The 72,089-nt window shown below is 44.0% G+C and overlaps 1 long non-coding RNA gene across 1 annotated transcript; it reads right to left on the bottom strand.

Moving 5' to 3' along the window:
- Positions 1-13,915: 13,915 nt before the first annotated feature.
- LOC310678965 lies at positions 13,916-53,556 on the bottom strand. Its single transcript, XR_014512067.1, has 3 exons — positions 53,332-53,556; positions 52,909-53,025; positions 13,916-14,316 (listed from the first exon to the last, which is right to left on the bottom strand). It is a non-coding gene; the product is annotated as an uncharacterized lncRNA (long non-coding RNA).
- Between the last annotated feature and the right edge of the window lie 18,533 nt (positions 53,557-72,089).

The raw sequence follows: 72,089 nt of genomic DNA, 5'->3' as shown, positions 1-72,089 counted from the left end.
AAAATCACATTTGTTGTTCTGTCCACCTTTGCCTCTGACAATGCACTGTTTCTCTCTGGCCCATTCACCACTAGCATGTAGCCCTTGGAAGGCCACCCAGAAAGGAATTTGCCCCCCCCCCCGGATAAAAGAGCTTCCTCACCCCTGCAGTACTCCATGCCCACTCCATCCTTTTCCTTCCCCAACTTAGCACTCCATGACTGCTTAGCCCGTTCACCCAAGCACAAGGCCACAGAGGAGGGACTCCTATTGTGGTTCCCCTCCTTGGTCTTGGTTGACCTAGTATCTGTTAGAAGAGGAGCATTGCTGGCATAGGGAGGAGCCACCATGTGGGTTCCTGACATTATCTTCACAGCATGGGGGGAAAGTCACACAAAAGACATTTGAGAAGGGGACTGCAGTCAGCCTACTTAGGAAACAATGATATGCATAGCAGACCCTCCAAGTGTCCCCACTTTCCAGGATTTACAGAAGCCATCCTGGTTTCTGATTTGATCCCAGAAGGACCCACTTTTCCTTAGGACGTCCCTATTTTCATCAGAGCAATATTGGCGGGTATGGAGTTATCCGACCCCCAAGCCAAGGAGATAAGTAACTCTACAACCTTTAGAAGACCTATGAAGGCAGCCCTGTATAGGGACTTTTTATATAACGTTTTATTTTGTTTTTCTATATGTTATATATAGAAATTATTATTATTATTAAATAGTACGTCCCTATTTTCATTGGAGAATGGCATAGCATGGTGGTAGAGGATCCAATTTGCCTTCAGAAGATCCTAGGTTCAGGCACCTCCACACATGGTAGAGACACTTTTCTGAAACGCTAGAAAGCTGTTGCTGGTCAGCATAGTTGGTTCTGAGCTAGATGCACCAGTAGTCTTGACTTTGCATAAGGCAATGTCTGAAGTTACCCTCCAGCCCAAGTAGCCCCCACTCTGAAAGCTACTTTTCTTTCTTTCACCGAAGAGAGAGAATTGCACTTTGCAATCCATGATTATTCACAATCAGTCGCCAGCAAGAACGTCTCGGCTTTCCATAACAAGCATGGTTTTTAGCATTCGCGTATGAATTAAACATCTGATAGTAATGTTCCTAATAATGGGTAATCCGTTTTTCTCTCAATTAGGTCTTCAGCAGAAATCAGAGTTCAGTGAGTTAGCAAATGACAAGCGAGGAAGTTGCGGTTGTTGTTGTTTTTTAAACTTGGAATATAAATGACAACATTTACTGCGAGGAGGAAAGAGTTGCTGTTATTTGCTTCTCTGTCCTTGTTCTGTCAACATCTCACACAGATTTCTGGATACACACAGTGATGCATTCTGGCAGGGTAAGGAAGGGCCTTCCATTTCCTGCTGTCTGTTTTAACTTAATAATCATAGGCTGATGCTTCTGGCATATCTAAAATAAATTAATATTGAATTAATTTGAGTCAATTTTTTTTAACACACACACACACACACACACACTGAAGGAACCATTAATGCTATCTTGAAAATTTACTTTTAAAAAAGCCATTATGCTTAAATATAATTGCCTAAAGCCGAACTAAATATTACAAATGATTCTTGTGCTCTGTCCTCCCCACCACTGGTAAAATGCTGCTTCACCCATTTTGACAATACTGCAAGATTCACAGCTGTCAAGCTAATTTGTTTTATTGATACATATAAAATGGTCTTTTTTTATTTAAAAAAGATCCATTTTTACTGACAGTTTTCAACATAAAATGCAATAAAAACCAACTGATCTAAAGAAATTAATAGAAGAGAAGCAAGAGATGAGAATAAAGAAATAGAAAAGGAAGCAAAGAAGAAAAAATATCTTGATCCGTTTGACAAAATAATTTATTGCACCTTTGTGTTTAAAATCTTGCTACTAGGAATTCATTTTGGGCTGTTTAATGTAGATCATGTTTAAACAGTTGTTGTTGTTTTTTAAAAGGGAATGTCAATTTCAAAGTTGTCATATCTGCAAAAGTGACAGCAGTTGGTCTTATGATAAAGACGGTTTGCTAAACAACATTATTCCCAGAACATGAGCTCTTTGCTTTTCTTCTTTTCTCCTCAATTTATAGTCCACTTCCGAACATGACAAATGAAAATGTACTTCTTAACACAATGTGTAATTAACTTGCAGAAAACACAAAAACGTCATGTGGTGAGGGCCGCTATTTTATATGGCTTTCCAAAAGATTTGACAAAGTCATGCAGGATGATTTGGGAAGCAGTCTTAAACATGACAGTTAAATTGAACAGAGACAGTTTAGCTCTCATTAGCAGAGAGTTACCCTGGCAAGGGTAGGGGGGTGGCATGTGAAATAAGGGGTGGCTATCACCACTGCAATATGCTTGTGAGCTCTGAAAGGAATCTGGCTAGTCACTTTTGGAGACTGAATGCTAGACTACTTCCAGCCAGCTGAAACCTTTAGACTAGCCTGTCTCAACCTTGGATCCCCAGATGTTGTTGGACTACAACTCCCATCATCCCTGACCTGCTGGCTAGGGATAATGGGAGTTGTAGTCGAACAACGTCTGTTGACCCAAGGTTGAAAAAGGCTGTCAGTGAGGGGCTCAATAAACTTTCTTGTTTTCACTCACTGTCTGGAACTATAAACACATGTGTCTGTCAAGCATCTAAGGTAAAGAGACCCCTGACCATTAGGTTCAGTCACAGACGACTCTGGGGTTGTGGTGCTCATCTCGCTTTACTGGCCAAGGGAGCCGGCGTACAGCTTCCGGGTCATGTGGCCAGCATGACTCAGCCGCTTCTGGCGAACCATAGCAGCGCACGGAAACACCGTTTATCTTCCTGCTGAAGATAATACCACCTATTTATCTACAGTGGTACCTCGGGTTAAGAACTTAATTCATGCTGGAGGTCTGTTCTTGTGAAAGTGTTCTTAACCTGAGGTACGAGGTACAACTTTAGCTAATGGGTCCTCCCACTGTCGCCGCGCCGCTGCTGCACGATTTCTGTTCTCATCCTGAAGCAAAGTTCTTAGCCCAAGGTATTATTTCTGGGTTAGCAGAGTCTGTATCCTGAAGCATCTGTAACCTGAAGCATCTGTAACCTGAGGTACCACTGTACTTGCACTTTGACGTGCTTTCGAACTGCTAGGTTGGCAGGAGCAGGGACTGAGCAACGGGAGCTCACCCCCTCACGGGGATTCAAACTGCTGACCTTCAGATCGGCAAGCCCTAGGCTCTGTGGTTTAACCCACAGCACCACCCGTGTTGAGCATCTAGCAGGGCACAATAAGGACTGCTTTATCCCCTATGTCCCAGGGTGATCGCTAAGATCATCTGTGGAAGTACTATTAGTTGTTCCCAATGGACCAGAAGCACAACTCGGGTCAGCAAGGAGCCATGCTTTCGGTGTAGTGGACCCCAAACTAGAAATCAGGTACACACACAACTAAGTTCCGGGTGCCAGGGAGGGGCAGATGGCATACAGCTGGTTTCCACATCTCACCTCCAAAGGAAGCTGACAGCAACAAAAGACAAATGTCAGGGAAGGCAATGATGGTCAGTCTCTTCCCCCATCTTCCTGGAAGTATCGTCTGCTGGTATAGGTCTTCTTGCATTTCAAAAACACCTCAGCAACCTGGTTTAAATGCAGTTCAAAGGGGAGGGGTCCTCTCACCAGGCTAGATGTCATACAGTGTGGGATGGCTGCCTGCAACAGGATGAGAAGAAAGGTCTTGGGCTCTCTGCCTGTAGTAGCTGTCTCACTTCCAGCCCCAGCACAGAGGTTAGCTATGGGTTGAGGAGGGCTTGGCAGCCCCCCCCCCACCTTCCTGCTTTTTGATCTTTTAGATTAGCCCCCCTCACCCCTTTTTTATATCTGATTGAGGCAGTCCCACCTATCACAGGGTTTCCTGCCCTCACTTCTTAGTTTGAACCTTGATCTCAGGTGTTCAGTCGAGAGGCCTTTGAACACAGTGATTAAGTGCCAAAAGTAATGTGCACCTGTATGTAAATCTTATGTCAGAGCTGCTCCATTTCTCAGTTAAGAGGGAAGCAGGTGCCAGGTACAACTGCTATTTATAGAGCACTCTGGAGACAACTGTGCAAGATAAATGGAACATTTTCCACCAGCAATTTCTGCTGGAATAACTGAGAAAATGGTAGGATCTCTTCGGTTTATCCCTTAGATGCAACACAATCCTGAACTTTATCTTGATATTTCAGATTTTCTTTATTTAGATATCATGTCACACAGACTCTCTCCAAAGCATAAAGACTTTTGTTGTTAACTTTGAAAGTCTGCTGCTGTAATTGATCCTGTATGTTTGGCATTTATAGATGTATTCTTTCCAAAAGTAATGAGGACTCACACTTATCTATTCTTTACCCCCTCAATGTGATCTTTGGAATGTTTTGATTGCTTTACAGTGTTACTTCAGGTTAAGTACTTAATTCGTTCCAGAGGGCCGTTCTTAACCTGAAACTGTTCTTAACCTGAAGCACCACTTTAGGTAATGGGGACTCCCGCTGCCGCCGCGCCGCCGGAGCACGATTTCTGTTCTCATCCTGAAGCAAAGTTCTTAACCTAAAGCATTATTTCTGGGTTAGCAGAGTATGTAACCTGAAGCGTATGTAACCTGAAGCGTATGTAACCTGAAGCGTATGTAACCCGAGGTACCACTGTATATCGGTTTGCTTGTTTCAATCATTTGTCTGTAATAAAAATGGTGTGGTTGGGGGTTTTTTTATATAAAAAACAACCCTGTTAACTTTAACTAACTTAATAAGCAGAAGGTCCTTCCTTAGACTAGGAGATTGGGCCTAGTGATGCCTTCTGATTTTAAGGGTATTTCAGACATGATGAGAACAGTGAAAGAGAGGAAGCACAGAGGACTTGCACTTCCTCTCCCATCAGAAATTGATCCTACATGTTTTTCTCAACATGGCCTCTACATTCTTCCAAAGGGAGAAGTTTGCATATGTCAGGAGTGAGGATTCTTATCTGTCTTCAGGAGTTGCTGGACTACAACTCCCTAAGCTTTGGAGATGCCATCTAAGACTGATGGAACTTGGAGTACAACAGCCACAACTGCTACCAGCAGGGCAGAGGTTTGCCATCACGGAGGTACACAATTCTCCTTTCATTTTCCCACGTCTGAGATGTTTCCTAGTCCAAATTCACTCTTCACATTAATGCTTCGGTCCCCCTCCTAAGCAAAGCGGCTTAAACCTTGTCTTGCCCCGGCATCCACAAAAATCTATTTGCAAGGGCGAAGTGCCTCAGACCAAAAGGTGAGAAGGCTGGCCAGTGGTGGCCATTCCTTCTCCCAAGCTCTCCCTTCCACACACTTTGCAGAAGATAAGAGGCAGCTTGAGCATAGGCGAGAGACTCATGCTGTTCCCTACCTTGTACAAATCTCAATGGAAATGAGAGAAATCTTTGGCTTTCTCTCAATCCTCCTATCCCTGCTAGAGGGCTTGAAACAGAAGCCAGATCTCATCTCACTTTCACAAAGGTCTGGATAAAATAAAATAACAGCAGGGATCTCTCCAGAAATCCCTGCATTTTCCCCTGAGCCCTCTGCACATGCCCAGAAAAGTTAGGAAGAGAGCCAGTGATGAGCACAGAGGCTAACTATATAAATTTGATTTGATTCACACTTAAAGGCAAATTTGCACTTTCAGGAACAACAGGCAAACTGAAACCCAGCTATCCTTTGAAATGCACACTTCTTAAAAATCTGCAGTGCAGTTATGCAGCCAAATAATGTGTACAGAAATGCATACACCAGGGTAAAGTGTGCTTATAAATGTATGTATGAGTGAAAATAACAGACAGTAATGCATTATATTAGGGAACATTCCTTTGCATGTGTTGTATATTCACAAATTGCATACCAAAAAATATTGTACATCAGGATAAATTCATACTAAAATGCTTATGGATATTCAGGTGGACTTTAAAAATCCCAAATTGATGTCGAGAACAGAACATCACCCATATCTACTAGCATCTAAACAAATATTTATCAACCCTCAAAACCACCAGAAACTGGGATCCAAAAAACTGCCCTCCAGCTCTGAGTGGACCTAAACTGATTCAGAAATGTGACTAAGGGACCTTAAACCCAGAAAAATGAGACACTGAAATTGATAGATTTGTCCATCACTATTTTGGACTGGGCTACAAAAAAACAATCAAACAATAACCGAGCCACATTCTTTCCAAATAGGCTGCAGATATCTCTAGCTGAAAGTGTCACAAGTCCGTCTTCTCAAATATATGACACTTCTCATTTTGGAAGAGGACAGAGAGTTCTTGAAGCCGGTGTTTGTCCTCAGAAAGCCTTCAGGGCCTGCTCTCCGTGTCGGACACAATGTCTCAAATGCAGATGATGCAACACTCGGGCACCCAAAATAGGAACGAGTCCCCGCGACCAGATGCTATTCTTCGGGAAGCTGAAAGGATTTCCAAAACAGAGCGCTTGTGGCAAATTTGCACTCCAGAGCATCCTTTGACCTCTGCTGAATTGGGATGAAGGCAGCCATGTATAACAATTAAACCTAATTAGGCCGGAGCACATTAGCTGTGTGAAATGTAAAATGCTTTATGTTGCTGAGTGCGGGCATCATCCGCCGGTCACTGCTGGTATCAAAGACCCGTGGAAACAAACGGGGAAATTGCACAAAAGGCATCATTTGGAGGGTAGGCAGTGAAAGCTTCCATTGAAGTTATTCCAATCTGTCCCAGCTAGCGACTGCCAGTGAAGGCTTGTATAATTAATAAAAGGATTAAAATTAGCATAAGTTCAGGAAAGGATGTCACACGAAAGCTGATTTTCAGCATGCCACCCAACCTCACTAACTGTCTGTTCCATTCTAGGTTGCGAAGGAATACAGGGTGCCCCCTTTTATTTCCCTCCATATGAATGAATGGCTATTGGGGCACCTGTAGCTGGGGAACAATATGGCACTGGGAACAAAATATGTCTACCACTCCAATGCCAAAAGGGACCACATGGACTACCATGCCTCTCTCTCTCTCTCTCTCTCTCTCTCTCTCTCTCTCTCTCTCACACACACACACACACACACACACACACATTTTGTGACAGCTCCAGGAATCTCCACTGTCACTCAGTGCTTGGCTTTGATTTGTCTCCCTTTACAGGGCCTTTTTGAAATTTTGAATTAATTCTGACTTTACTAATTCATGAAATGGAGAGAAATGACCTTAAAATGTTTATCCCAAAGCTGAGAGGATGAAAACAAAAACAAGCCCCCAGCTATCTTTTCTACGTCCCTTGTCAGACCACCTCAAAGGTCCAGTGAGGCCCAGTCCACTTCCAGCTAAGACCAAGTAAAAGTTAAAATGACCACACCTCTGAAACAAATGAAAGCACCAAAAATAGAGTGAGGCATAATTTGAATTTTGTGTTTCTTTAACAAATGCTTTTCTGGACTTTTCTAACTGAGAGCCTGTGACACATTTTGGTGCGGTGCCTAAAGCTGCAAGACTTTATCAATTGCGGATTTCTTGCACACCCACCCACCCAGGATGTAGCGCAGGACAAGAGGGAGTCCTCCTTTATTGAGAGGACTTGCAGCCCCTTCTGCCTCTCAGCTGCGAGTCCGGGTGTAGCTGGACCGCTGTGGCCACAGGTACGTGTTCTGAGTTGGATGGTGCTGAGCGTTTCTGAAGTATGAGAAATAAAAGCGGGTTTTGTGCGTTTTTAGCACACTCATAAGTTTTATACATTGTCTGTACTGGCTTCTTGAGTTTTGTATGTGTGTGAGAGTGAGTGTTCAGGGTGCTGAGTATACCTGCATGTACTGCAGCTTGCGATCTTAAGCAAAGCAGAGCAGCATGTGATAGGAACCGGTTCTCTTCCTCCTCAGGCTGCAGAGCTGGCCCTTGGATTCATTCTGCAGCAGGTGGGTCTGGGCCTAAGAGCGAAGTAAGATGCCCAGTCCCTGTTGTCCTTCAATAGCCGAGCTCAGCTGGGTTAACCCAAGCGTTTGAACTGATAGTCACATGCATCCGAACCTCTTTTTGAGCTTGAGGCCCTTCTGAGCCCTCTCCAACAGGCCCTGCTCCTTACTCCCTGGATTCAAGAGGAAAGAGACGATATACAGGCTTGCAGCTTTACTTACTGCTATCCTGAACAGGCAGCTGAAAACCGCAAGTGGGATCCGCAACAAAATGTTGCAGTACAGAGAGTTTCTGTTCAGTGCCATCCTCCAAACTATTCCATTCCCCCATTCACCTGCTTTCGTATCTATCGCTCTCAAACAACAGTCAGTGTCCACCTATTCATTTTTCAGATTCCCCTACGGCAAGCCTGCTGATATCCAATTTTGTGTAATAATAATAATTAATTATAATTGTCTTATTATTTCGCCCTGACCATCTGGATGGCTGCAGCTGCTTTAGAGGAAATGATCCCTTGCCCTGTCAAACCTTCTCTCAGGGAACTGAAGCAAAACCAAATGTGGAAAAAACAGGCATAGCTGAATTTCTTCCTCTGCCTTTGGCAATACACTTAATGATGAATGAGAGGAATGAGAGAAGACAGGACTGAATTTCTGACTAGTTGGGACTCTCATATTTGCAGGCGGGGCTCCAAAGAAATGAATGGGAAAATCAGTGTACAGCCTTTCCACTGTACTTGATTGTCTTTACAGCAATAGATTTTTTAAAGCAGTTTTGATTCTTTTACTACTTTTTCATCTGATTACTGCAAGCTTGTTTGAAAAGAATAACAAATTTATATATAAAATAAATATATGCATTCTAAAATATAAAATAACCTGAAATACTCTCTTGAAAAAATCAAGTTTCCATTCTTTAACAGGAAACTGTTGTGCCGCAAGATTTAAAATAGTTAGATGTGGCACTGTACTCATTCAGAAAGCCTCCTATGACAACTAAACTGGCTGCAATCCTATGTACACTCATTTGTGTTCCTTTTTCTTTAAAGCAATGTTAAAAACCCTATTACAGTGGTACCTCGGGTTAAGTACTTAATTCGTTCCGGAGGTCCGTTGCGTCGCTGGAGCCCAATTTCTGTTCTTATCCTGAAGCAAAGTTCTTAACCTGAAGCACTATTTCTGGGTTAGCGGAGTCTGTAACCTGAAGCATATGTAACCTGAAGCATATGTAACCCAAGGTACCACTGTATATTGCTCATTAGTCTCCCATATGTTGCTGAACTGCAACTCCCATCAGCCCTAACAAGCATGGCCAATGACCAGGAATGATGGGAATTGTAGTTCAGCAGTATCTGGAGAGACAAACGTTTCCCATGCCTGATATAGCATGTAGTTTGGTCAGAGATTTTTTCAAACAGAGAAATAGAAGAAATGAGATTGCAATGTGTCAATCTATTAGCCAATATATTCAATTTGCCAATTAGTGTAATTTTAGATTATTAAATTATTATCTGGCAACAGTTTATATGGCAGTATAATGTTATATTAGGACTCAATCGTCCACCTCTTTTCTTTTTATCACTGAGTACCAACATTTTCATTCTAGTTCTGTCTCCCACCCCCAATTCCTGATCAATTTCAGAAAGAGTTGCTGCCATCTGTTAAGCTACGGGACCAAAAATTTAATAGTGAGAAACTGAAATGAAAAGTTTGTCTTAGGCACCAGTGTCATTTAAACTAGAGTAATTCTCTGTCAAAGGGACGCAGGTGGCGCTGTGGGTAAAACCTCAGCGCCTAGGACTTGCCGATCGCATGGTCGGCGGTTCGAATCCCCATGGCAGGGTATGCTCCCGTTGCTCGGTCCCAGCGCCTGCCAACCTAGCAGTTCGAAAGCACCCCCGGGTGCAAGTAGATAAATAGGGACCGCTTACCAGCGGGAAGGTAAACGGCATTCCGTGTGCTGCACTGGCTCGCCAGAGCAGCGATGTCATGCTGGCCACGTGACCCGGAAGTGTCTGCGGACACCGCTGGCCCCCGGCCTCTTAAGCGAGATGGGCACGCAACCCTAGAGTCTGGCAAGACTGGCCCATACAGGCAGGGGTATCTTTACCTTTACCTTTAATTCTCTGGCAAAGAGTGATGGATATACCGGTAATTTTCCTACTAATTAATTAATAACACACATTATTTAACTAATGAATCATAATTATTCCTATATATTTCTGTATAGATCATTCAGCTTCCTTGTTGGATTTATCCCTAAATGTCTTGTTGGTTTGTCTTCTCAAGTATATTTAGGTTTTTCATTATTAAAAACAGATTCTTTGTTGTATTGATTCCTATAGTAATTTCTGGGGGGTTTTTCTTTAATTCATTTGAATCATAAAATTCACAGAATTGTAGAATTGTAGAGTTGGAAGGGATCCTGGGAAGAGGTTCCCAAACCTGTTTGGCCTGCTCTCCCCTTTTCAGAAAAAAGAAAACTGAGTGCTCCCCTGGAAATCTACCTTCTTTAAGAGAACAAGTGAAGTCTGCTGGCTCAGTCAGATGTTCCCCAGGGGCGGGCCCAGCGCTGCAGCTGGCCTGCCATTGGTCATATAGGCAGGCAAGTCGCTATCCACTTCCCAGGCCCAGGTGAAGCCATAAAGGGTCGACCCAAGCTTGGGGAAAACCCCTCACCTTCAGCACAACTGCCAGATCCAGGGAAGGCATTGTCACCATCTCGCCATGGTGCCTTACCTGGCGGTAAGCGTCATTACACAACAGATGAAACATGTACAAATGTGCCCCCCCCAATTCTCTTCTTTCTTAATGCTTCCACCACCCTCTTATTTTTTATTCAACGCCCACCAATTGCACTCAAGGCTACTACCTCCCCCCCCCCCCCCAGATCATTCCAGCACCGTCCAGAGGGCATTATCACCCACTTTGGGAAACACTGATCTAGTGCAACCCCCTGCAGTGCAGAAAGCTCCACTAGATCACACATGACAGATGGCCCTTCAGCTTCTGCTTTGTTAAAACCATGAATAGGGAGGCACTTAAGCGACTTCCAAAATCCCAAGTCCCCACCACAGCCTCTAACTAAAGCCAGGATAATGACCATTGACACAGGCACCATGCATACACAACAGCAAAGAGGCTCAGAAAGACAGTCTATAAAATTGTAGCAATAAGCGGATACCATCTATCTGTTAGAATTCCATGATTACAGTCATGGGATTTCTGTCTATCACATGATGGTGTATGTTTTGACTCCACAGAGTGGGATGTGATGGAGACAGGATGTTTCTGTTACTGTGTTCTGTGAAGTGGGACTATTGTCCTTTGTTCTTTTTCTCTTTGCTGTCTTGATACTAGAGAGAGAGGGAGCCATGTTGCAGTGCTCCATGTGTGTTTATATGTAAATAAAGTAGATTAGCCAAAATGCTGAGTTGCTGAGTTCTGCCACGCGCATGATGCGCAAACTCTGCGGATCCCTAAGTGTGCCGCTGTCGGTTGGCATCGGTCACTGTGATGTTCAGGCAGAAGAAAGCTTATGAAGCCCCTGAACGATCGACCAGGAGGGAGGGAACATGCCTGTCGGGGATATGTCTCTACCAGGGTCCTACTCAAGTGTAGGCTGAACTTCTGACAGTATTGTCCTGTTTCCTCTAACTATCCAATACAGAATCAAACAACTGCCAAAATTCAACAGTTTGACAGATTTCCTTGGTTCCAATGGCTAATGACTCCTCTGGAAGAGGGGAATCCAGGTCTCCCCCTGTCTGTATAATCCCTTAAGCATAGGGTCACATACCCCTTCCCCCTCCACAAGGTGTGAACTTAGCCACACAATCAGAGGCGGGGCTAGCTGCTCCGGCACCTGAAGCAGCGCACATGCTGTGCACCCGGGGCAAGCGTCAAGCATCCCAGGGGGGCACCGCTTACGGCGATGTCACCCCCCTCAGGGATGACACCCAGGGCGAACCTCATCCCCCGCAATGCACACAATAGGAGGCAATCAAAGGCAGCACATATCCCAGACAGAAACCCATCAGGATGGTGGATTGAATCCTGCTATTTTCAAAGGAGAAGCACAGGAGAACCTTGCAGCTAGAGGGATGTGTAAATACTCTTACTGTTTTGGAAGGAAGTGGGTAGTTAAAAAGTATCGGGAACTGGGGTTATTGACAGGGGTGAGTGAAGGGCTCATGCTTCTACATGCCAAACACTCCTACTTTGTGACATATCTGTGATGTGTCGATGATGCTGTTGAAAAATGTATTATGGGAAATGGGGAGAGGTCTTAAAAGTTCACGCAACCCCATGCTCAGGGTTCCTACTCTTTGTGTGTTTGAACCTTCTTGCAACAAATAAAGATCAGGTCTAATGACCGCTGTTTGCTTCTTTAACTTGGCTGGAGACTCCTTCTTTTGCTGACTGGAGAGAACCACAGGGAGTGGCACCCCGACGAGCTGGGCAGTGAAGTAAATCCACACCCCAGGATTTTTCCTTATCAGCTTAAAAACCAGATTATTGTTGACTTGCAAGGGACTTTGTAACTGTTAAAGTTAAACCTCCTTCCCGCCATTATATTGTCATTTTCCCATTAATCCAAACATGCAGTATTGTTTTTCATGTTAGCATGTAACACTCAGTATTCAACATAAATCCTCACTTGACTGCACTGGCTACCACTTAGTTTCCAGCTTCAATTAAAATCGATGGTTTTGTACCTCAAGGACCACCTCTCCCCATGGATACTGTGTGCTCTAACCACTACATTATTGTACACTGGCTTGTGTTTCATCTGCTGCTGTTTCAGAAGCAATTAAGATTCTTGCCTATCCCGTCGCCACATCCCATTTTAGACTTAGGAGTGAATTTTAAATGGATGCAATAGAATGCTGTCCCAATAATAGAGAAGAAATGTTTGCATATCTGTGTTGCCTTAGGAATCATGGTGTATCTCCACAATGTGTGGACATTATCCAGCCAAAAGTCGCATTGATGGGAGAGTTGATGACACGCTTTAGGAAACCATCCTAAAACTGGCTTAAACTGGCATAACTGCTGCTCTGCCAATGAAGAGGAAGGTCAACCTGATGGATGCCACTTATGGCACCAGAGGACACACGACACCAGTATGCCCAGAGAGCTTTGCAGCCATAGAAGTCCCACCAGCAGTGTGGGCCAGAATTGGGCAAGGAGGGCCTTCTGTGTCCCCTGCCATCTCTCAAAAAGGGATTCCCTTCTGTCTACAGTAAGCCAGAAGGGCTTTGGATATGGCAATTGCTCCGTTATGGACTCTCACCAACAATATGGATTCATCTCATAGTCTTTCACAATTACATCAATGGGACTTCCAAGTACTTTACTTTTCCTGGATGCTGCAATATGATAATGTACTAGTTAGCTGATAGGTATCTACTTCAAATGGTGAGTCAGTCTCATAAGCTAGTTCCTGGTGGAATTCATCCTACTGCCATAATTATTCAAATTTCTTATAAAGATTCACAATTAATAAATAAAAAGGAAGAACAGGGGCAAACAGAATGCTTGCTGGTTTCCTCAAACCATTTTGCATGAATTAACATGTTCTCTTGGCAAAATGTAAGAGCAAATGGTGTGGCCAGCCTGCCATGGAATGTGCTGCCATTGGTTAATTTGCTGTGATGTCACAAAGACCACAATAAGTGCTAAGGCGGCAGAGAGATAAGCAAAGTTGGGAATTCAAGAGAGGGAGTGAGAACTGAAAGCTGTTCCAGATTCACTGGAAGGCATTTTTGAATTCATGCATTGTGTATTTTATTTTGAAAAACTCATTTGTGAATTGCATTTTAGATGCCTTGCAGTATTTTTATTCCATACTTGATATACTTTAATGTAGCTTTTCTGCATGTTTATGAGAGTGACTCAAACATATGCATTAAATATAAAAAAACAGCTAGAAAATTAAGGGAAGTTCTTGGACTTAGCATCTGAGAGCTCTTTCTCACATGTAATATTTGAGATCATTGGGAATCTGTTTTCATGCGACCAAGAACAAATATTAGCAGCCTTTTTTCTGATAAACGTTCCTGTTTCCTTTCATTCTGAATACTTCTCATATTTGCTCAGTTGCAGAGTAACAGTAACAGTAGTCAGAAGACTACTACTCCATACACACTCAGGAGACATATTTTCTCCTTGAACTTTATTGTTGCCTGGCCTTCAGGACTGGGTCCCATAACAACAATCCCCTTTTGCCAAAATGGATTTGCATGTGTGAATTGTATTTAATTTCTCCAGCACAGGCACCCTTGACCTAAAGGAAATAGATGCTATCAAATCCAATGGAATCAGTATCATCTTATACAACAGAAAGTCCTGTTGTACTTTCATTTCTTTGGACTAGTCCATTACCTCTTCAAAATGTCTGATGGAGCTGGAATCTAGAAATGAGAGTGGGAAACATAAAGTTAGGAAATGCTGGCCAAGCATTTGAATATCAGTTGCTGGGGGACTACAGTGGAACCCATGGGCATCTGTAGAGGCACTGTAAGAAACAGAAAGCTAGAATAGGTGGGCCTTTGATCTGATCCAGTAGGGCTCTTCTTGTGATTTCCATAAATGCATTGACCATTAATTAATCTGCTTGGCTTTGGTTTGGTTATAAAAGCTCAAAAAACTTCATAGAGGATTTTTTTTTTTTTTGCGATTTAATACAGAATATTTTAATCAGTTAAAATATTCAGATAAGAACTTTTATCTAATATTCAGTTTAGCTCTAAACTGTGTGTGTGTGTGTGTGTGTGTGTGTATATATTTATAAAAATCCCTTTTAATAAAGAATTAATCAAATATGTAGATTTCAACTCATACAGACTTTGTTTTTCATTCTGTTTGTTAGAAATTTATGTTAATAAAACCTTTTTAAAACTTTTAATTAGTCAAATGAAGTAAGCGTGTATGCATATTTGAAAGGCTTGGAAAATTAGCGTAGCAATTCTTTTTCCTGGATATAGAAAATTAAAGGATATAAACTTTCTTTCAAATGTTATCCATCTGCCTCTCCCAGTACAGAGGGATTCGTTCATTCATACCATTTCATTTCATTTTTTAATTATTTTTTTAAATCTTAATAAATCTTCTCTTGCCAACTTCTTTAACTGAAACTCATTAACATATTAGAAGATAATTTATCAGCCGTGTCACATATATTGTTCCTCATATATCAATTTGTCATTCTTCTGCTCCCGTTCCCTTTTTAGAATATTAGGAATTATTTCAAATATGTATTAATGAGTATCTCCATGTGAATGTTAACTGTTGAGATTCATTCAAGTCCTCAAGATTAACTAAGGGGCAATTCTGCTTCTTTATCCTTTGGGGGGATAAGGCAATCAATGGCAAATACTGTGTTGATGACTATGCTCTACTCTATCTCAATGGTCAGAAGCAGAAATGCTTCTGAATACCAGTTGCCAGAAACTGCAGGAGGGAAGATTGATCTTGTGCTCAGGTCCTAAAGGTAAAGAACCCCTGGATGGTTAAGTTCAGTCAAAGGCGACTATGGGGTTGTGGCGCTCATCTTGCTCTCAGGCCGAGGGAACTGGCATTTGTCCACAGACAGCTTTTCGGGTCACGCAGCCAGCATGACAAAACCACTTCTGATGCAACAGGACACCGTGACGGAAGCCAGAGCACACAGAAACGCCGTTTACCTTCCCACCGCAGCAGTACCTATTTATCTACTTGCACTGGTATGCTTTCAAACTGCTAGGTTGGCAGGAGCTGGGATAGAGCTCACCCCATTGCATGGATTCAAACCGCCGACCTTCTGATCAGCAAGCCCAAGAGGTTCAGTGGTTTAGACCATAGCGCCACCCGCTCTCATGCTCAGGTCCTGCTTGTGAGTTTCCCACTAGTATCTGGCTGGCCACTGTGAGACAGGGTGCTGGACTAGATGGGCCATTGGTCTGCTCCAGCAGGCTCTTCTTATGTTCTTACCATCTGGTGCTCAGCAGATGCCATTGTGCTGGTACCAGAAATGGACCCCAGACTCAACACACTAGCAAAGTAGTCTCTCGAAGCTGAACTACTGTAGTGCAGTGGAAGGGAAAGGCAGGGGAGCACAGCTCTGGGACTTCTTTTTTCAGAGCAGCAGCGATGATAGCTGCTGGAACACCAAGGTAATTGATGGATCTTCCTTACTCTGGCAAGGGAATGATGAGATAAAGAGTTATTCAGGGTCTGCTAAATTTTTGGGGGGTAAGAGATTAGCATAGAAGAAGCCAGACAATGCGGGAATCAACTAAGCAGAGACTGGATATTTCTTTTCTTTGATAGGGTTCTTCATACTAGCAGTTTAAATGGCAACATTTCTTTGCAATATTGTTTGTATTTTTAGCATAGGACTGCATCCACTCTGATTCAGTGGTACCTTGGTTCTCAAACTTAATCTGTTCCGGAAGTCCATTCCAAAACCAAAGCGTTCCAAAACCAAGGTGCGCTTTCCCATAGAAAGTAATGCAGAATGGATTAATCCGTTCCAGACTTTTAAAAACAACCCCTAAAACAGCAATTTAACATGAATCTTACTATCTAACGAAACCACTGATCCATAAAATGAAAGCAATAAACAATGTACTGCAGTCACACAATCAATCGGTAGCTGAACTGGGTTCCACACAGTTACAAAAACAAAACAAAAAAGAGCCACAAAAACACATAAATAGCAAAAACAGACAGACTTCAGCGTAAAACTCAAAATGGAAGTGTGGCACTCAAATCAGAAGTGTAACACTCAAAACGGAGCATGTTCAGCTTCCGAAAAAAGTTTACAAACCGGAGGACTTACTTCCCGTTTTGCAGTGTTTGGGTTTTAAGTTGTTTGAGTACCAAGGCGTTTGAGAACCAAGGTACCACTGTACTAATAAAGTGGAAATTATGTTATATAATGCTGTTATTGGGGAGGCCAAACAGACTCGCCCTGAGGGTGCTGCTACTGGAGATGGCATAGGTATCCTCTCACTAATAGCAGTCTAAGGCGCAGAGGTGGGAAGAGAACATCATCCCCTTTCATGTGTTCATCATGTGAAGGAGGAAGGTGCTCAGATGCCAGCACTTTTAACAGAATATAGTTCCCAAGATGCTTTGGGGGAAATCATGGCTCTTTAAAGTGGTATGTTTAAAGTGGGACATGGGTGGCGCTGTGCTCTAAACCACTGAGCCTCTTGGGCTTGCCGATCGGAAGGTCGGCGGTTTGAATCCCCGCGATGGAGTGAGCTCCCGTTGCTCTGTCCCGGCTCCTGCCAACATAGCAGTTTGAAAGCACGCCAGTGCAAGTAGATAAATAGGTACCACTGCAGTGGGAAGGTAAACAGTGTTTCTGTGCACTCTGGCACTTGTTACAGCCCTCCGTGCTCCAGTAAATGGTTTAGTCATGAAGGCCACATGACCCAGAAAGCTGTCTGTGGACAAACGCCGGCTCCCTCGGCCTGAAAGCGAGATGAGCGCCGCACCCCAAAGTCACCTTTGACTGGACTTAACCGTCCAGGGGTCCTTTTACCGTTTTACCTAAAGCCGTATGATACTGCTTTATTAAATGAATAGTGCAGATGAGGCCCAATGTCTTGGTTCACAGCTCTGTGCTTCAGCTCAATCCTATGCATGCTTCCTCAGAAGTAAGGCTCATAGGCCCAGGAATGCATGCACAGGAAAACTACAGCAGCCATCACAAAGCTCTTCTCCCTTCCTCCCTTCACTTCCTCATGCACTGAGGCATAATGTGAAAAGGTAAATCAGCTCTTCCTAAGCGCTTCACAACCTTCTTCACCTCAATCAATCCCTACTTTCCCCCCCTTTACACTCAATTATCCTGGGCTTGTGTCTCTTAGTTTTTCTTATGGTAATACAGTCACATTTCTCCTTTCCGTTCTCCCCCCACCCCCACCCCCATTCCTGGAGGCTTTCACTGTTTTCTCTATCTGTCTTCCGCAGCTGTTAAAAACTCATTGGAATCATATATGCTTGACAAAATTGCTCATAAAGACAGCAATGTGAGTGACAGCCGCTCGCTGTGGGCTCCCAGCCACACATGTGAGATGGCGCACTCAGTCATGCCATAAACCATTTCAACAAAAGCCAGTATGTTCTTGTATTAACTTAGATGCTCGCGGAGTGCTCAGCCCATCACAGATTTTCATGCAAGCCTGAGTCTGTGAAAGTTTCAAATGACAAAGCAACTGGGCTTTGCCATCTTTTTAGAAACGCAGCACATTCGAGGATAAAGGTCTGCAAGCACAGGAGGGATAATATTATCCATAGAAAATGCTTTCCCTCTTCATAGAGGTGCTGTGCATGTAGCAAGACAGAGCCTAGCAGGAGCAGGTGTAATAGGTCAGACAGAGCTGTGGGTTGAATCCAGAAAGTCATTGCATAAGTGGAATAACAGCTGCTCGCTCCCATTCCTTATTCTCCCAGCATTGCACTTCTTGCCCCCAAATCTGCTCTTGGGGGACAGGTTGGGAAAACCTTCAGAGAATATTGCGGGGGGCTAGGGGCATGCAGGGAGAGGGGATGAATTTGACTGTGCAAGCTGAAATCAAACCTGTTAGAGGCAACTTTCTGTTTTGGGACAGCCAGCCGAAAGTCTGAAACCAATATAGACTGGATGCGCTCCAAAGGCCAAATTTAAAAGAACATGAGACTGTGGAAATTAAAAATATATATATAGTTGAAACTTTTTTATTCCACATTTCAAAATAAGGAAGATTTGGTTCAGCACATGACTAGATGCTAGTCTGCCATCTTCTTGTGGGGTTACATAAACCCTGCAATGAGTGTACAGCAGTCATCATATAGCAGATTGGCCTCTAGAGCTCTGGTACAAGATAAGAGAGGTTTGCACATGTGTGTCTCCACATAATGGCTTATACGTGAGATAAAACCTTGATAGCGTTACATGACATTTATCAGGTTTTTTCTTGAGCTGCTAGTCAACAATAACTTGAGGAAAATCAAGTTATACATTTGTGGAATCAGTCCATGAGCTGCCACCATATCTAATTTCAGATACCATAAGGAGTGTCCACCTTGTTTGGTCCAGCCCAGCCCAGCCCCTGTGGTCAGCTGGAGAGTCTTACTACGGTCTGAGGGAGGGGAATCTCTTTGGCAGCACCCAGATTAAGGAAACCCAAGAGTGTTGGCTAGGATAGCCATGCGTTCTGTTTTTCCTCTGTTTAACGGGCTGTTTAAGGTGCTGTCCACTCCAAAACCATTTAAAAATAAAGTAAGAAGGGAGAGCAGGAGCACCTCACTCGCTAGCACCTGGAAAGCTGATTGAGCAGGGATACCAGGTTACCTGATCAGTATTCTCCACTATGGTGAGATGCACTGTATTGCTACTGATAGAGAGCCAGTGTGGTGTAGTGGTTAAGAGCGGTAGACTCATAATCTTGGGAACCGGGTTCGCATCTCTGCTCCTCCACATGCAGCTGCTGGGTGACCTTGGGCCAGTCACACTTCTTGAAGTCTCTCAGCCCCACTCACCTCACAGAGTGTTTGTTGTGGGGGAGGAAGGGAAAGGAGAATGTTAGCCACTTTGAGACTCCTTTGTGTAGTGATAAAGCGGGATATCAAATCCAAATTCTTCTTCTTCTTCTGATATTTTTAAAATAATTATTTCTAAATTTGCATATTTTAATTTGCAAATTTTATGCAAATCTGAATCCTCTTGACCTTTTGGGGTGTGTGAGGCATCTGAAACATGATCCGTTACTTTTATTATTATTAGTAGTAGTAGTAGTATTTAGTCACTTTGCCCATAATTTTTTCCCCAATTATTGCAATTTTCAGCATCAGATGAATACGTTTCTTGTTGCTGTTTCTTAGGTAACTATTTGGGCTTTATCCCCCCCCCCTTCTCCCTTTTCAGACAGTTTGTCATGCTTTTGGCTGAATTTGGTCTGTTCTGTCCTAATTTATTTCATTGATTGGTACAGTCTGAGTGTGTTGCTTTGGAATATTGCAAGTCATCACAATCATACCTCTGGGAGAAGAAAAGCAGGGTTAAAACCCCATAAATAAAAATAAAGATAGTTTGGCCCTTAAATGTGAGGTTCATTACACAGGTTTTATTAGAATTCACTCAAACAACCATTAAAAATAGTCTTTCCTCCCTCTGAAGGAAATTGTAAGATTTAGGACACAGCGAACAGATAATGCACTCAGAAGTATTTCCCCCTTTACTGTGGCTTTATAAAGTCAGTTTCTGGATTGAAAGGTCAGAATGTTGGTGACTCTGTCTCTCACACCTTGGAGAGAGTTTAAGGAACCTCAATCTGAGTCGCTTGAGGTCTGATTCAAATACAGATTGCACCCTGTTAGGCATTTGACCATTCCAGGGATTGAAGTTAAAAAAAGCTCTTTTCCTTTAACATGGTGTTAGCCCAGATTTAACCTGAACCAGTGCTTCAATTCTAAATATAGTTAGAAGTTAATTGGTGCCAGGGTTCAGGCCAGATTGCATGCTGAACTGTCTCTCGACAAGGTGCTTACCTCTCCAGTCACAAATGTGGATTGAATAGGCAAGGGCTATTCAACTGTAAAGTGAAAACATTCTGCACATGGTCAAGGGCCACCTATTCACTGTGATTCCTTCATGGGGCCCAGGGTTCGATTCTGAAACTGAAACAGATTTTTAGACTAAAAACTGGCAAAGATTTAGAGCTGTGTCACAGAAGAGTTTCTACACAGAAATCAAAAACCGTTAACTTTGACTCTATTTGCTTAGTGCAAATGAATGAGCTACTGGAGAGCAGCTGGCTCTTTCCCCAATCCTGCTGCTGCTGTAAACTAAGCTATGGTTTGTCCTAGCATGCCATTCAAACCTGGGCTTGTGTATTATCCCACTTTGCTCTGTCTTCACAGCTCATGGCGCACCATGAGACCAGGTTGGGATGACACACAGAGCCAAACTATGGGTTTAAATCTCAGCAGCAAAACCACCAGATGACCAGAGGAGCAAAGTGACCACAATCTCCTATCTGGAGCTAACACACCTACACATTTGTGCTATGCCAGATTTCATTTTAGCATTACAGATGGACTGTGCCAGTGTGTGTGTAGATAGATAGATCACAATAGGATTAGAATTTGGAGAGGGCAAAAAGCAAAAAATGTCAGCCCATGTTGTATAAATGGGTGCAGGATGTATGGTCATTCCCCATGGAGAAATACACTTATGTGCACACAAGATATAGAGAACAGCTTATTAGTTTATTATTGTGCTCTTGATATATTGATGCCGATACTGTTTCTTGACTTATATTGATTGAAATAGTTACAGGTAGGTAGTCGTGTTGGTCTGCCGTAGTCGAAACAAAATTAAAAAATTCCTTCCAGTAGCATCTTAGAGACCAGCTAAGTTTGTTATTGGTATGAGCTTTCATGTGCATGCAGAAGAAGTGTGCATGCACATGAAAGCTCATACCAATAACAAACTTAGTTGGTCTCTAAGGTGCTACTGGAAGGAAATTTTTAATTTTGTATTGAATGAAATGTTATTTAAGGTAAAGGTAAAGGTACCCCTGCCCATATGGGCCAGTCTTGACAGACTCTAGGGTTGTGCGGCCATCTCACTCAAAGAGGCCGGGGGCCAGCGCTGTCCGAAGACACTTCCGGGTCACGTGGCCAGCGTGACATCGCTGCTCTGGCGAGCCAGAGCCGCACACGGAAACGCCGTTTACCTTCCCGCTAGTAAGCGGTCCCTATTTATCTACTTGCACCCTGGCGTGCTTTCGAACTGCTAGGTTGGCAGGCGCTGGGACCGAACAACGGGAACGCACCCCGCCACGGGGATTCAAACCGCTGACCTTTCGATCGGCAAGCCCTAGGCACTGAGGCTTTAATCCACAGCGCCACCTGCGTCCCTATGAAATGTTATTTATATGCTGTTAAAACTACAGACCCTCCAAATGCCCCTATTTTCCAGGGACGTCACTGATTTAGATAAACTGTCCTGGTTTCTGATTTGATCCTGGAATGTCCCTCTTTTCTTCTTTCTAATGTCCCTATTTTCATTGGAGAAATGTTGGAGGGTATGGAGTTATCTGACCCTCGAGCCATCTGAAGGCAATACTGTATAGGGAAGGGTTTTTTTTAATATTTAATGTTTTATTATGTTTTTATGTATGTTGAAAGCTGCCCAGAGTGGCTGGGGCAAGATGGGCAGAGTATAAATAGTAAATAGTAAATTTATCATTATGGAATGTGACGTCCCTATTTTCATCAGAAAAATGTTGGAGGTTATACAACTACAGCTTTGAAGCACAACCTGACTGTGGAAAAATGGAATGCAAATATGAAATGAAATCTAAGGATACAGGCACTCAATTTAAAATAATTCAGATTGGCTTGTTCTTGTTACGGCATGAATGCTTTGTACATTTGGCATCTTGTGACTATGGGGATTGTATAGATAGTTTGACTTAAAGTAATCCTGGCTCCTTCAGCGAAGAGTGATTAAAGCCCATCTTTTGCCTTTATCACTGTGGTAGCTGAAAATAACAAAGTGTCATTTGATGAAGTGTGATGAAAACCGTTACTAAAAGATATCAACAGGAGAAAGCGAAATCTCTTCAGTTTTCAGTAACCACGGTAATGATGATGCATGGATTGTAGCAGCTGGAAAGAATGGTGAGCTTTTGAGATGCAAAAAGTTATAGCCCTGGACACATTATTTCCTGTTCCTCTTATTCTCTGGACAGAATGTGAAGTACAGCTGATTCCATCCCCCATCACAACTTTCATCTGGCTTCCCAACTGAATTCCCAACCCCCTGTTCCTTCCCCCCCACTACAAGGTTACTTTTACTCCTTCCAATGCAATCCCTTTGCATCCATACCCAACCCGGAGCCCTCCCAATGTTTTGAATCATTATGTATTCTCAATATTTATTAAATTTGTATATCGCCCTTCATCCGAAGATCAGAGGGCAGTTCACAACATAAAAATACAAAATGAGAAAACAACATGCATAATAAAAAGAAGAAAAAGAACAAAAACAAATGAATAACTCCCTTCCCACAAAGGATAGAATGTTAACCAGCCAAAGGCCTAGTTAAAGAGAAGCATTTACACCCATCATTCTCTTCTGACAGTGGCCAACTAGATTCATATGAGAGTACTAGTCACGCCCTCTGAGGTAACAGGGAAGGAATCTGTTCCGTCTTCAACAATGTGAAATCTACATGACAGCCTTCAGAGGTTTGAAGCCAGCTATTATGTCTCCCTGCTCGTCTCTTCTCCAGGCTAAACATGCCCAGCTCTTTCATCAGCTCTGCATTCCAGACCCCTCACCATCTTGGAAGTCCTCCTATGGATGCATTCTGGTTTGCTAATGTCCATAAAATGTGGTGCCTGTGACTAGGTACAGTACTTCAGATGCCATCTGATCAGGACAAAATAGAGTGGAACTTTTTTCCTGATCTAGACACTGTGCTTCTGTTCATGCATATTCCATTAGCTTTCTCAGCAGGTTCAACATGCTCTTACTAGCTCACGTTCAGCTTGTGATAAATTAAGACACTAAGATTCTTTTCACATATATTTCTGCCAAGCCAGGCCTCCCCCACCATATTTTTGTGCCTTTGGGGGGGGGGTTAATGCAGGATTTTGTATGTAATTTTTGTTGAATTTCATCTTGCAGCTTTTGTCATCGTGTTCAAGCATGCCAAGACTATTTGAATCTTGACCATGAATCTTACCATGAAGTGAGGCCATTCCCCTGATTTGTTTATGTCTACTTCTTTTTTAAAAAATAAACTCTTGTGGGTTAAAATAGATGCTGCTAGGAAAATGGGCATAAGATATAGGAAAGTTAGCACCAGCATGGCCAGCATTACTTTGCATTGGGTTACTACATCAACAACTGGGTGTCCCTTGAACCAGTTGTGCATCATTGCAAAATTGGTAAATAGATCTAATATGCAAAAGTATGTACTAAAGTGTCCCTTATTTTGATCATCTAGTACTTTCCCAGGTCACTGAGTGCAGGCATGGATGGACTGCAATATGATGAAAATGCTTCCCAAATTTAAAGGGTTGCATCTAATATTAATCATGCTCTGAGCAGATTCAATGAAAATCATTTCAGTGGGTCTGTTCTGAGTGAAATTGGGTTGGATGCAACAAAATAGACAATACTTGGGAATTCCAAAGGTTTGGAATTTGGAATTGAAGCTTTGGATTTCATGTTTAGCATTGAATATATATTTTTATTAAAAGAAAACCTGAACACTCATAACACTCAATAGTTTCAAAAGCAATACCTACCCACCCAGTCTTTAAATTTAACAACATTCACAACTGGGAAGGTGGAAATGAAAACCTATTTGATTTTTTGCAAATATATTTGAACTAGAACTAGCCAGAGAATTGCCCTCTATCACCACCCAGATTTCTTTTAGTTCTTTTAGTAACTGCCCAAAGAAAGAGACTTATAATCAAATCGATAACAATGCCTGACCAAAAGGGGGGGGGGACGACATTAAAACTTGCTTGGGTATCGATGCTTTGATTATGAAGTTGAGGTTGCCAGTATGGCTGAGGCAGTTTCCAGTTACAAATGGATTGTTAGTGCCATGGAATTCAGAAGCACCTTAACCTTTTGCTACCATATTTTCTGAAGTATCTCACACTTCCTACCTTTCTCTGCAGACTAAAACCAAAGTTCTGCAAATACTCAGAGCTGACTTTAAGCCAAAGGAACAATCTCTCAGCAGAATGCTATCTTCACCCACATTATACTCTTTCAGACGAGGGAAAGCCTTGGGTATTCCCCCCCGAATCTGTGCCGGAAAAGTAGACTTGCCTTCCCATTAAGCTGTCTTCAGTAAAGTTTTGAGACTGACAGCAAAGTTCCACTGATTGCTAAAGAAAAAACCCTTAAGACAAGAAATATGTCAAGCTGCCTGCAACAGCCATGCCCAACATGCTTTCTGCACAAGTCAGGGTTTGGCAAATGCCTTTCAGCTGCTTTCTGTAGCGCCAGGATGACATCAAGTGGTAACTCGAGCCAATTACTCTACTTCACAATAACATCCTTCATTGTTTTCAGTCATGTTCCCCCCCCCCCGAAAGGAAAAATCAATAATGCACATGGTACCCTTTAGTTTGAAATGTAGCTTTTCATCTTTCTTTCCCGGTTTTGAATGCCAGCCTTAGATATATAGGAAGCTGGTTTACACAGAGTCGGACCAGTAGTCCAACCAGCTCAGTATTGCCAACAATGATTGGCAGAAGCTCTTTCAGAGCTCAGACTGGAAACCTTCCCAGCCCAACCTGGGGATGCTGGGAATTGAACAACCTGAGACCTTCTACATGCAAACCATGTGACCTAGCCGTGTTCTACAGCCCTTGCCCTGTTGTCCTCTGGTTCCCCTTGTTGCAGAGATCTGCTACAGACACATTAGCTTCTTATGTGTCTGTAGCTCCTTAGCTTCTTCTCTATTCCACTTCCCAAAAATGCTGAGAACTATATTTTTGCTTATAGAGCAGGGATCTCTAACAGGGAATCTCCCAGAAACATTTAACTAACACCTGCATAATCTCTTTGAGGACAAGGTAGTGCCGGTTAAAAAGCAAATTGAAACTGCTATAGTTTAGTATATTTTTATCTTATCCTTTCCTTCCTCCAAGATGCTCACATGCCCTGTTCTTCCAAGGAAAGGCCACAAGGCAAGACAGCAGGGCAACAAGGTAGCAAAGTCTGGGGCTACATCCACACAATACTTTAAGCACATGTGAGGGTGATCTGGCTGTGACATCTGTTACCCCATTGATTGCCAGGGTTGATTCGGCTGATCTGGCTGGCTAGGCGGGTGTCCCCTCCCTCCTTCACCGCTCCATGTGCGTCCCTCCCGAAGCTGCGCACTTGGTGGAAGAGGATGACCATCCCAGATAGAAGGAGTGTACCGTTCTTTGGTCAAGGGTAAACAATAGCTGCACTCCCCTGCTAGAACCTCCAAAGAAGCTCAAGGGAACTGTCGTTTTCTAAGGGTATCCTAACCATTCTTAGTTCTCTTAAGAAACTACAGTTCCCAGCATTCTTTGGAAGGAGCTGAGTGGTATAAGAGTGCCATAAACATATGCTGTGACATGGCAGCTCCCTAGGAGCTCTCCATGGTGCTTCCTTCCTGCATATCCAGGTGTATAAGCACAAGTGTCTGGTAGGGAGGAGGCATTTTGTTGTCCACTGGTATTCCACTTTCCATTCTTCAGTTTGGAAATGAGTACTGGTAGTTGCTTTGGAAAACAATAATCAGATGTCCAAACAACATGGCCAGTCCAACGAAGTTGATGTTGAAGAATCATTGCTGTGACACTGGTGATCTTTGCTTCTTCCAGTACACTGACATTAGTTTGCCTGCCTTCCCAAGTGATATGTACAATTTTTCAGAGACACCGTTGGCTGAACCTTTCGAGGAGTTGGAGATGGCGTTTATAAGTGGTCCATGTTTCACAAGCGTACAGTAAAGTTGGTAGTACAATAGCTTTGTAAACAAGCATTTTGGTCTTCCTGTGAATGTCCCGGTCCTCAAACACTCTGCACTTCAATTAGGAGAAAGCCACACTTGCAGAGCTCAGACAATGCTGGATTTCGGCATCGATGTGGAAAGATAACTGCCCAGGTAGGAAAAGTGATTGACATTTTCCAACGTTACACCATTAAGTTGGATTTGTGGCACAGCAGAAGGGTTGATTTGTGCTTGTTGGTGCAGCACTTTGGTTTACAAAAGCCTACATGTGCAAACATTGGGTATAAGGTGGGGTTGATGGAAGTTGTAGTCCAAGAACACCTGGAGGGCCACACGTTTTCTATTTCTGCCCTGCTCATTTGTAATCACATTGACCTTGCAAATGATTTTGCTTCCCCTCATTTTGCAGACTCACATGTTGCATCTCTGTCTTGGTGACACAGAGGCTCCAGTCCTGAACGCAGCTGCTTGTTGAGACAAATATGACCTACTTGCATGTGATTCTGGCAGTATGAGAGGAGTTGAAAGTTTAAATTAACCTAGTGAAGGTTAACCAGCCCAGAGGTGCTTCATAAAATCTACTTGCACGCTCTTCCCTGGTAGCAGATTCTATCCTGTGTAATTGTCAGATAACATCTTCTGTAGATACACGCTTGACACAAAGCTGTCTATGTCTGACAGGAATTCCACCAAGATAGCCTGTCATGTTTTTATTTAAAGCTCAGATCAACTTTGGGAAGCATGTTTACATCTGCTGCAATCCTCGCAACAACACATCAACATTAATTCCGAGAGATACTTGGAAAAGCCTACTGCCCCTGAGCTTGACACTCCCTCAAAATTTTGAAATAACTAGCTTACCCTTCAAAGGCTGATAATCATCGCAGCTCCTTCAGGGATCTTTCTAACAAGGCAGTCACCTTGGTTCATTTGAGCTCTGGGGTTTTACCAATGACTTTGATTAGAAATGACAAGTCCTAGTCAAGCAATGGATCTAGAATAAATCAAATTCTTCTGTGCAATAAGCATGAAACTACACTTCATTTTAAGGCTTTCTAGGGTGCAAACACCAGAGGAATGATCCAGCCATAGTGAAGCATTCCCCCACCCCCAAGTCCTGTTAATTTCAATTAGGGGTGGCAACAAATTTCAGAATTGGGAAGTGGAGCTGGAAACCTCAGTTCTGAAAACAATAGACAAACTCTCCTATATTAGCTCATCTCAGCACCAGCCTTCCCTAACATTCCTTCCTCTCAGTTTCTCTCTAAACCATCCTTTCCCAAATGTATTTGTGGAGAGGAGAAGGCAAATATGGGGCAGGAAAGGCTGAGGCCCTGTCTTTAAGTGACACAATGGAGGCTTCCAATCATGCTCTGAGATCTCGATTGTGTCACCCTGGAATGCTGAAGTGCTTCACCCCTCTTGGGTGAATGGGTTGAGCCAAGAAAAAAATCCACACTACAAACCAGGAACAATCTATCCTGCCCACAAGTTTCAGTATTGATATCAGACTTGTGCTGATATAAATCCTTTCATAGTGGCCAAAATGTCTTCAAAGGCCATAAATTCCCCCTGGTCACGCACTTCCTCTGACACATGATATGTATTGTTTCAAGCACATGTATGCTAGTTTTTTTTTTTTACAAAAGCATTGCAACTGTTAGCGATAGTTGCTGTCTCTGGTATAATAAAGCCAACAAGACTTGTTGTACCAGCATACCATCCCTGGTTAGTTCACACAATCACCAGGACATTGAAGTGATTTTGTCATCCAATCCTAGCTGCTGCTTTCTGGTGCAAAGCTTCAGTGACTGACAGAACAACTTTATACGTGTGCACTCAGAAGTAAGTCTCGTGGCGTTCAATGGAACTTATGGCTAGGTAAGTGGGAATAGGCATGCAAGCTCATTTACTCTCTCCTAGACCCAGTGCTCTCTCACACAGGGGTGGGTCTCCTGCCGTTGACGTAATTTTGAAAGCCCCCTGCAAGCAAGCAATTCAGACCTCTGGCAAGAGCGACATGTCACTCCCCTGGCAGCTGGACCTCCGGATTGGGTAGTGAGGAGTGGTGTCCCACCCACACTTGGCTCTGGCCCCACCCACTGCTGGATTCAGCCCCACCCACTGCCGGCATGAGGTTCTTGAAAGATTACCCCTGAGGAACCATGGCCCTCAACAGAAAATAAATCCTCCCAAATTCCTCTTGTCTGTAAATTTTAAAACCTAACAGACCTCTTTGTCAACTGGAACAAGGCCCAAGCCTGGCTTGAAAGTTGATGTTCACCGCCTTTCACTCTTGTTTCTCCCTTTCTCAGATTGTGAGCTCTGTGGGGCACATAGGAGCTTTTGCTCCTATGTGAAGTATGCACATTAGTGTTCATAAAGTGGTTTAGAACACTGTAAGATCAGGCTTTCTGTGGAATCCTCGTTCATAAAAATCCAATAATTTTGTCTGCTCTGAGCTGCCATGAATGGTGTCCCACCTCCCAATGTGACTGACTATAACACTTCAGGAAGAGGAGGGGATTTCTTAAGGAAATAGAATTCCTACTGGCTGGTTTAATGTATGGATACCGGACGTCCCCATTTCCTGGGGACAGTTCCTGGATTTACAAATCTGTCCCCGGGCGAAATCCATCCCCGGAATGTCCCCGGATTTCATTTAATGTCCCCGGATTTATGTTTTAAGTGTTGTAGATTTATTAGTAGGGAATGAATGTTGTGTGATTGGTTCAACAGCACAAGAGACATCATATGGGGACTTCCGGTGAGGCAAAATGGCAAGTACCACGGCAGCGAGCAGCTCCTGAAGCCAGCCAGAGCCAACTGCTCTACCAGTCTGGCTCTGGGCTGCTGAGACTGCTTGCTGCCGCCGCCACTGCCAAGGGAGAACCGGAGATTCCCGGCGCATCAACAGGGGGAACCACTGACACACCCACCCCCGTGACCCAAATTGAGCTGGGAGCGAGAGCACCCAGGTGACTGCCCAGCAGCGCTCTGGGGCCAGTAAAAACCCTGGAACTGATGCAGGGAGAAGGAAGAGAGAGAAAGAGGAAGGAGGAAAAAGAGGGGAGCCCTGACCTTGCTGAGGAGTAAAGGTAGGAGAGCACCAGGAAGGCAAGGACACGTGGCCGAGTCCAGGCCCAACCCAAGCCTACTCCACAGTGGCTAACGCTCCAAGAGAGCAGGCCTGGGCCACGCAACAGAGGAGACCACAGAAGAGAAGATATTACTTCTTTTTTAAAAAAATAAGTAACTCTTTTAAATAACTTTTTCTCTCAAAAAGGTGTCCCCAGATTCTTTGAAAAAAAGTCTGGTAACCTTAGTTTAATGAAAGGGGAATTCTTCCGCTAGGCATTGAAACCTTGTCCAATGTTAAACTTCTTCCCAGTAACCATCTCTTTGTCAGCATCATTTTAGGAATGGTGGTGGCAACTCCATGCCAAGTCATAAGTGGGTGGGATCATGTTCATTTTAATAAGATGTCTTAGGGTGCCGAAGGAAGTGTGATGTTAAATGTGTCTTTGCATTTAATGTGCATATTAAATTAACTGCTGGCAAGTAGGAAGCCTAATAATGATCAGAATTGCAACAGGTGGCAAAGGCCAGTTTAACCCTTTCCTCTCCTGCTGTACTCACTTGAATAGGCTATTTGCATTGGCAAAAATGGGGGATTTCCTCTAAATGCAAGTAGCAGCTTCAGAAAGGGGATTTTCCTCAGGAGTGCATCAGGGAGGAAAGGGTTAAACTTATCATTCCCCACTATGTTCCTGGCAATTATCAGCTTCCACCCTACCCTACTCCTGTCCCCAGCTGATGCTCTATGCACTTTTTTAAAACAACAACAACAACAAAGACCCTGCACATTAAATGCAAAGACAGTAAATGTGATTGGTTTGGTCCTACGTTAATGGGATATTGCAGTCTAAAAAAGTGTATCAGAAAATTTGAAGAATTTTTTTGTTAAGCGTAAGGAGAAGTTCCACAGTTCTTTTCACAAAAAGAAAAATGTAGGGATAAAATGAATCTCTTTATTTTAATCAAGGAGAATTTGGTGCAAGGAGAATTCAAATATAATGTGATAATGGAAACCAATAAGCAATTTTACATCACACCGTTTCCATTACTGATGAATTTAGCTTTGAACAGTTTCCTGGTTTTTACAAATGGCTGTTGGAATTACGAGCCAAAAGGGAGGGTGGAATCATATTTCAGACATTGACATGTGCGTCAGACTAAGTTCACATATATTCCAGAATTAAAGCTAATTGGTTGAAAGCGGGGTGGAATTTTGTTTTCGTTTTTTGAATTTTGTCAGTCTGGCTCCAATATCCTGTCTCTTTGCTAGGGAATAAGATGCAATCTGTGAAAGAGACCACGTTGCTCTTCACCCTCCATCGGCCTTGTAGTTGCAATGCCCAAAGCGATTTTGCATATTGTCTACTTTTAATGGACTTTCCTAAGATCAGGGTGATTTATTCGTTCTTTCCTTCTTTCCATCCCTCTCTCTCTTTCTTAAGCAAACAAAAATGAGGGTTCGCTGAGTAGGCAGTTTATCTAGAGCTCTCACAGTTTTAATTTTAGCACTGAAAAGCTAATCAAGGTGCAGTTGGAAAAGCTGTGAGATGTTAACTTCCCTGCTGCTGGGTTCAACGGTGTAATTACTACCTCTGCTTTTCTTTAGGATGGGAGAACTGGAGGGAACAGTTTGGGGGAGGAGAGTATTTTGACAGCTTATAGCTGCCTTATCTAAACTTGGCAGAATGCTTTAAAGAAAAAACCCAATAGAACTGCCCTCTCAAAGGTTTGCTTTGCTGCACTTTCATTTTTCTTTAGGTCATTTGACTAGGGTCATACCACATTCCTTGTCAGCTCCCAGCCCATTCTTGCTCTCTCTCTCTCTTTTAAAATTAGGTTGAGTTCAAGAGACATCCATAGGAGATGTTCACATGAAACTCTTTTAAATAAAACAAACAGATTGAATTCATTTCCTGGTGGCTTGTAGTTAAGAGCAGAACCTGGGTGAGTGTGGCATGAGCCTGAGGTGTAATAATTGTATGCAACAATGGGAGAGGGAGAGAGAGAGAGAGAGAGAGAGAGAGAGAGACAGAGAAGAGAGCTCCATTTGCTGGAAGCTTCACTTCAGAGCCAAATTAAATGCAGGGCTATGGTGATGAGATATTTATACAGACAATTCCAATAAACGGATCCCTTGGCTAGCATAATGTGAATGACTCCAGCAAGAGAGGGATTTGCTCTTCTCCTGCTTTAATTTCTCAAACGCTTTGCAGGGTAGCTCAAATGCAAGCAAGCACAAGCCTTGCTGTGCTCCTCTGGAAATCCTCTCAAAAGAGGGGCTTTTGATGGTATTAGAAATCCACATTCCCTTCTGGGGGCCACATGCCAATGCTGAGCAGGGCCAGAGGCAAAAGTGGAGGCAGGAATGAAAGTGCATTTTACCTGTACAGGGTAGGCAGTTTTGACACACACACCTCTCTGTCATCCATCGATCCAGGCAGTAATAATAAAAGTAATATTTTTTATTTATACCCCGCCCTCCCCAGCCAAAACCGGGCTCAGAGCGGCTAATATCAAATGTATAACACATTAATATAAAAGCAGGCAATCAATTAAATTACCGGTACATCCTAAAATCAGATCAGAGTCAGAATAAAATCCAATCAGATGGCAATCCGCAGATTAGGGTTGGAGACCTTAAATGCTCACCAGGCCCAAGTGTTTGTCCTGAACTTATATGGGCCAGTGGTACCTCGGGTTAAGAACTTAATTCGTTCTGGAGGTCCGTTCTTAACCTGAAACTGTTCTTAACCTGAGGTACCACTTTAGCCAATGGGGCCTCCCACTGCCGCTGTGCCACCGCCACACGATTTCTGTTCTCATCCTGAAGCAAAGTTCTTAACCCGAGGTACTATTTCTGGGTTAGTGGGGTCAGTAATCTGAACCATCTGTAACCTGAAGCGTCTGTAACCTGATGTACCACTGTACCACTGCTGCTCCGTTAGTTGCAGCTTCCAAACCATTCAGTCCCTGGCCATTCCAAGTTGGAGGTTAACATTCTGCTGGCTGGAGGGAAGACCAGAAGGAGTGATACTTTCACTGTATCTAACACTCCTTCTCTGCCCTCCATTGTCCTGCCTCCCCCTACCTATCACAGCTGAGGTCGCAGCTCCCATGACTTTGCTCCCCCCTCCTCCAGGGACGGGGCACCCCCCCCCCTCTTGCCAAATCCACCAGCATAACAGCAATTAACAGGCTGCATCCCTAACGGATATTTTATAGCAGCCAATTGCCGTTAAGCATTGAGTGCCTGGTTTCCAATACACTCGAGTATAGAGTGCCAGCTTTTCAGCACGGAACAATTAATAAAGATTAAGGGGCCATAGTGCGAGCAGCATTAATTCTATTCCAGACTGACTAAAATCCAATAATTAGGGCCACTGGTAGTAAATAAGAGCCAATGGTCAAATGGATCCCACCCACTGCTCAGTCAGAAGATATTAGCTAATTAGTCTCATGCGTCTCCTTATCTCTAATTTCAGGGGATGCCACACATACCCAACTTCTCACAGAGAGTCACTCTCCTAGGTCAGGGTCTCAGGCCTGTCCCTCTCTCAGAAGCTGGCCAATATTCCAGTTCCCAATGGGTGGCATCGGGGGGGAGTGTGACTCCCTGTTAGTCTCCGAAGTGATATCCCAGAGGGGCAAATCTCTTCTGAGTTAGCTAAAGGTAAAAGGTAAAGGACTCATGGGCGGTTAAGCCCAGTCAAAGGCAACCCTCACTTTCAGGCTGAGGGAGCCGGCGTTTGTCCACAGACAGCTTTCCAGGTCATGTGGCCAGCATGACAAAACCATTTCTGGCGCAAATGGACACCATGATGGAAACCAGAGCGCACAGAAACACAGTTTACCTTCCCACCGCAGTGGTACCTATTTATCTACTTGCACTGGTGTGCTTTCGAACTGCTATATTGGCAGGAACTGGGAACTGCCGACCTTCTGATTGGCAAGCCCAAGAGGCTCAGTGGTTTAGACCACAGTGCCACCCACATCCCCACAACCCCACATGACTCACAGAAGGGAGAGCTGTTATAAACTTTTACCAGAAGCTGTTCCACTCTCAAGATAAGGCTCAGTGTAGTCCATGGGTAGGCAAACTAAGGCCCGGGGGCTGGATCCAGCCCAATCACCTTCTAAATATGGCCCGTGGATGGTCTGGGAATCAGTGTGTTTTTACATGAGTAGAATGTGTGCTTTTATTTAAAATGCATCTCTGGGTTATTTGTGGGGCATAGGACTTCATTCATTCCCCCCCCCTTCAAAATATAGTCTGGCCCCACACAAGGTCTGAGGGACAGTGGACCGGCCACCTGCTGAAAAAGTTTGCTGACCCCTGGTGTAGTCCATCTCCAGCCACTCCTCTCTCCCCAGCTGCAAATAGTCAACCAGCACACCTGATGGTATACAGCAAAAACATTGTGCCAACTGCTTTATAAGAAAAGTGGGAAGAGAGGAAACGGTTAAAAGAAAACCATCAAAGTCCCAGAATATGTCAGAAGGCACATGGGTCCATCACCTTGATGAAACTAAGGAGGTCTATAGTAAATGCCTGGATTAGTAACCACCAGGGTACATTTTTTATTATTATTATTATTATTATTATTATTATTATTATTATTATTATAAATTTGGATACTGTCCTATACCCACAGGTCTCAGGGCAGTTCACAACATACCACATACATGTTGCCTTTTTTCCATGAGAGGAGAAAGGTGGGGGTTGGCATGTAAGAATAAGGAAAATAAATAAGGTGGTCTGCCCTTGTTGCAATGAGGAGGCATAGATCTGAAAACATGTAGCCAGCGCTGAATCTTGGGCGCTGAGGTGAAACTGAGAATGATTTCCCATTGTCAGGGCCAATGTTCATGCTCCCAGATAAGTCCAGAAAGGTTCTATGATCAATGGCATCAAAAGCCACCAAGAGGTCTAATAGAATCAACTCTCTCTCCTTCAGGATGATCAAGACTATTTCTGTGCCAAAACCAAGCCTGAAACTGGATTGGAATGGGTCCAAACAAATCATGTCATCCAAAATCATCTAGAGTTGTACCATGGCTAGTGCTACCTCAAATACCAAGGAGGACAGATTTGTGACTGGCCAATAATTATGATCCAAAAAAATCTTTCTGAACAACTGCCTCTTTCATAGTGGCTGGAACTCTTCCCTCTCTCATAAGAAGGCATTAATTATGTCCTGGACTTCTCCTGAGCTATAATTTATACTCTTGACAGGCGGGTCTTTTACTCATAGGGAGAATAACTGATTAAAAATGTAGCATCCACGGTAGTCTCCAATGCAACTGAAGTTAAGACAGAGGGTTTTTTATGTATATATATATATAAAACATTAAAGATTTAAGTTGAAGAGGAGAGATCATTAGTGGTAGCAAGACATAATGCAACCCTGAGTAGTTAATAGCCAGAGGTATTTGCTTGGCCATTTTTCACTGATAAGGAGCATTTTATATTGCAGCTGAGGGCAGGAGCTGACCTTCCTTTTTGCCTTTCCAAATGTTATTAGTTCAGTCAGACAAGAAAAAGAAAAAGAAAGGAAGAAAATTCTCCGAGATGCCCCTAAGGGTTTGAGACAGTAACTAATGGTCTCCTGTCTTCTTCTGGTATTATACTATGAGTTTGCTGAGCAAAATTGCTTCAAATTGCCTTTCTGCTCCCCAATGAATAAGTATAGAAGCCCATGATCGCAGCACACCCATAGCCCTGCAGTTCTTTGGGTGTCCAACATAATCTGTGATAGTGCAGAAACAGCTGCCGTGTCCAGGAAAAAGGTGGAGTATAAAAAATGTACTATTAATAATAATTCGGTGTGAGGGGGAGAAGCCATCCTTAGGAACAAAATGTGCCCTACCTCCCTTGGTCACAGCTACATAAACACTCTACAGATCAGCATGGATTACTGCCCGAAGATCCCAGCAGAGTCTATACCTTTATTTATTTGTTTAAAAGATGTGCAACTTGCTTTTCAGGGTGCAATGTCCTAATACAGTGGTACCTCGGTTTACGAACTTAATCCGTTCCTGAAGTCCATTCTTAAACCAAATCAGTTCTTAAACTGAGGTGCGCTTTCCCTAATGAGGCCTCCCGCCGCCAGTGCCCTTCCACCGTTCGGCTTCTGTTCGTAGACGGAGGTAAAGTTCTCAAACCAAGACACTATTTCCGGTTTTGCAGAGCTTGTAAACCAAATCGCTCTTAAACCGAGGTGACACTGTACTTACAAGTCTCTAAAGCACATCATATTAAAAATGCAGTCATTCATGTCAGCATGACAGCTAATTTACTTATTCTTTAAGTACAGCCCAATTTAGCAAAACACAGGAATAAAAAAGTATATATATATATATATATATATATATATATATATATATACAGTGCTTTTTTTCTGGGGGAGCACAGAGGTGTGCATACCCTGAAACATTTTGTGAATCTTTGTACTTTTGTCTACTGTATTTATTTTTCCTGATTAGAACTATAAAATTGTGATTTTCTTGAGTCAAAATGAGAGTACTTTTTTTTAAAAGAAAAAAGCACTGTACACACACACACAGAGAGAGAGAGAGAGAGAGAGAGAGAGAGAGAGAGAGATCAGCACTGATCAGACCATACTGTACATATTTCTCTACAGAGGGAGTTCAAATGTGTGGGGCCATCACTGAGAAAGACTCAAATAGGTGTAGGTGGTCCTTTGTATAACCTGGTTCCAAACTGTTCAGGGCAAAAGTAAAAAACCAGCACCTTCAACTTTCAGCCAATCAATAGTTGCAAGTCAATGACTAGGCAGCCAAAATAACCAATACAGAATAGGTAGAATACAGCGTTCACCATCATGGTACCCTTCCAATGTTTTGGACTACTGACTGGGGCTGGTGGGAATTGTAGTCCAAAACATCAGGAAGGCACCAGGTTGGTGAAGATTGGTAGAATGAGTGCACAACTCACAAACGTGTTTGAGCTACCGCATTCTGTACCAGCTACAATTTTCAAACCATCTTCAAGGGTGCATTTCTTATCTGACTTGGACATAAGGCAGACATCACTGTGGCTAGATCTGACTACTCATCATAGTGATTATTAGTATCTAAAGAAGGAAATGGGCTGTTGGAAAGATTTATTAATATTCATATTTTATCAAAAAAAATTAGTGGACAAATAAAATGAAAGAAATGGAAAGAAAACAAAAACGATAAGGGAAGATGCTGTTCCTTGATCATTTAAGCTGAGGTGGTGGTGATGGTGAGATGAACAACAATGACCCTGGCAGGAATAGATATTGATTGACAAGTCTATATACTTCCACTGTGCATCTGGATGCTTCTAAAGCTTCATTTATAATATGTTACCTGGAACAGCATGAGGATTCTATCTTCAAATGTCAAAGTTCAACATTTTACAGTAAAACTAGGAAGAAGTTATTATGGACAAAGGGGTATCAGAAAATGGGCTGCTAGTATGGTAGGTCCACTGGAGGCAAGCTCATTCCAAGTCCATGCATTCTAAATAAATTCTGCCCTTGCCCTGGAAATAACCTCCCAGTAGACCATGTCTGATCCTAATATTCCCACCAATTCCACTTCCTTTTCAGGTAGTCTCTGGAAGAAAGGTATGGATAGGATCTACCTGACAGGGGGTGAGCAAATCTTCAGCTCTTTCTACCTGATAGATTAAGCCTGTTCCAGGCCAGCCATGTGGTGGGATATCTGGAGATGGAAGCTGTGAGAACCCTTATCATCAACCAGCAAGCTCACAGATCTTAAACTACCTGTTCTCATAGCCTGACTCAAGCAAGACATAAGTAAATTCGCCATTGTCTACACCTGAGAATGGTAGGCCTGAGAGACACCTGAGAGACAGACCTTCTCCCATAAAGAGTTGCCTAGACAGTGAGATCATCTGAAGAGGTCATGCAAAACATTCTCCTTGGATGATTTCATGTTTCCAACATATGCTAAAGACCTTTTTATTTACTCATGCATTATCAAAGTAATGATATAGGACAGGTAGATTGGTCACGGCAGAAAGTCTGGAACTGTGTATTATATTATTTTTAAACTGGTTATATTATTCATGGTCTGTTTTTGCTTCTTTGTATACCACTTTGGAACTTAAAAATATTAAAGCAGTCTAGGAGTAGTTCAGAATAAATAAAATACCAGGTCAGACCATTGGTCCATATCATTCAGTAACGTTGACTGGCAATGACTTTCCAGGGTTTCAGACACAGAGCCTCTCCCAATCTTGCCTGCAGATGCTGGGGACTGAACCTGGGACCTTCTGCATGCAAAGCAGATCCTCTATCAGGGTTGCTACCTGGTTCCCCTTTCCTGACCTGGCACACAGAAATCCAGCCATTTTTTGTGACTTATCTCCACTCTGGGCAAGCTTCTCCTGCAAAGTTTATACTGCATCCAAAAAGGCACAGGAACAGTACCAGGCAAAATGAGGTAGTGGCACCCATTATCTTTACTCAGCTACAAACATCTTGTTGGCAAGAGTGCTATCGACAGGAGGAAAGCTAGACTTTTGGGTTTTTTTGGCAGCTTGATCTACTTGTTAAAAAACAAACTCTACGTGTGTTATTGTTGTTGTCTCCATTTTGGCTTCATTATTCACCAACGAAGTGAATGAGAAACACCTTATTATTGATAGCAGCAAGTGCTTTTTATTTTGATGTATTACTTGTACGTAAGTAATCAATGCACATGGCATGTACCTGTCTATAACTTATCCTATACTGTCCCCATTCCACTACATCTAATATCTCATGTTGTATTCAGTTTAAACTTACAGAGAAAGGAATGTTTTCCCCACCCCACCCCAAATTCTCAGTTTTCAGACATCTTGCTAAAGTTAATGAGGCAGTTCGATCAAGGCTGAATTCTCAGGATGTGGTCAGTAACGTTCCCAGACTTCAGAGCAAAGTGATTCAACGAATTCCTTGTTTCTGTCTTCTTGTTAAATAATGGTTGAAAGACAGTAAATTATGATAAGGTTCCATCTTTGACAATAAACTCTAAGGGAAAATATCTGTTTTAGTTAGGTAATACTGCCATCTAGTGCTGTAGGACATGTTCAAGAAATGCTTCATATAACAGTCGTAATATGAAACAGTGGTCTCAATTTTGCAAGCGCCAATTATCTATTATTACCTATCCATTCTTAAGGAAATCAGCCCTGAGTGCTCACTGGAAGGACAGATCCTGAAGCTGAGGCTCCAATACTTTGGCCACCTCATGAGAAGAGAAGACTCCCTGGAAAAGACCCTGATGTTGGGAAAGATGGAGGGCACAAGGAGAAGGGGGCGACAGAAGACAAGATGGTTGGACAGTGTTCTCAAAGCTACCAGCATGAGTTTGACCAAACTGCGGGAGGCAGTGGAAGACAGGAGTGCCTGGCGTGCTCTGGTCCATGGGGTCATGAAGAGTCGGACACGACTAAACAAGTAAACAACAACAGTAGTAGTAGTATTTCAAGTATTTATATAATGTTTTTCATCAGAAAAGGTCTAAAAAGAAGATCAAACAAAAATTAAACTCAATAAAAGTTAAATACAGTATATAAAATAAAACCTCCGCATCCATAAAATAAAATATGATTGCACTCACCCAATAGACTTCCACACACTCAAGATGCATACAAATTCCACACCCCCATACATTCACTCACCCACTGCCACAAACTCCCTCACTCTCATGACCTATCTGTGTGGTTTCTATATTGTTAAGTTACCAAACGCCACGGGCTGCAGACAAACAGGAACCAATCTGGACCTATGATGTGAGAAACAGGCTTCAGTTGCATTGATGTCAGTGGGGCTTACGTAGGCATTTAACTGGACACTTCTGTCTCACTGATTTCAACAAACCTGCTGCAACTTCCAAGTAGCTCTTGCCGAATAGTTCCCTGTGTTTATTGACCATGTTTATGAGATGTTCTGTGGAATAGAATCAAATTGAATAATGGAGCATTCCTGCTAACTTTAACAGGATTGAAACAGCCACCTCCTTAGTGGTTGCCAGTAGTAAGTAGGGAATGGTTATTCCACCAAGTAAGCAGGGAAGCTTTTGTAATCAAAAGGCAGTTGGCTCTTTCCTTTCAAGGCATCAGTTTGCTATAATATATATTGAGGGTATTTTTAATATTACCCTGACTGGAACCAATTTTGAGCCCATTTTTATGCTGTCCTTCTTTCAAGGAGCCCAGAGCTAGATATTTGTGGGCCCCCCCCCCATTATCATAAAAACAATCCACTCAGGTAGATTAAGTTGAGATGGGTCCAGTTATCTCATTAACCAAGCTGAGCCCTATGTCTCAGGTGGTAGATCGGAAGGGGGTGGCAGACTGGCACCTCCTCAGCCAATCTGCTGCTGCTTCCACAGTGCCAATGCCACCATTTTGTTTACTGCCCTCCATTGCTTAGTCCAGTCCTCCAGCCAGGTCCCATGTCAGCATCACAGGGCCATTGTGATGATAGAGTGGAGGAGCCATGAATGCCATCCTGAGATCTTTGGAGAAAAGGTGAAGTTGACAAACCACCACAAATAAATTATGTGCAAGCATTTACAATGTAGGCAAATATTCCACAGTCGTTTCAGAAGTAATGACTCGTGTTGCTTTGCCGAGCTACCTTTTATACTGTTTGGTAAAGAAGAAATGTATCAGCTGCCAAAAAATAATTTCAGCCTTGACCTTTCTTGTCTCCAGGCCATTGTCTTGTGAGCTGCCCACCAGTCCATCACAACTGATTGATTTCTTAGTATCAGCTGGAGAACTTTAGAGAGGGGGAAAACCCATATCCAAGATAATAACAAAACAGGACCCTAAAGCCAAGTTCTCACCTCCAATACAATGTAATTAAATTCCTTATCCCAGTGTGTGTGTGTGTGTGTGTGTGTGAGAGAGAGAGAGAGAGAGAGAGAGAGAGAGAGAGAGAATCATGCCATGAACCCATTATTTCACTAATTTCCCATTTGTTATAAGCATTTCAGCAGAATGCAAAAAATGAAACCCCCATTCTAAATACACTTTTCAGCACGAATTCATTTCAAAACCATTAATTTGGAAAGCATTTTTTTTTTAAAAAAAAAAACAAGAACCAGAAAACCCCCAAGCATTACAATTCCAGGGACCGATGGGTCAAGGATCAGCCAGCTAAATTTCTTTGTGACCCATCAGTGACAGAAGTCATGCCCAACTAAGTGTTAATGTGTTGCTGATTAGCAGAAACCTTAAAAAAAAAACGCAAATGTTTTTGAAAGCTTGTGTCACAGCATCCGACCCAACACCACTGTTTCCGCTTGAAATTACATAAGCAGAAGCTTGTGTTACTGCAGCGAGAGGATCAGCCTGTGCTTAGGAAGAGGGCAGGGAGCCACATTTGCTTTTTAAAGCTTGTGCAGAGCGCTTTGCCTTCACATCAAGGATAGGGAACCATTTTCAACCGGAAGGCCACATTCCCTTTTGGGGGCCACAATCCAGTGGTCTCCAGGGCCAGATGCAAAGGGGGCAGAGCAGTGAATGTTAATTTTACCCAAGCAGTTTTTTTAAAACACATTCACTCACTCCTCTCTGTTCTCCAGGCAACCAAGAGGCATTATCAGGGCTCAAGGACACCATTTCGGCAGGAAAAAAACAACCAAGAGGAGTGCAACACACAGTCAGAGAGAGCTACAGCCTGGAGGGATGGGGGTTGGCTGGGGAGTGGATGTAGAAAGGCAGGATATAATGGCAAGATAAATAAACAAATGGACATTGTATTGGTGTCAGGAAAGCAGACCTGACCATTTTCAGAGCACCACAAGAGCAGCTCCATCCCACTGATGGCTATTGATCCACCTGTGTAGGGTCTAAGGATGATTCTCAGGGCAAGATGGAGAGGATCCGTACTTCAGCCCAGACTATTTGCAGGGAATGTATGTGGCAAAAAAAACCCTGATGATCTTCCAGTGAAATTGAGATTTGCTGGTGGGCCACCCACTCTTTTGTATGCACAGAGATTGCCTGCAGCAAAGACAATGGCTTGGGCCTTATTTCTCATGAATGGAACCCCACTCACTAAACAGGGTTTTCCTCTCTCTTCCTCTCTACCGTACTCCCACTGCACCTCCAAACCTTAGGGTAGAGGGGACCTTCTGGAATGGCTTGGGGTGCCACACAGAGGTGAAGCAAGGGAGTTGGCAAAGGCCAGACGGATGCAAGACCTCAGAAAAGTCTAGTTTTCCCCTGCTTCGTCCCACATGGACCAAGTACCTCCAAGGCCACAGACTGCAATTCTCACTTAACTTGCTTCTGTTTTGAGCAGGACTTAAATTATGCCACATGTGACCCGCCTGCAAAATATTTGAGTCTGGTCTTCTGAGCCTTCAAAGCTCATATTGTGTGTGTGTGTGTGTGTGTGTGTGTGTGTGTGTGTGCACATACACACACACACACACAAATAATGTTTTGAGCATTGCAGTGGCGTGGGCTGTTCTATGGCAAGTGAGCAGTCGATTTCTGTGTCATCCTTCCTTTTCCCCTGCTTTTCATTCCTCTCAAGAGATGCACAATTGTGCACCTGCATATAGTCAATTTAGCTGCTCTTAGTGTGGAATTGGGTTTTATCTTGCACAGAACAGGGACTTCATTCTGTCTGGAGTCTAAAGCACATTAAAGATTAAGCCCCAAACATTAAGGGGTAGCTTGAAGCTCAGAAGGAGAAGAAGTAGGTGAAAGCCTCAAGGGAGATTGCTGTCTTATCTGTCCCTTCCCAGCTATATTTTAAGTCCACTCGAATTTCAAACCTTTCTTAATCTTGCGCTTATGAAAAAGTGGATAATGGGGCCTCCATCTCTTGCGACGCATGTGTCAGATTTGTCATCGAGGTCGGTGTTTTTCATCATAACCCGCAGTCTTGCAACATATCTGGTGTTAACATTTCAGAAATGGGTAACAAATCATTTAACAGCTGGAGGGAAATGCTTCGGAATGATTGGAACTGTATCGACATCAGAGTCTTTCCCCTGGGGAGTCAAGGGCATCGGCACTGATGCTCATAGGAGAGATCATTATGGCTCAGCATGCACCGTAGCTCCCAGATGTTTGGAGATTGTATTGTAGAGACTTAATCCCTGCAGCGCACACATGTGGCCTGCTCTGATTGCTGGTCACACCCATTTTTCAAGGTGTTGCAACATTTCGAGCTGAAGTCTCTGACATTAGTTCCTAGAAGCATATCTAAAATATGCATGTGCATTTGGGCGTGACAATAACCCGTGTATGTCTGTTGAATCATTCTTTTTGGTGGACGAGAGAGTGGGGGGAGGGTCAGAAAAAGTTTTGTAGTTGCTTTTGAAAATATTGTTCATCCCCAATACAGTGGTACCTTGGGTTAAGTACTTAATTTGTTCCGGAGGTCCGTACTTAGCCTGAAACTGTTCTTAACCTGAAGCACCACTTTAGCTAATGGGGCCTCCTGCTGCTGCCACGCTGCCGGAGCACAATTTCTGTTCTCATCCTGAAGCAAAGTTCTTAACCCGAGGTACTATTTCTGGGTTAGTGGAGTCTGTAACCTGAAGCGTCTGTAACCTGAAGTGTATGTAACCCGCAGTACCACTGTATATGGATGGTGGGTTTCTGGCTTGACATCAGCACCCAGCATGATGGGGCAAACCGTCTTTTTGTCTTTTCTTTTCTTCCCCTCAACCTTTTTACTAGATAGGCACTCAGCTACTGTCCTCATGTCCTGCATTTGGGCTCCTCATAGGCTTCTGCTTTGTCACTGTGGAAAACAGGACGCTGGACTATATAATCTTGGGTTGGATCCAGCAGGGAAGATATGCAAACAATCTGCACCTTGAAATCACACAAAGAATTTTGCAGCCGTATGGGAACTCTCAAACTGGATTGTCTGGGAGTTCCCTTATGATGAATTCTGTAGTCACTCATATCTCCTGAGAGCTACCAGACCCAATTCAAGATCATAGAATCATAGAATCATAGAGTTGGAAGAGACCACAAGGGCCATCGAGTCCAACCCCCTGCCAAGCAGGAAACACCATCAGAGCACTCCTGACATATGGTTGTCAAGCCTCTCTTAAAGACCTCCAAAGATGTTCATACTGGTGTACAAAACTCTGATTTACTTGGGACCCAAGTACTTATAGGAGTGTTTTCCTCAGTACCCACAGGGCTTTTGCAGTGGTGGCACCCTGGTTACTGAATTCCTTCAATATGGAGACCCAACTGTCTCCTACACTGCTGTCATTCGGGTAACAACTTGAAACATATTTGTTCGTTCAGGTCTTTGGAGAAGAGTTCAGTAATGTCTGCTGCATTGTATTTTACTGTTGATAATGATTTTAATTGTTGTTTCAGATTGAGAATATGTTATGGTTGCTGTGAGCCTAGATCCTAGGATCCTAGAGGAAGGAGGATGGGATACAGAACCAATAAATCAATAAAAAATAGTGTCAAGCAAGCTTTTTGCAGTTCTAGCCTTCAACTGCACTCTTAAAGGCAGCTTCATACAAGGAGGAATTTTAATTGCCCTGTCTCTTTTCGACAGAAATCGCTGGGAAACTGATAATGCAAGCAGGCCAACACAGATAGCGCCAGGGACAACAATCTGAGAAAAGTTGAGAAAAATATATACAAGCTTGCCAGTTTAGACTGCAACATTCCCAATCTGCTTCAAAGAAAGAAAAATAGTTAGTTGTTATGAGAACAGCTTCTCAAACCACATGTTACTGAATAAGAATCAAGGCTATACTCACCACTTGGACATTTAGACTCAGTTTATGAGACATTTAGATTCAGTGTATGATTCATGGATGAGTCTCCATGAAGCATGAACTGAATTTATTGGGTTTTAGCAGTTTTAGAATCTGCTCCCATGGCCTGCGGATCTTCCCTCAAACTATGCCATGATGTTTTTGCAATCTAAGTCAACCCATTTACCTGGGATTAAATGGCATTAACTTTGAACTCAGAGTAGTTTACCTCTGAGTGGACATGCCTAGGGTTATGTTGCAACTGAACCAATTAGCATTGGACCCAACCTTCACATTATATAATTGCTGGTTTGTGCATTGCTTATTTGTGGTGCCAGTCTTCACACACTAGGCCTACCGGGGCTGGCCCAATACATTTCACTGTCTGAGGCAGAGCAGCAAATAGTGCCATCAGCACCACAAGTCAAGGTGTACAGCACAGAAGACCCTTCAAGCTATTTTGTGACAGAAAATCCACAAGCACTTCTCTCCCAACCTGGCAATAAAAACTCAGTAACAAGAAGTTGAGGAACAAACCATTTGCTGCCTTTTCATGACACCAAGTTCAGCTGCCTGAGGGAGCCACCTCACTCACTTTAATGATAGGGCCAGCCCTGCAATATGCCCATTTTTCTTTTGCTATGGTGTGCACATATCATCTGAAAACCACTAACACATACAGAGAAAGAGAGGAAAATTAGTGGTGTAGATCTGTGCACAGAAAAGGCTGTTGGGCATTGTTTACTGAGGGCATCAAAATTATGAGCATGCGTCTGTGTATTAAAATTTGGTATATACACACACAAACAGAGGTCATCCTGTTCACCATAAACATGTCTGAAAACAGGACAGTTTGCCATCTCCCTTTTGAAATGATCTGAACTCTATGTCATAATTATGTATTAGTCCGCACTAGATAAGCCACAGGTGTGACAGATCACAGGGATTGCGAAGACCAGCACCCTTATTTTCAATCTTGAAGTAGCTTCGTATTGGGGGAAGGAGAATTTTCACTGGCAGCTTCAGATGTATCTGTATTGCAGAATGCAAACTAGTGTAGGAGGTACTTTAGGGAAAGGAAAGACATTTCAGGAAGATTAGCATTTCTTCATTAGTTTGCTTTTATTTTCATTTATTTTCATTTTAAATATTCATGGCCCTAACAGGCCTTCAAAGCAGCTATCAGTAAATGAAAATTAATACATAATAAGCATAAGATTCTTTTTAATAAATAAATAAATAAATGGCATTGGCGAAAGCCCTAGAGGAAAATGATGGGACACAACCACTACCCAGAGTTTAGATGTTGGTAACTTGTAATGAGATGCTGACTTTCACACAGAGAAACCTGAAACTTTCAGCTATTATCCAGTATGTGCAATGCAGTCCTGGGCATTTTTACTCAGAAGTCCTATTCTGCTCAATTGGTCTTACTCCCAGATAAGCAGAAGTGTAAAAAAAAAAAAAGAAAGAAGGGTGAGGAGTACAGCCTTTGTCTGAGAAGTCACATGACTGACTGTGTACTCAAACCCTTTTAGCCCAAGTTGAGTTGATCTGACTGCAGGGTGATATCAGCACCTGGCAGGTCAATCACAGAGATCAGCTCTATAATCCACCTTTAAACTAACCTCCAACCTCCTAACTAAACTAAACCTCCTAACCTCCAAGTTTAAACTAACCTCCTAATCTCTAAGCAGCACCATGTTGCTGGATCTAGCTGCCATTTTTATTTCCCACAGTGCCCCTGGATGCTCTATGTGAGCCATTGTGGGAAATTAAAATGGGGAAATTAAAATGGCAAGTAAGCCCAGTCACCTAGCACAGCTGCTACCCACAGGGGTGGACTTCCATCTTTCAAATTTCAGCTGTGCCCTATGCGAGCTCAAAACTCAGCACCCCCACCTCTTTGCCTTCCGTTCTGCTCAATTCACTATGTCAAAGAAAGCTTCAACTGCATTTATGTATGCAACCACAGCGACAAGGAATCTCTATGCACAGAAGTGGAAGGATGAGGGAATACCCTCAAAGGAAGAATAGCTGATGAAAACCTTGGAGTGCACAGAGATGGCAAAACCTACGACACTGATAAGAGACACAAATTTAGATTCCTTTAAGGAGGACTGGAAACCTTTCCATATGTGAAGTCTAAAGCAGGGTTTGAAGTTTAAGGTGGGAAATAGCAGAACATATTAAGAAATCTGTTAAAGAGGATGAAAATGGATTTGGTGGGTAATAATAATAATAATAATAATAATAATAATAATAATAATAATAATTTATTATTTATACCCCGCACCATCTGGCTGAGTTTCCCCAGCCACTCTAGGCAGCTCCCAATCAAGTGTTAAAAACAGTACAGCATTAAATATTAAAAACTTCCCTGAACAGGGCTGCCTTCAGATGTCTTTTAAAGATAGGATAGCTGCTTATTTCCTTCACATCTGAAGGGAGGGTGTTCCACAGGGCGGGCACCACTACCGATAAGGCCCTCTGTCTGGTTCCCTGTAACCTCACTTCTCACAAGGAGGGAACCGCCATAAAATGCAATTGTCTGAAATTCTGATTACAAACATAAATGGTGGGTGAGTTGGAAGTTGTTAGTAATGCTGCCTTAAATCTGTCTCTGCTACCCATAATTGCAAAGTACCGCCAACGGGGCCCTGCAGGGGAGGAAGGTGAAATCAAAGGGTGCTTTGCCCAGAGACTCCTCAAAGCTGGAACTAGCTCTGCCCATCCTAAGTCAGGAATGGGGAACCTGTGGGGCTCCAGCTGTTGTTGGACTTCAACACCCATCAGTCCCAGCCAGCATAGTAAATAGCTAGGGATGATGGGAGTTGAAGTCCAGCATTGTCTGGAGAGCCACAGGTTCCCCACCCCTGCACAAGCTTCTTATGACACAGAAAAGCAAGAGACCGTGTTGTAGTTCCTCCTCGCAACAGCCTTAACCCACATTTTTGGAGAGGTAATAGTACTGCAAGGGGGAGACTGAGCATCCTCACTGTTGAGTCTTGCTGTTTGTCAGTGCTAAATAATCCCCAAGCTGCTTTTCTGTAAGTGGCCACTGGCTTCCAGTGACTAAAAACATCCAGTTTTTGCCCTGGATATCAGCAACGCTTTTGGGAGAGAAGGCCTATTTCGTCTCTGGGAACAGAACGTCCATTCACCTATCTGAGGGTAGCCATATTCTGCCTATACAGTGGTGCCTCGCAAGACAAAAAGAATCCGTTCCGCGAGTCTTTTCGTCTTGCGGTTTTTTCGTCTTGCGAAGCAAGCCCATTAGCGGATTAGCGCTATTAGCGCTATTGACAGTTTAAGGGCTATTAATGGCTATTAAAGGCTTCAGGGATTAGCGGTTTTGCTGCTAAAAGGCTTTTAGCAGCTTAGCGCTTCAGAAAAAGGGGTTTGGGAGCGGGAAAAAAACTCAAAAATTTTCGTCAATTTTCGTCTTGCGAAGCAAGCCCATAGGGAAATTCGTCTTGCAAAGCGCCTCTGAAGACGGAAAACCCTTTCGTCTTGCGGGTTTTCCGTCTTGCGAGGCATTCGTCTTGTGGGGCACCACTGTACCATATTTGTTATTAAGAACATAAGAAGGGCCTATTGGTCAGGCCAGTAGCCCATCAATCCAGCTTCCTGTTCTTACTGTGGACAACCAGAAAGCTGTGGGAAACCCGCAAGCGGGACCCGAGGACAAAAGCACTGTCCCCTCCAATGGTTTCCACTAACTGGTATTCAGAAGCATTGCTGCATTTATGGATCAGAAAGGCTCAAAGGGAAGTGCTTTTGTTATTTGGACCAGCTGCGTTCCATTTTTAACTTTTAAAATCTCACATCCAGTCCAGGAAACATCAGAGGGGCTGAGGACATTTTCAAATTACCATCCTGAGACGCAGGATCAAGCAAGATAAAGCGAATAGATTGTCATGTGGGAATTGCAGTTGAGTATTAAATTGTTTCCAGAGTACGCCCGTTGCTAAAAAGCAATTTAATTCTCATCACATTTTCCTAATGACACTTTCCCCTCATTATCTGCTTGATCCTATTCTTCAGAAGTTTTGGCCATTCTGATCGTTATTTTAAATGCACTCGTCGCATCCAGCTAAACTAACTCGTTTCTCCCCACTCGCCTGTTTTTCTTCCATTTTACACCTAATTTGCAGCATGACCCAATAGGTTGAATCTTGTCATTAATAAGACCTTGGCAACAGTTATAAGAACAAAAACAAAAACGTATCTTCTTTCACAGCACTTTTTGTTTCCCTATTTACTAGGGCCACAATTGGACACCTGGCGTTTATGGATAGTAGAGTGGTGGCAAATTCAGAAGTGTGGGACCCCCAAATTCAGAAGTGCGGGACTCCGCCTGGGGCAGAGCTTTGATGGAGAGCTGATGAGCATTTTAGGGAAATATCGTCAAAACTTCCTTTGCTGGACTTTTGAGGCTCCTCCCTCCTGCAACGCCTGGGACTCCCAGCAACTCCCAGCCCTGCAGCTTCCCCTGCCTCCCTACAATCCCCGCCCCCAGCTTCCGGTGTACCCTGGCCCTCCGGCCCTGCCTTCCTTTGCTACTGTAGTGGCAGCCAAGCCCCCTCACACCAACATCCCTTTTATGATTAGACAGTCTTCTATTCTACCTTATTATTGTACAAAAATAAGGGGTATGCAACAATGTAGACCTTCATGGGTTGGCTTTCAAGTAGACCTACTTTGGTGCGTGCACATGGGCAAACAATTTGGGGTGCTCCAATACCTTCTTTTGGGGTGACTCCAGTTTTTCCACAGCTACTGCACGCTGAGTCCCTATGTGCATCTACGTAACGATCCACCACAATGCCAAGATCCCTTTCCTGGTCATTCACCACCAACACAGACCCCATCAGAGTACAGTATATGTGGAGCTGGGATGTGCGTGTGCATGTCTGCATCTCTATTTACTGCAATGTGCTTCATGCATTGAATCACATTTGCCGTTTAGTTGTCATTCCCAGGAAAAGCAGCAGTACAGCAGTGGCGGTGTGTGTATGTGTGTGTGTGTGCCTGTGTGCTGAGGAAGAACAAGTGCCTGGATGCTCCTAGCAAAGGTACAGAAGAGCATGGCATCATACATGTAAAAAGTACATGGGCATTGACATGGTAAATGGATATCCAACTTAAGACACCCCGAGTTGATCTCATTGCTGCTTGTCCCTGGTGTTCATGGGGAAGGGGAGATTTTACCCAGGGACATCCTGGTTCATGGCTCTCTCTTTTTAGCCCAGGGGTGGCTAATCTGCAGCCCCCAGGTGTTGTTGAACTACAACTTCCATCATCCCTGAGCTTTGACCATTCTGAGTGGGGCTGATGGGAGTCCAAGACCATCTGAAGGGGTACAGTTTCCCCAACCCCATTTGAGCCGCTAGACCCTGCGCAAGCTCTTTCCCACTGCCTTTGGAGCCTACATGTTCAGCAATCGCTTACGAAAACACAGCTTGCAAAGCAAGTGACCTTCATCAATTACAGGCCTTTGGCTTTGCTGTATCCATAACTCTGCAGCTGTGTCACTGTGTTTTCGCTCAGATGCTTTCCCTTCTCCAAGGTTCATTTTCCTGATACTCCCACATCAAGAGCTAAAAGATAATTCTCCCTCCGCCTGCGTGTCTTCCGCCCTCCTCCACCTGTTTGATATCTGTAACTTGCATCAAGGCTATGTGAACTCTTCCTCTCTCATCAAGGTCCCCAGTTTAGATTTCTCTCTTGAAGGCTAAATCGCCTCTGTACAGAACTCCCCTTCAAAATAAGGTTAAAAGGAAAAAAACAGTCTCCTTATTTAAGCTTCTATGGATTAAAATTGCAGCTTCCATGAAGGTTACAATGTATTTTCCCTCAAATAATTTTTCCAAAAATAAGCAAAAATAAATTTTGCATATGTCATTAGTTAACAGATGCATCATTGGTTCTATAACTATAAAACTGTAGTATCTAAGAAAGATAGAATTGGAAGGGACCCCAAGTGCCATGCAGTCCAACCCCTTGTAGGAATCACAGCTGGCCTTAAAGCACCTGGCTTCTTCCAAAAAATCTTGGGAAATGTAGTGTGGTAAGGGTGCTGTGAAGTGTAGCTTGGTGAGGAGCAAACTACAGTAAGTAAAAGATAGTCTCTGCTGGATGGCACTTATGATCTTAAGGGTTCTGAGAAACATCCATCCACTCCAGAAATCCATTTCTGACAGGTCAGCCATAACCTGGCAAGATGAAATGGAAGCCTTGTGGTTTCCTGTTCTGGACAATGTTGTACTACAGCCACCCCAAATGGAGCAAGTGCACAGGTTGGGAGTGCTCTCTTGGGCTTGCTGATCAGAAGGTCAGTGGTTCAAAACCCTGCAACAGGGTGAGCTCCTGTTGCTCTGTCCCAGCTTCTGCCAACCTAGCAGTTCAAAAGCATGCCAGTGCAAGTTGATAAATAGGTACTGCTGCGGTGGGAAGGTAAACGGCGTTTCTGTGCGCTCTAGTTTCCATCACGGTGTGCCATTGGTTTTGTCATGCTGGCCACATGACACGGAAAGCTGTCTGTGGACAAACACCGGCCCCCTCGACCTGAAAGCAAGATTAACACTGCAACCCCATAGTCACCTCTGACTGGACTTAACTGTCCAGGGGTCCTTTACCTTTACCTTTTAAAGTAAAGGTATTTACTTTAAAATACCTTTTGCCATCAGCCCTCCTCAAGTGGCTGCAGTGGAAAGTAGTGCATTTTCTTAGCTTCTGCTGGTGTGCAAACAACAACTGTTCCTTGACACAGATGGCCAAGCCACAGTGACCTATGAACCTCAAGACCGGATTATCATAGTTCACCCTGTGTGGGGCTGCCTTTAAGGTTAGCCCAGAAGCTGCTGAATGGCACTTCCTTCCCCAAACACATAACACCTCTCTGGAAGGGGAAGAAGGCTCTCTCTACTTCAGAACAGTGGGGCATGGTGGCTGGGTCAATTTCTGTGCTGGCAGCGGATGGGATGAGGTGGCACTAACATCTTTTAGAATAGGAACACGGAAACATAGGAAGCTGCCTTCTACTGAGTCAGACCACTGGTCCATCTAGCTTAGCGCTGTCTATCCTGACTGGCAGCAGCTCTCCAAGGTTTCAAGCATGTGTCTCTCCCAGTCCTACCTAGAGATGTAGAGCAGAGCACTAGCACCTCCTGGCCCATCTGCCTGATGGATAGTCTTGCCAGGCTACACACTTGTTACCTAGAAGTAACAAAAGGCTCTTGCTTAAGCTCAGACAACAGGGTGCAGTTGTCACTGTAAGGAGCTGTGAAAGCTGTTTGAAGCCTTAATTGTAATATTCAGGCAGAGGGCCTCCTCGGTAGTGGTGCCCACCCTGTGGAACGCCCTCCCATCAGATGTCAAGGAGATGAGTAATTCTATAACCTTTAAGAGGCATCTGTAGGCAGCCCTGTATAGGGAAGCATTTAAAGGTTTAATGTTTTACTATTTTTTTTTAATATGCTGGAAGCCACTCATATTATTATTATTATTGTCAGATGGCTGTTGTGGTTGCTCGAGAGTAACCAGGCAGGACTCCAACCTGTCTTTTACAGGCTTTATTTTGGTGCAAACTATTTACAGTGAAGAGCGTCATAAGTACATGTCTGACTCAATCGCTAGCAGAATCTGGGAGTGGCCTTTTTTTGTACCTCCCCCAACATTAAAGTTTCATTACCCCCAACCGTTTCCACCCCTCCCTGCGCCTCAGACTACTGCGCAGGATGGGTGATGGCAAGGGCGTGCTTCCCTCCTCTCCGGCTTCCTCAGGAGCAGTGTTAAGGCTCTCACTAGCATCCTCTGGTCCCTGCACCTCTTCTCCACTGGAGGTGGGGCTTTCCTCCTCTCCAGAAGAGGAGCTGCTTCGCAAGTTTTTCGGAGGCTCCCTGTAACACAACTGCCCTTCTATCTCTTGCCTCTGAGCCGATGGCAGTTCCCTGAAAATTATTATTATTATTATGAAGGCTGGTGCAATGCAGTGCACAATGCAGTACTGATCTTGCATAGCGGACCATGCCCCCAATGAGTCAAGGTGTAAAAAACCCTAGTGCCAGGGATACCTTAGGTTCTGTGTGTCCTTTACAGTTGTGTAAAGGAGCCAAGGTAAGATTGTGCCATTTTTGACAGTGCTGCATGACCAGCCAAAGTTGTTGAAACGCCTTCTTCCATAGATGAGGATTTAAAAGAATAGAAGAAACTCACCATTCCATCCATCTGATCATCCTAACCCAGTGGTTCCCAATTAACTAAGAACCCTTGTTTTTCAAAAGCCAACCATGGACCCCCTACTTTTGAAAATGTTGATATCTCTATCGTAGTTTTTGCTATGTGATTGGTGCCATGAACACACCTTTGGGTCCCCAGGCCACCAATTGGGAACTACTGTCCTAGCCAGAATATGCATTGAGGAGTGAGTCACATACCGTACATCCCATAGTTAATAGGAACTTGTCGTTGTCACAGGGATCATTTAATATGTTTCTGATTCTTTCAAAGCACAGTTCAGCTGAGCTTCCCCTTTTCTTTTGTCTGCCCCTTTCTTGTACAGGCTTTCTCTGGGCCAAGTGGAGAAATTGCAGATGGAAGAGAATACAGATTATATTTTTGCATTCTTCTAGCTGTTACACTTCAGATTCACAATACCTTGCTTGTTTTGCTTTCTCCCCCCAGCGCTTCCGGGCCATCTGCATTTGTGCTACTTACAAAGAGATCTGGGCATCACTTGTTTATGCATTCCATGCCTCCACAGCTTTAGATGATCTAACAGAAAACCAGAGTGAGAAAGCAATGTTCTGATAAGCATGTAACAAAGAACAGTTTCAAGCTGGTAAACTCCTCACATTTCACACTGTATGTACACAAAGATATGAAGCCCTTTCTAAACACACACACATTTCCCCCCCTTTGGCTAGGCTTCCATTTCTCATAAACAAAATAAAGGTCTCGTTTTCTCCAGGGTTTCTTTTAAAGATCATGTGCTATACAGGTGAGATTCGCCCCTTGAACTATGAATTAATGAACTAAGACTAATTACCATAGTCTAGGTTTGCACTCCTATTCACTTACCTGGATTTAAGAGAAAGGGCTGTAGCTCCATGTTAGAGCACTTGCTTCTCATGCAGAAAGTCCCTGGTTCAAACCCTGGCTTCTTCAGGTAGGGCTGGAAAAGTCCTGCCTGAAACCCTGTAGAGATTTTACCAGGCAGTGTTGACAATACTGAGCTTGATGGACCGAGGGTCTAACTCAGTTTAAGACCTAGTATGCTGGCAGTGCGGGCACAACCTGTTTCCTGCTCATGACCTCAATAAATCTGCTCACCTCTATATCAGTGGGCGGCATTGCACACAGGCGACCATGCCTCAATAGTTTTCCGGTATAGGGGTGGAAATACACCACCTCACTCCTATGCAACAGCCGGCCACTTCACCTGTGTTGAGGGACAGCCCTAGCCAATCAGCTTGCAGGGTGGGTGTGGCTGTGAGCCATTTAATCTTGGTGCAGCCAGCCAGCTCCCTCTTCCTTGCCTCTTCGTTGGGTCTCCCTGCCCACCCACCCTCTTTTCATGCTTTGCTCTGAGATGACCTTGCTATGGCAATTGTCAGTCTCCATATGTTGTGGCCGGGTAGGAATTTTTTACACTTGGCAAATTGGCACTGGCCATTTGGTTCCCACCTACCTAGTAGCAATCGTCACAACTTTTGTGAGGTTAGGCATTGGGCATGCCTTTGTTTGGTTGGAGGGGAGGTTGTTGCCTTCTCCTGCCCCTCCTCAGTAAGAGTACCCTGTTAAAGGGATCCAGGGTGTGAGTACTGTCTGAAGCCTGGGCGTGGGCTAGGGCCATGTCACAGCCCCTACGGGGACCTCTTGGGGTGGTGCCACTATCTGATGTAAGTTATAGGGCATCCCCTATCAGTGGTTTACCCTTCCATGGACTCCCTGCAAATGGGCAGGAGTCAAGATATAGCCTGGCTTCACCCCAATGCCTAAGCAAAACCATGCACATCTGTAATCAATAAAGTTGTGGCCTATTTGAACCCATAAACCAAAATATTCCGTGTCAGTGTGATATATTGTTCTCCTGGGAACTTTGTGGCTTGGGTGTCTTGGTGCACAAATTCAGGAGTGCTGAAAGTCTTTGGCCCGCCTTTAACTACCTTGTCATCCTTATGCAGCACAAAAAAATGTATAGTCTGATAGGCCATGCTTTTAAAAAATCAATTAGCCTATAATATTTGGTTCATTGCAAGCAGAAATCAAAAGGTAAGACATTGGGGCACCTGGAAGTGCTAAGAAAAGTGCGAGCTTTCCCCAAATAATAGCGGGTGGCGCTGTGGGTTAAACCACAGAGCCTAGGACTTGCCAATCAGAAGGTCAGCGGTTCGAATCCCCGCGACGGAATGAGCTCCCGTTGCTTGGTCCCTGCTCCTGTCAACCTAGCAGTTTGAAAGCATGTCAAAATGCAAATAGATAAATAGGTACTGCTCTAGCAGGGAAGGTAAGCGGCGTTTCCATGCACTGCTCTGGTTCGCCAGAAGCGGCTTAGTCATGCTGGCCACATAACCCGGAAGCTGTATGCCGGCTCCCTCGGCCAATAAAGCGAGATGAGCGCTGCAACGCCAGAGTCGGTCACGAATGGACCTAATGGTCCCTTTACCTTTACCTATGGTTATAATCATTCGAGTGGTGGTCTAAGATATTCCCAGTCATCCATAAAGCAAGCCCAACCAATCTCACAGGATTATATAAAAGTGACTTGAAGAACTATATGTGGCATATAGTATATGTCTTTCTGAGTTCCTTGGAAGAAGGGCAGAATAAAACAACTTAAAATATCTGAGCTTTCTTTAGGTCAGGGTTTGAAAACTTGTGGTGCTCCAGATGTTGTACTCCAGTTCCCATCATCCCTGACCATTTTGGCCATACTGGTTGGGGCTGATGAACCCTTTTGTGAGGTTAGGCACTGGGTAAGCCTTCGTTTGGTTGGAGGGGAGGTTGTTGCCTTCTCCTGCCCCTCCTCAGTAAGGGTACCCTGTTAAAGGGATCTGGGGTGTGAGTACTGTCTGAAGTCTGTCTGAAGGGGTAACAATGTCTGAAGGGACCCAGTTTCCCCAACCTGGTTAGGAGGCTTGAGGCCTTTTCCTGAATTGTCCCACAAAAGTGAAGGAATCACATCTTCTCCTGCACCTCAGGACAGCATGCTAGTTTATGGGGCACAGGACAGCATGTCTGGCACACCCAGGTCTCTCCTCCAAGAGAAGGAAGAGATCAGGAGGAGCAGCCTGGCCCCAGCACCCTCTGCCCCCAGCACCTGCCCCCCAAGGTGGCCACCTCAATCTGCCTAACAGTAGGGCCGCTTTTATGGGGTAATTTTTAAAAGGGTACTAAAAGAAACCTCTGCCTTCCCTTTAGGTGTCTGTGGAGGAAGCTTAGCATCTTATTGGCTGAATAATACCCCCAGCATTCCAAGGGACACAATTTTAATATGTCTAAAGTCACCACCAACAAGTAAACAAACCCTGCAATGCACACAAGACAGCATGAAGGGACAGTTGCAGAGCTAAGTTCTGAAAATCATCTTTCGTGAGAACTGAACTTGATCATTTTGGGCACTATATGATTCTCAACTTCATATGTTACAGAGGGTCCCTACATGTTTCCACTTTGGAGCTTGAAATCCCAGGCAGTCTTCTCTGCCTATGTGGTCTTTGTATATGCAGCCATCATATACTAACGTTTTGACCTCGCAGTTCTGACTGCTTTAAAATCTCTCCAGCCCAATTCTGTGCATATCTTGTCCGGAAGAAAGTTCTCCTAAGTTCAGTAGGTCTTTCTTTCAGATAGAGTTTGCAGCTAACACTGCCAAGTTGGAGAAAAGCCCACCTTGCCTTTAGCAGCTGCGTGAAACTTTCTACAGCAAGCTGATAAACAGTATCATCTGCCCTATCAAGATGTGCTTAAAAGCACTTCAATACTAGCTGGATAAAAAGTTACTGACCTTCGCCTTTCTTACAGGGCTGCTGTGATGACAAACTAGGAGCCAAAGAGCCATAGACACTACCCTGAGCTCAATGAAAGAAAGGTGCAATCCTGTGCATGTCCACCCAGGAAAAAAACCCCACAGAGTTCAATAAGTATTGGTTCTAGCCAGATAAGTGGGTATATAATTGCAGCAATAATGACAATGCCATTTAATATATCTTGGTCTTCTGCAATAAATACCCATAACAGCTTACCAAAAAATTTAGAAAAGTCTGTATACACACCCTCCAACATTTCTCCAATGAAAATAGGGATGTCCTATTTCATAATAATGATGATGATGATACTCTGGGTGGCTTCCAACACATATACAGTGGTACCTTGGGTTACATACGCTTCAGGTAACATATGCTTCAGGTTACAGACTCCACTAACCCAGAAATAGTGCTTCAGGTTAAGAACTTTGCTTCAGGATGAGAACAGAAATCATGCTCTGGCGGCACAGCGGCAACAGGAGGCCCCATTAGCTAAAGTGGTGCTTCAAATTAAGAACAGTTTCAGGTTAAGAACAGACCTCCGGAACGAATTAAGTACTTAACCACTGTACAGTGGTACCTCGGGTTACATACACTTACAGACTCCACTAACCCAGAAATAGTACCTCGGGTTAAGAACTTTGCTTCAGGATGAGAACAGAAATCATGTTCCAGCGGCGTGGTGGCAGCAGGAGGCCCCATTAGCTAAAGTGGTGCTTCAGGTTAAGAACAGTTTCAGGTTAAGAATGGACCTCCGGAACGAATTAAGTACTTAACCCAAGGTACCACTTTAAAAGCATAATAAAACTATATAGGGCTGCCTTCAGTTATCTTCTAAAGGTTGTATAGTTACTTATCTCCTTGGCTCTGGAGTCCCATAACTCCATACCCTCCAACATTTCTCCAGTGAAAATAGGGACGTCCTAAGGAAAAGCAGGACCTTCTGTGATCAAATCAAAAACTGTGATGGCTTCTGTAAAATTGGGGTATCCCTGGAAAATAGGGACACTTGGATGGTCTGTTGTATATAAATTCATAAACATATTTCAAGAGCTGGTTAAAAACAACCACAACCCTGAGATATCTTTGTAATAAGGACCTCCTAGTCAAATCTCACTTTATCACCAACTATTAGAGTTTCTGGAATTTGCACATCATTCACAAAAGTCACGTTTAGACTGCCTAAAATCCTTCACCAACTGTTCACGCGTAGGGGCACCATAGGCCACAATCACAACACAAATTTAAAGCCATGCATTTGAAACCACTTTAAACAGTCATGGATTCCTCCAAAGAATTCTGGGAGCTGTTGTTTGTTCAGGATGCTGAGAGTTGTTAGGAGACTGCTACTCCTGACAGAGAACTGCAGTTCCCAGCATTCCCTGGAAAAGGGGGTTGATTATTATACCACTCTAGGAACTGTAGTTCTGTGCAAAGTAAAGAATGTCTTCCTTCATTAGCAATAAAGAATAAAATTTCAGGGATCCTGACTAGCGCTTAGAAAAACAGGGGGAAGCATTGGCCTTGACAGACATGTGAGCAAGAAAGGCCTTTCTTTTTTTTTACAAAAGGAAGAAAATGAAAAACAACTTTTCCCAGAACTGAAAGTCCTCTCCCAGGCTAACATTTCAGAAATTGCTGACGTACGTGAATGAAAAACAGGCGATAACGGGGCACCTTGGGCTGTGCCTTCCCATGGCTCGGATCAGCCCCCCCTTTGCCAGCTGCGTTCCCTCCCCTCCTTCCCTCTCTTGCAAAAGTGATACTTCCCAAGCCTTCAGCAAAGCACAGTTCTTGCGTGGCCCCCATCTGCAGGTGCAGCCGAGGCCTTGGCAAGGGAGAAGGATGGTTATCGCTTCGGAAAACAGCAACACTGTCTTGTAATCCTTCCTCAAGGTCTTGGCCAAAGGATAAATTCTGAGGGAGAGGGACGTGGAGCACAGAGGAGCCCCAGCAACTGATCAGGTAAGGCTCATTGCAAGGAGTTCCTCTTCGCATTGGGAGCAGGAGACAAGTCCAGTGCCTTCGGTGTTCCGGGCACTTTTTGGGGAGGTTTTTCTACTTTTTCTTGCAACGCTATGGCACTAGTAAGAGATTTCCTGGGGTTACAGAGGAGTTTTCTTGCATTGTGCCACTCTTTAAAGCAACGAAATCACTTTTTGCTCAGTCTTTTTCTTCCTGCCGCACGTTGGTCCATATGTGAGTGTCTTTTCTTTGAGATATCTAGTTCTTGTGTTTTAGATGCTGTTGAAAGAAGCAGTGAATGGGGGCACTGCAAATAAATTAATGTTGCCTCATGTGGAAATGTAAATTGGAATATATTTGTGTGTGTTTCATGTATGTTTTTCTTCTAGGTTTCTTGGTGACCACTGTTGCAAACTGCAGGATTCCTCTCCATACTTGCTCGTTGTTCCTTTTTCCTATGCATATACTTCTTTGAGAATCTGATCTAAAGAGGCATACGGCATGGGAAAATGGGGCGATTGAGGTGCTCCACCGCTCTGCTCTTCTGCGGCAAGACATCTTCCACAGGCAAAATGTGGGGAGCGGGGGGACGGACGTCTGAGTAAACTGGGCTGTAGGGTTGATTTGCAAAACCGCTTCTATGAGAAACTTGCATGAATTCTAAAGATTATTATTTTGCATTGCCAGTTAGGTTTTTGAATGTGAAAGGGTACTTAAAAACAGGTTCTTTAATCTAATAAGCAGGTTAGCTTTGGCTGTAATTCAAAGTGTAATGAATCATGCTTTTTAAAAAGTGAGTTAGCCTTTGATTTAGGAAATCTGTTATGTAGAGCTCATTTACAATTGCCACCTTTTTGTAGTCAAAGGATCGGTGCTTTTAACGGCTGCATAGTAGGCAAAATTCAACAGGTGCAGCTTTCCCCAGCACAGGCAATCAGTTAATAGGAAATGCTCTGTTTATTTCTGTCTTGCTAAAGGCAAGTGTTTCCCAGTAAGGAAGCCTGGGTGTGATTATGTGATATTATATTGTTAGAATATAAGAGAACATAAAACTAATTTTCTTCTTTGTTTCATCCACAGATCATTTTTCATGTAACTCTCAATGTTAAAGCAGCGGGGGAATCGTTGCCTTGCTTTTTTTTAAAGATCTGTTTCGAGATTGTTGCATCCCTTTCAGTTCAATTAATTTTCTAATTCTTACTCATCTGTATAGAATTGCTGTGTAATATGCCTATATGTTTTCTGACAGAACTTTGCATAATGATGTGCTGAATTTAATGATGTATTGAATTTTAAGCATACATTGCAATAATGTTCAAAAAGTACAAGTTCATAAATGCTATCAATTTGTGGGAAAATGTGGTTGCTTTGATTGTTTTGTGTCACCTTTCCTGGCTTCATTCAGTTTGTAAATGTGCTTCCCCTTTGAGTTGCTGAAAAATAAAAAGAACTCTTGACTGCACTTATGCCTCTTACTTATTTTGCATTAAGACGGGTGGAATGAGAGCAAGAGAAGAAATAGAAACTGTGTGTTATTGTAGCAATGCTTTCGCTTAGCCGGATTGGGAAATGAGTGTGGGTGATTCAATGTGTTTGTGGGTGCTTCAACATCTTTTAAATTAAATCTAGGTGCCTCTGAACACACACACACATACAAAACCAATGATCCCAAAAGCGTAACGTTGCACAACAAGCAAACAACTGGTGCACTGGTTCACGGTGTGGTAATTGTATATTGAAACACAATGGCACTTGGGGTTCACTGCAGTGTGGTTAAGCAAAAGCAACATTTCAACATCTTCTTGAAAGGCTGCTCGGCAGCACACATGCTCCTAAACCCCATGGAAACCAGAGAAGTTTAAGTACACTTTTAAAACATTTAGGTTCCACCAAAACCGGGCATTCTGGGGTGCTGAGGTTACTCTGCATTGAAGACAGGAGCTGCTCATCTTGAAACCAGCTCTGTGTGTTGTAATCTCATAAAAAACAATGGGACTTGTTCAAACTGGGGTGGGGAGGGATAAAATTGGGAACTCTTGCACAGAAACACAGGTAATAATATATTATTATATACATTGCTCCATCTAGTTCAGTATTGCCTACGCTGACTGGCAACAGCTTTCCAGGGTTTCACACGGGGTCCCTCCACTCTGTACCTGAAGACACCTGTCTGCTAACTAGATGCTCTGCCACTGAGTGACAGCTATTCCCCTTGCTTTTTAATTTATTGAGAGAAGCTAAGTGCAGGGGACAATTGGGTAGAAACTCAACAGGTAAAGTTTTCTCCATGAATAAGGATGCAGTGATAGGGAAAGCCTCATCTGTTCATTTATATGGACAGAGGCTTTGTGTCTTTAACAACTGCTTGAGAGACAAATCAATAGGAGCTTTCCTTATCACAGCACCCCCACTTTTGAACAGGGAAAAAACTTCACATGTTAAATTTATTTGCAGCTGCTAAAAACACAATGCTTCTATCCATATAAAAGGTGAAAAGAAAAGGGGTGCTAGGGCATTTCTTTTTACATATATTTAGTTGAAAAAAACACCCCCTCTCCTGCAACCCCCCCTACACTCTCTTTCAAATCCAGTATTAAGAACAACTGGGGTCAGTGATAATAGGGAATAAAAAGCCATAGAATGCATTTATTCCAATATTTCCTTGAAATTCTGTAATGTACTTTTAGGGCATGTTGTTGTTATTTTTTTAAAAAAGTTATCTGGCTCATAGAGAAATCCACAGCTCAGTAGTGCAACCCTATGTATATTTACTCAGAAGTTAAGTCTCACTGTGTCCTAATGGGTCTTACATGGAAGTCTGCACAGGATCACAGCCCATGTTTGCAATGTGCTGCTTAAATATGTGAATTGTTACTCGGTTACTAGCTCTGTGCCCGGAACCAATCATTTCATTCATTCATAGATATCTATTGGGGCACTTGTCTCTTGATAGGCTATCGAACGAAATGGTTGAAGCTCCAGCTCTCTGAGTAGCAGAACTTAGAGATAAGCATTTGGGGTCCTATCATTAAAAAACTTAGTAATAAATAATAGATTTAACTGGTCTGGGGTTTGTATAAGTAAGCAGCCAGCCTATGAGTGTTAGTTCAAGGGTCTTGAGGAAAGCAACACAATTTGAGGACTCTCATGGATTATATATACAGGGAGAATCAGGCTGCAATCCTATGCCCAGGTACTTGGGAGCATGCCCCATTGAACTCAGGGTGGGGTCAGGGGGCATCTCCAAAAATATTGATGTTCGGCCTTCCTTCTATTTTCCAAGAAAACTAATATAAAGGTAGACAGAACTCCTGAAGCTCTAGTAGTTGGGTAACAGAGGGGAGGTTGAGTGTACAACAGGCACAATGTGGGTTGCCATACAGGTTCAGCTCAAGGATGAGAATAGCTTCACCTATTAAAATGCTCCCCCCTGGCCTTTGCATCTGAACACCCTACAATCTTTCCAGTTTCTCAGTTCCTCCCAGCCTCCAATGCTGATTTATCGCTCCCGTTCCCACCTACAGTGGTACCTCGGGTTAAGTACTTAATTTGTTCCGGAGGTCCGTTCTTAACCTGAAACTGTTCTTAACCTGAAGCACCACTTTAGCTAATGGGGCCTTCTGCTGCCACCACGCCACTGGAGCACGATTTCTGTTCTCATCCTGAAGCAAAGTTCTTAACCCAAGGTACTATTTCTGGGTTAGCGGAGTCTGTAACCTGAAGCGTATGTAACCCGAGGTACCACTGTATATCTCAACAAAATAATGGTGAATGCTTAAAACAGGGAAAGATTCTAGATATTCAAAATGCAGCTAGGGAGCCAAAGGAAAGCTGGGATCCTCCTTTGGCAATGAACCTGCTGCTTTTCTGGTCTGATCCTGCGCAGAAGCAACAGAACAAGCACCATGATGGGGTGGAATTAGTATCTACTTTTGGCTCCTTACAGACATGCATGTTTCAGGTGCATTTTAAGCAGCTGTCAATGCATTGTTCCTCAGATGCTCATGGCATAGGTTGTATTGTTAAATCCAAACTGTTAAGCTATTAGAATGGAACAGTGGTTGCCCCAAAAGGTTGGCACAATCTGGTTTACTAGTGGCTTGCAAATAACTTTGCGGCCCAGGTGTCCATGCAAATGTAGCAGAACAGGTTAAAAGGATCTCCCCTCTACAGAAGCCAGGTATAGCTATTGTGGTATCTGTTTGTCCAAAGAAAGAGAGCCTCAGGGCACATGCAGAGTGCCATTATCTTTTTAAACTGCAACTTTTTATAGAATAGTCAAAGTAGTACCTTTTCATAAAAGGGATAATTTCATCCAGTTCAGCTTTTTTTCTGACCCCTGTGTATTGATACATTATTTGTTTATATTCTTCCCTATTGTGTTGCTCACTGGAAGGACAGATCCTGAAGCTGAGGCTCCAATACTTTGGCCACCTCATGAGAAGAGAAGACTCACTGGAAAAGACCCTGATGTTGGGAAAGATGGAGGGCACAAGGAGAAGAGGACGGCAGAGGACGAGATGGTTAGACAGTGTTCTCGAAGCTACAAACATGAATCTGACCAAACTGCGGGTGGCAATGGAAGACAGAAGTGCCTGGCGTGCTCTGGTCCATGGGGTCACGAAGAGTCGGACATGACTGAACGACTAAACAACAACAACAACGTGTGACAAACTACAGCTGATAAAAGAACGCAGCTCTGAATTATCACAAGAGATGATTCAAGTCCTCCTTTGACCTGACTAACCTAGTTCAGCACACAACAGCAGGATTTTGATGAAACCAACACAATGTTGTTGTTGCTGTTGTTTAGTCGTTTAGTCGTGTCCGACTCTTTGTGACCCCATGGACCAGAGCACGCCAGGCACTTCTGTCTTCCACTGCCACCCGCAGTTTGGTCAAACTCATGCTGGTAGCTTCAACAACACTGTCCAACCATCTCGTCCTCTGTCGTCCCCTTCTCCTTGTGCCCTCCATCTTTCCCAACATCAGGGTCTTTTCCAGGGAGTCTTCTCTTCTCATGAGGTGGCCAAAGTATTGGAGCCTCAGCTTCACGATCTGTCCTTCCAGTGAGCAACACAATAGGGAAGAATATAAACAAATAATGTATCAATACACTATTCTATCACTGAGGCTGCCAACATCTCTGGGCACCTGGATACTCTCAGACACCACCCTTGGTGTTTGACAAGGTCTCCTCTCCCCATTTTTTTCTGTTGGGAACTTTTTGTGTTTGTTTGTCTGTTTTAGGAATATAGGCGCTTTACCTACAGGGGGAGTGTTCTGAGCATCACTAGCTTTTCTTCTATGAAATGGGTATTTTGTGGTTGCCACAACAATTCCTTACGTTTCTTGCTGTGTCTCTAGTCCCAAAAATATTAGGGCCCCTTATTAATCTGTTATCTCTAAATTTCTATTATCCAGGTGGCAATCTTAAGCATACTTAGCTGGAAGTAATTTCTATAGAAATGTGTGAGGAAGTCTCTTCTAAGTAGATTGATTCATGGCTGCATTGCTCCCTGTAAGAACTTTGTAGAAAAGATTTGCAATTGGCTGTTCAAGGCAAAAATCCAGAACTTTCTTTGTGTAGATACGAAGCAGGGCTTCAGTGAAAGTGGAAGTAGACAAGAAGTGGTAAAACGTGTTCTCCGTAACAGAGAGCACGTGTTGCGGTGGGGGCCAGCAGGCCACCCCACTGTTGCTGGGCAGTTCCGTTTGGATGTCCACAGGCAGTGATTGTGTAATTTGAGTCTCTGGGGAGATTTCAATGTTGCCAATTTGGGGGTGGGGACAAAGGTTTTAACTACTGGACACACAGCTTTGGGCATCCTCTTGGGTTGCATGCACCGGATCACCTGCCCACCCTCCCTGAATTGGAGGTGGTTTTTTTTCTTTGACCTTGCTGTGCCTGTCATGGGCCCGCCTGCTGTTGGGGCAGGGACCTGGCAGGAATTTTGTCCATTTGGCTGATTGACTGGTGCCATTTGGGTTTTGCCTACTGCATAGCAAATCGTCACAACTTGTAAGGTTGCGGTTAGGCATTAGTTAAAATTTGGTTGGTGGAGGGGTCAGGATTGGCTGGGCCTACCCATCCAATGGTGGTGCTGCAAGGGAATTCCGTTAAAGGAATCCAGGGGCTTGCCATGCTTTCGTCCAAGCCCCTGGCATCAGGCTTGGGCCGTGCAAGCCCCCGGAAGCATGCGGGGAGAGGTGAGTGCCTGTGACTCAGCTCCATTTTCTCCCCGATATTGTTTTCCCTTACTGGCTTGCGGTGGTGTCCGGAAGTCAGTTCTGTCCCCAGGCGGGGGGGACAGATAGTCATAACCAATGCCTAAGCAACCACTCACATTTGTGTATTTAAATAAAGCTGTGGCCAAAATCATGCCAAAAACCTTAAACAAAAATTGATGTGTGAAGTGTGAGTTTGTTTTTGGGCGACTTGGGGACCTCGGCACGCAACAGGCAGCAGCAGAGTGAATCTAGTCTCTGAGTAGATCAGCTTTGCTGCCGTGATGGGTAAGACTGTACCTACTTCAGAGATCTCAGAAGGGGCAGTCCTTGTACAATGTACCCCACAAACAACTAGAACCAATGCAGGTAACCTCTAGGTTATATTACTGCATACCCTCCAACATTTCTCTGATGAAAATAGGGATGTTCTATTCCATAATAATAGTTTTACTGTTTATATCCCGCCCCTCTGACAGAGTTGCCCCAGCTACTCTGGGCGGCCTCCAGCATATATAAAAACATAATAAAACATTTTTTTAAAAAACCTTCCCTATACATGGCTGCCTTCAGACGGCTCGGGGGGTCAGATAACTCCAGTGCTGTTTTTTTCTTCTAAAAAATGCTTCGTGGTACTCTCATTTTCCTATTCATATTGAAATACTGCCCCTCAATGAGGCCAAACTTAGATTCACAAAATGTTTAGGGATATGCGTACCCCCAGGAAAAAAAAGCCCTGGATAACTCCATACCCTCCAACATTTCTCCAATGAAAATAGGGACATCCTGAGGAAAAGATTTTACTTTCTTGGGCTCCATGACCACTGCAGATGGTGACAGCAGTCACGAAATTAAAAGATGCCTGCTTCTTGGGAGAAAAGCAATGACAAACCTAGACAGCATCTTAAAAAGCAGAGACATCACCTTGCCAACAAAGGTCCGTATAGTTAAAGCTATGGTTTTCCCAGTAGTGATGTATGGAAGTGAGAGCTGGACCATAAAGAAGGCTGATCGCCGAAGAATTGATGCTTTTGAATTATGGTGCTGGAGGAGACTCTTGAGAGTCCCATGGACTGCAAGAAGATCAAACCTCTCTGTTCTGAAGGAAATCAGCCCTGAGTGCTCACTGGAAGGACAGATCCTGAAGCTGAGGCTCCAATACTTTGGCCACCTCATAAGAAGAGAAGACTCCCTGGAAAAGACCCTGATGTTTGGAGAAGGGGAGAAGGGGACGACAGAGGACGAGATGGTTGGATAGTGTTGTTGAAGCTACCAGCATAAGTTTGACCAAACTGCAGGAGGCAGTGGAAGACAGGAGTGCCTGGAGTGCTCTGGTCCATTGGGTCACAAAGAGTCAGACATGACTAAATGGCTAAACAACAACAAAGGAAAAGCCGGACATTCTGGGATCTAATCAGAAACCAGGACCGCTTCTGTAAATCCAGGACTGTCCCTGGAAAATAGGGACACTTGGAGGGTCTGTTGCTGCGGTGCTTTATATGTGATGCTGCCTCTGAAGAAGGTTTGGAAACTTCAGTTGGTGCAGAATTCAGGGGTTAGGTTGCTTACCAGGGCAAGACAGTTTCAGCATAGAACACCAATCTTGGCCTGACTGCACTGCCAGTTAACTTTCTGGGCCCAATTCAAAGGGCTGGTTTTGACCTATACTGCCTTAAACAGCTGATACCACAATGCCTCAAGGACCTCAATGACTGTTGGGACTACCTCTCCCCATATGAACTGACCTGAACCCTGCATTCATCATCTGAGTCCCTTCTTAGTGTGCCTCCTCCGTGAAATGCCTGGAGGCAGCATGAGAAGGGACCTTTTCTGTGGCTGCAGCTCCCCATTTATGAAACGTTCTCCCCAGAGAAGCTCACTTGGCACTTTCATTACATATCTTTAGGCACCAGGCAGAAACATTCCTCTTCTCCCAGGCTTTTGCTAATTAAACAATCTATGGCCTTTTAAACTATATGTGAGGGGTTGTTTTTGTTTGTCATTATGGTATGTATTTTTGTGTTTTTATATTGTAAACTGCCCTGTGATCCTTGGATGAAGGGCAGTATGAAAAATTAATAATAATAATAATAATAATAATAATACACTGGTACCTCGGGTTACATACGCTTCAGGTTACAGACTCTGCTAACCCAGAAATAGTACCTCAGGTTAAGAACTTTGCTTCAGGATGAGAACAGAAATTGTGCTCCAGCAGCGTGGTGGCAGCAGGAGGCCCCATTAGCTAAAGTGGTGCTTCAGGTTAAGAACAGTATCAGGTTAAGAACGGACCTCTGGAACGAATTAAGTACTTAACCCGAGGTACCACTGTAATACCTACTTGCCTTGCCTCCCCTCAGAACAACAGATTTATTGGGCCACAATACTAAGCACTCTTCAATGGAAGAATTGAATTACAAAGTGATGCTTTATGCCTAAGGTAAAGGGGACCCCTGACCATTAGATCCAGTCATGACTGACTCTGGGGTTATGGCGCTCATCTCATTTTATTGGCCAAGGGAGCTTCCGGGTCATGTGGCCAGCATGACTAAGCCGCTGCTGGCAAACCAGAGCAGCGCATGGAAATGCTGTTTACCTTCCCGCCAGAGCGGTACCTATTTATCTACTTGCACTTTGACGTGCTTTTGAACTGCTAGGTGGGCAGGAGCCAGGACGGAGCAATGGAAGCTCACCCCGTTGCGGGATTCGAACCGCCGACCTTCTGATCGGCAAGTCCTAGGCTCTGTGGTTTAACCCACAGTGCCACCCGTGTCCCTGCTTTATTCCTATTTTTGCACTATTAAGTGTTGCATTACAAACCTATGCCTGTTTTCTCCAGGCTCCATTGAGTTCAATGGTACTTACTCCCAGATAAACGCATATGTAGAGCTGCAGTCTTAATGAAAGTAATTCTTCACACAGCACATAGGCAACCTATGAAACTCACTCCCATAGGGGACAGAGCTGGCTGCCAAGCTGGTGGCTTTATTGAATTGAAATTGAATTGAAATACTTTATTGTCACTTGTACAACTTGTATACAGTGAGATTACACAAGCACCCCGCACTCAGCTCTCTTAGTCTTAATTCCCCTCATTTACTGACACACACCCACCAAACCCAAAAGTCAGTTGCCCTGTTGTTATCTTTTCATTCAGCAGCCTAACAGCCCACGGATAGAAGCTGTTCTTTACCCTGTTGGTGCGACTAGTCATGCTTCTATATCTTCTGCCTGAGGGCAGGAGATCAAGAAAGTGCCGGCCAGGGTGTGAATCATCCCTGAGAATTTTCCTCACTCTCCTGAGGCAACCAAGGATGGTATTAAAAGAGGATTGTGCAAATACATGGCAGGGAAGGCCATCAGTGGCTACTACTAGCCATGAAATGGAGGCAGCGATGCTTCTGAATACCAGTTGCTGGAAACCACAGGAAGGAAGAGTGCTTTTGTGCTGTTTCCCCCAGGCATCTGGTTGACCACTGTGAGAACAGGATGCTGGACTAGATGGGCCATGGGCCTGATTAAAGGTAAAGGTACCCCTGCCCTTACGGGCCAGTCTTGACAGACTCTAGGGTTGTGCGCCCATCTCACTTAAGAGGCCGTGGGCCAGCGCTGTCCGGAGACACTTCCGGGTCACGTGGCCAGCGTGACATCGCTGCTCTGGCGAGCCAGAGCCGCACACGGAAACGCTGTTTACCTTCCCGCTAGTAAGCGGTCCCTATTTATCTACTTGCACCTGGGAGTGCTTTCAAACTGCTAGGTTGGCAGGCGCTGGGACCGAACAACGGGAGCGCACCCCGCCGCGGGGATTCGAACCGCCGACCTTTCGATCGGCAAGCCCTAGGCGCTGAGGCTTTTACCCACAGCGCCACCCGCGCCCCGGGCCTGATTAGCAGGCTGCTATATTCAAACCCAGGTAGCCTCTTACCTGATTTGTTTCCCCCAAGTAGACATTTTACTCTTGCACTGTATTGCAGCCGGAAACCTCATATCTTTCCCTGCACAAGCAAGGGGACATGAGAAACTAATTAAAAGCAGAACGTGTGGGAGGAATGTCCTTCGACTTTGCGCTTGTTGTTCTGGCTTAATAAATCCATCGATGGCTCTGATTTCACCTCTTCGCCTCCATACACTTAATTGGCTTTCACAGAGCGGTAGCAAAGCCCCGTCCTTTCATTCTTCTCATTGTGTTTCCGCAACAGTGTTTTTCTTTTGATTACCAAGCCGGCTGAAAGATCAACTGTTCCTCCCTGTTATCAAAGCCATCCCTGGCAGGCATCATGACTTTGGTCCGCACAGTAAAGCCAAAAGATGACCATTATTTTTCATTCCTGAGTAACACACTGTGGAACCTTAAGCACAGAAGTCAGTCGGTGAGATTTACTTCTTGGTTAAATGTGCTTAGGATGGGAGCCAAACTAGGCTTTATGAGTAACTCAAAGGTAGTGTTTATAATTTGTGTATAATTTTAATCCATAAACTCCCTACTCTACCATACAGTACAGTGGCACCTCGGGTTACATACGCTTCAGGTTACATACGCTTCAGGTTACACACTCCGCTAGCCCAGAAATAGTGCTTCAGGATAAGAACTTTGCTTCAGGATAAGAACAGAAATCGGGCTCTGGCGGCGCGGCAGCAGCAGGAGACCCCATTAGCTAAAGTGGTGCTTCAGGTTAAGAACAGTTTCAGGTTAAGAACGGACCTCCAGAACGAATTAAGTACTTAACCAGAGGTACCACTGTACTTATTCCTCAGCTGTGAACCCTTTTAACAAATCTATGCTTTTACATAGTACAGAGCTACCTCGGTTGTTGAATGTAATCCATTTCAGAAGTCTGTTCGACTTCCGAAATGTTCAACAACCAAGGCACAAAGGGCAGTTGGCAAAGTCAACTGAGAAAATTGAAAAAAAAAACGCAGCAGAAGCCGTTCAACTTCCAAAAAGCGTTTGGAAATGGAAGCAAATACTTCTGGGTTTTCGGCGTCCGAAAACCAAAATGTTCAGCTTCCAAGACACTTGAAAACTTAGGTACACTGTATTTGGATTCTACCTCATTGCAGCATTAATCTAGAATCACTGAGATGGACAGTTAAATTCTGTGCAAGTCCTACCCAGAAGTAAGACACATTGAGTTCTATGGGTGAGTATGCAAGAACATAAGAAGAGCCTGCTGGATCAGGCTAATGGCCCATCTAGCCCAGCAGCCTGTTCTCACAGTGGCCAACCAGATGCCTGTGGGAAACCTGCAAGCGGGACCCAAGCGCAAGAGGCCTCTCTCCTCCTGTGGTTTCCAGCAACTGGCACTCAGAATGGCTACTACTACCCATGATGGCTCGGCTCTGTCTCCAGAGCTGGAGGCAGCACTACTTCTGAATACCAGTTGCTGGAAACTACAGGGGGGGGGGGACGTGGGTGGCGCTGTGGGTTAAACCACAGAGCCTAGGACTTGCCGATCAGAAGGTCAGCAGTCCGAATCCCTGCGACGGGGTGAGCTCCCGTTGCTTGGTCCCTGCTCCTGCCAACCTAGCAGTTCAAAAGCATGTCAGAGTGCAAGCAGATAAATAGGTACCGCTCCGGCGGGAAGGTAAACGGCATTTCCGTGCGCTGCTCTGGTTTGCCAGAAGCGGCTTAGTCATGCTGGCCACATGACCCGGAAGCTGTTCGCCGGCTCCCTCGGCCAGTAAAGCAAGATGAGCGCCGCAACCCCAGAGTCAGTCATGACTGTACCTAATGGTCAGGGGTCCCTTTACCTTTACCTTACAGGAGGGGAGAGGGCCCTTGTGCTGAAAACCTGCTTGCTTGCCACAGGCATCTGGTTGGCAGAGCCAACTGCAGTAGACCTCTGTTTCTGGGTCTACTGGAACATATATACTTTGCATACAGAAGGTCCCAGCGGGTTCTATCCCAGGAAAGTTCAGTAAAAGGGCTAGGTAGGAATCTGCCTCATACCAAGTCAAAGCATTGGATCCATTTCACTCAATATTGCCTACACTGGCTGGCAGCAGCTCTCCATGTTTTCAAGCAGGAGTCTGAACCCAGGACCCCACTTGAGGACCTTCTGTACACTAGGCAGATACTGCGTCACTGAGCTACAGCCCTACTACAGCTGATAGGAAAGACTCCTGTATTAGACCCTGGATAGCCATTGCCAGTCAGAGCAGACAATACCAGCTAAATGAGCAAATAGCCTAACCTGGCCCAAGGTTGCTTCCTGTGTTCCTTTGACAGCACTCTAAAGCATTTTCTGTCACCAGCCTGATGTTTGAGATTTGGTTCTGTTCTTCTCTGAGAGCCCTTGAACAATTTCCGCCTCATTCCAAGCTGACGCATCCAGCATATCCGTGGGGCTCCCTAGCCGCCTCGCTCAAGGTCTTTTGATAATTGCCATGCCAACCTTTCCTCTCCGTTCTCAGTCCGGAGACGTAGAAAGGGCATTATCTTTCTGCATAAAAGACGCATCAGTCATAACAAAATTTGGGTTCGCTCTTTTGAATTGCAATGACTGGGGTCGTCATGGAGACTGAGAGCGATCCAAATGCTCTGAGGGGCAGCGTGTAGGCAAAAGGGCACCCATCCACATTACAGAAGGAAGGCCGCAGCAGGCTTTGGGCAATGCTGAGGTTGGCAGGAGTGCAACGCATCTTTAACAGGAAAATGTACACACACACCCAGAACCATCCAGCGAAGACTGGGTGTGCTCAGGGGCCACAGAATGCTGCGGCAAGGAAGGGGATGCCAAGTCAGGTGTGGTGAGAATGGAACGGGGTATCACAGAATTGAAGGGACCATGAGAGTCATCTAGTCCAAACTGCTGTAATGCAGGAATCTTTTTCCCAATGTGGGGCTCGAACCCACAACCTTGAGATTAAGGATCTCATGCCCTACTGACTGAGCTATCCCAGGTCCTCATGAAGGAAAGCATGGGCAGGGCTGATGAACAGGAACATCCCACACTGCAACATTTTGCTGCAGGCCCCACTTGTCCAATAGTAATAATCATCCAGTTACTTTATAGTTGTTGCTGTTTTTTAAAAAGGTAAGGGACCCCTGACAGTTACTGGCCATAGGAGCCAATGTTTGTCCGCAGACAGTTTCCCCGGGTCATGTGGCCAGCATGACTAAGCCGCTTCTGGAGAAACCGGAGCAGTGCACGGAAACACCGTTTACCTTCCCGCCTATTTATCTACTTGCACTTTGACGTGCTTTCAAACTGGAGCTGGGATGTCCTTAAATACTTGGGACCAGTTTACTTGCAGGGTCGCCTTCCTCCAGATGCACCCACTCAACCGCTTCAATCGGCAGATGTGCCACATCATCCTGCAGTTGTGAGAAATTGACTTTTTATTCTGACAGCGCCCACATTCAGAACTCCCTGCCTGTTGACATCAGGCACTAATCTTTTTGGTGCTTGCTGAAAACGTTTTTGTTTAGGCAAGCCTATCCAGTTGAATTGTTTCAATCTTTTATTGTTGACACAATTATTTTCGAATGTGTTAAATTGTTTTTAGCTGGTTTTTATGCATAATTTTAATATCTCTTGTAAACCACATAGAGGTGTGTCTGGCTTCTTCACTATACAGTACAACCTTCACTGAATGCTGAAGAGGCACCTCTTT

The sequence above is a fragment of the Podarcis tiliguerta genome (assembly GCF_965153285.1).
Source record: "Podarcis tiliguerta genome assembly, chromosome: 5".
In the NCBI taxonomy this organism is placed as follows: Eukaryota; Metazoa; Chordata; class Lepidosauria; order Squamata; family Lacertidae; genus Podarcis; species Podarcis tiliguerta.
The sequence above is the reverse complement of the archived record's forward strand: the minus strand, read 5'-3'. Positions and strand labels throughout refer to the sequence as shown.